The following is a 72,089-nucleotide window of genomic DNA, read 5'->3' as shown; positions in this document are numbered from 1 at the left end:
CTATCATAAGGGGCAATATGACGTGACGTTCCTTTACATTAAGAGCTTGGGCATCCAAATAAAAAGCACATGACAACCTCCGCTTCCCTCTGCAAAGGGCCTATCTTTTACTTTTCAGTATTTACTTTTATGCAAGAGTCAATAGTATGCATTCCCATTTCATCCTTAGTTACTCTCTAGTTGGAAAGCATCACGTGGTGGGGAAAGATCTAGGCACATATGACCAGTCAAATATATTTGATCATGATTTATTATTGTTGGCAATTATCTCCATGATAAATGAGTTGGGAGGCAAAATATTAAGCCCCTATCTTTCTCTGTGTTCGATGGATGTCATTTGTTCTAAGAATATGCTTTGACTAGTTGCAATCATGGAAGACTATATGATGATTGAGTATGTGGAGCTCTTACTTAGACTCTGTTGAATAAATTGAATTGCAATTGTTTGGGGACTAAGAATATAGGTTGTTGAGTTTCAAGAGAATTCATTGTTTCTTAACATATGAATTGGTTGCTACTTTGTCATGATGAGTTTTATGAGAAAGAGTTGCTGTTATGATGCTAGGAAAAGTGATTGAAATTATCATTGATCAAACTTATGCACTATGCTAGCATTCACACTTCATAAATTATTTCTTTTATCATTTACCTACTCGAGGACGAGTAGGAATTAAGCTTGGGGATGCTGCTACGCCTCCAGCGTATCTATAATTTATGAAGTATTAATGCCATGTTTACAACAATTTTATATGGTTTTGGTATGATTTGCATGGAACTAACCCGGACTGGCGCTATTTTCAGCAGAACTACCATGGTGTTGTTTTTTGTGCAAAAATAAAAGTTCTCCAAATGAGTTGAAACTTTTTGACAATTTTTTGGAACAAAAGAGACCCCCGAAGCTTCATGGAAGGACCAGAAGGTGAAGGAGTAGGGCACAAGACACCGGGGCGCGCCTAGGCCCTTGTCCGTGCCCCGGTGGGTTGTGCTCTCCACGAGGCCCATCTTCGCGTGAAACTGACGCCAAAAATCCTACAAATAGAGAAACCATCAGAAATAAACCTAGATCAGAAGTTTCGCCGCCGCAAGGCTCTGTAGCCACTGAAAACTAATCTAGACCCCGTTCCGGCACTCTGCCAGAGGGGGGGATCATCTCTGGTAGCCATCTTCATCATCCCGGCGGCCACCATGATGAGGAGGGAGTAGTCCCCCCTCGGGGCTGAGGGTGTGTACCAGTAGCTATGTGTTTAACCTCTCTCTCTCTCTCGTGTTCTTGAGATGTCACGATCTTGATGTATCGTGGGCTTTGTTAATATAGTCGGATCATATGGTGTTTTCCCCTCTCTATCTTGTTGTGATGAATTGAGTTTTTCCCTTTGAGATTTCGTTTTTATCAGATTGAATACTTTTATGGATTTGAGAGCACTTGATATATGTCTTGCATATTAATACTCTTGGTGACAATGGGGTATCATATTGATTCACTTGATATGTGTTTTGGCATTCAACTCGCAGATTCTTGCGGTGACATTGGGGTAATCTTTGCATAGGGGTTGATGCACGTTCTCGTCTTTGTTTCTCCGGTAGAAATCTTGGGGCACTCTTTGAAGTTCTTTGTGTTGGATTGAGTATTATGAATCTGAAATTATTTGGTGTTATTTTAGTACGAACTCTTGGATAGATTGATCGGAAAGAATAGCTTCGAGGTGGTTTCATACCCTACAAATGATTTCTTCTTATGTTCTCCGCTAGATAGGAACTTTGAAGTTTTTCTTCATCGCACTTTGAGGGGTCGTTATATGATCCAATTATATTAGCATTGTTGAGAGATTGCACTAGCAAAAGTACGGACCCTACTGTACATAAGGGCGGCGGCTCCTCTAGCGAATTTGTCTCACTGCTCCGAGCCAAGGAATTTGGCGCAGGCGGCCCTTAATGAGCCTGTGGCGGCCAGAGTTGCAGCGGTGGCAGCGGAATTAGGGAATTCCGCAACCACCTTGGTTGTGCCCATAGAGGCAGAGCTAGCAGCTGAGGCTGCTTCCTCTCCATCTCCTCTCCGACCTAAGGTGAGGCGCGTGGCTAAAGCTGTGAGCTCCAGGGGAGTTCGCATCCGCAATCGTATTCTATTTTGAACACTCGCAGGTTCAAGCACGTAGGACGTAAAACGTTGCTTAAATATTATATGCATGCAGAAGCTATCGATGTAGTGGTGTTACAGGAAACGATGAAATCAGCTTTCACACATCTTGATCTTCTTTTGATTGATCCTCTTGAACGGTACATGTGGCGATCCTTTCCAGCTTCTAGCCACTCAGGAGGTTTAATACTTGGATGTAGCAAGGAATTTTGTGAGGTTATCTCCTAGGATAAAGGGACCTTTCTCTTGTCTGCTCACATTTGTAATCGTGCAACACTTAGTGAGTGGGTGATTGTGGTATTGTACAGGCCTGCTAATCACACAAGATCAGCGAATTTCTTGGGGGAAATCCAGGCTAAGGTCGAAGAGGTCTCTATGGTTGCTCTTCCCATTGTAGTGGGAGGGGACTTTAACCTAATCCACTCGGGCCGGATAAAAACAATGATAACATTAACTGGCCTAGGGAGGCGATGTTCAACAATGCTATCGCTTCAATGGCTTTGAGGGAAGTGGCGCGAGGGGGCTCGATACACTTGGACCAACAGACAGCCGAACCGTGTTTGGAGTGTGCTGGATTGGGTCTTTGTGTCGTTGGAGTGGAAAATGCTCTTCCCGCTCTGCAACCTTATTGCAGAGACGCGCATAGGCTCATACCACATCCCCCTCATTTTGTCTCGGGGGAGGATAGGATTCGCCGCAGCCCACGGTTCTTCTATGAAACAGCATGGCTTGAAGTGGATGGCTTCAAGGAGATGATATTGTCCAAGTGGGAGGCGGCGCGCGTGGCCGGCTAGTCACCTAAGGGGCCTCTTGACACTTGGGTGGCTTCGGCTGCGCGTTTGTGGGCCGCCCTGCATGGCAGGGGGGCTAACAGGGGGGCACGGGGATAAGCTGCTTCGGGCTAGCCGTGTGGTAGAACTTGTCGTGTTGGATCAACAGGCCGATGTTCGGACTTTCTTGGAGTCCAAATGGGCCTACAGATACGCCATAGAGAACAAAGTGTTGGCTATCATTAGGGCAGGGGAAGAATACTAGCGACGTCGGGATGGGCTCAAGTGGACGCTCAAGGGTGATGCTAACAGGGGTTACTTCCATGTGTTCACCAATGGTCGTAAAAGGAAGTGTGTGATCCTACCGCTACAGTTGGAGCAAGGACTCCTACTCACCCGGATTGAGATTTCCAATCACATATACGACTTTTACAAATAGTTGTTGGGATCATAGGAACCCAATCATGCAGGTCTGAGCTCTGACCTGTGGAGGCAGGATCAGAAGGTGTTGCAAGCAGAAAATGACTCCCTTCTACTGGCCTTTTCCGAGGAAGAGATCGACACAGCCTCGCGCTTGATGAAGAGCGACATGACCCCGGGTCCGGACGGGTGGCCGCTGACGATGTTCAAAGAGTTCTGGCCTATGTTTAAGGACATCATTTTTGCCATTTGCAATGGTTTTTTGCGCGGCCCGTGGATATTGCTCGCCTGAACTTTGGCATTTTGTCGCTTATCTCAAAGGTTCATGGGGCGGATATGATTAAGCAATTTAGGCCTATTCCTCTCATCAATGTCCCCTTTAAGATTTGTGCCAAAGTATGCGGCATTAGGATGTCGCTATTGTGCACTGAACCATTGATAGGTGCCAATATGCTTTCATTCATGGGTGAAATATCCTCGGAGGCCCAGTAGTGTTGTAAGAAAAAGTCCACGAGGTGAAACGTACGCATTAACCGGCGATCCTGTTCAAGTTAGGCTTTGAAAAAGCCTATGATCAGGTCAATTGGAAGTTCCTTCGCGAGGTTCTTCTTAGGAAGGGTTTCGACGCGGCTTGGGTGCACCATATAATGCAGTTGGTCTCGGGGGTTGCGGGCCATCTCAAGGCTGTGGTGTCCCACCTTATTTTGGTTGGCCTATCGCAGCTACGGTACACCGACAACAACATGCTCTTATTTCAGTCCGACATCCACAACATTGCCACGGTGAAGCTTATTCTATAAGATTTTGAGGCAATTTCTAGCATGAAGATCAACTTCCATAAGTGTGAAGTCATCCCTTTAGGGTTGGACGAAGCCGAGTGCAAGCAAGTGGCTGATTGGCTTAACTGCCGTCGGCTCCCTTCTAATTAAATACCTAGGACTCCCAATTGCACCCAAGAAGCTCACCATAGAGGATTGGGATCCCCTATGTGTTAAGGTAGCAAACCGCGTCAGCCCGTGGTAGGGCAAATTCATGTCATCAGGCGCCTGCCTCATCCTTACCAACTCGAGCATGTCCTCGCCGCCCATATTCCTCATGGGGTTGTTCCTACTTGCAGATGGAGTTCACGCCAAGTTAGATACCCCGTGGTCCCGATTATTTTCGGAGGGAGCTGGGTCCAAATGTAAGTACTAAGTGGGCGGTCGTGTGTCTCCCTAAGTGTCATGGAGGTCTTAGTGTGATTAACTCCAAACTCATGAACGTTGCGCTGCTCGCCAAGTGGATCTGGAAGCTTGCCCAAAACAAGTTGGGACTCTGGGCAGAGCTTCTGAAGGCTAAATATTTCCCCAATGGCACCTTCTTCGAAGCTAGAGGGATGGGATCGCCGTTCTGGGATGGGATCCGGGCGATTAAACCGGCTTTCGCATTGGGGGCCAAATTCCACGTGTGTAATGGCCGCTCCACGCACTTCTGGTTTGATTCATGGATCAACGTCCAACCACTATGGATGGAGTTCCAAGGCCTCTATGAGCTGGATGTAGATTCGGATATCTCCATGGCAGAGGCGTTACATGCCAACCCCCCTGCTGTGGCATTTCATAGGCAGCTTTCCCTAGAGACATGGGAATGTGGCGTACATTGTGCAAGCCCGTAGTTGGAGTTGCGTTAATGGACGATTAGGACAACGTGTCGTGGCTAGGTGGCTGCTGCCTCTTGAGCACTGTGTTGGTTTTCCCTTGAAGAGGAAAAGGTGATGCAGCAAAGTAGCGTAAGTATTTCCCTCAGTTTTTGAGAACCAAGGTATCAATCCAGTAGGAGGCTACGCGCGAGTCCCTCGCACCTACACAAAACAAATAAATCCTCGCAACCAACGCGATAAGGGGTTGTCAATCCCTACACGGTCACTTACGAGAGTGAGATCTGATAGATATGATAAGATAATATTTTTGGTATTTTTATGATAAAGATGCAAAGTAAAATAAAAGCAAAGTAAAAAAGCAAAGGAAATAACTAGCTATTGGAAGATTAATATGATGAAGATAGACCCGGGGGCCATAGGTTTCACTAGTGGCTTCTCTCAAGAGCATAAGTGTTTTACAGTGGGTGAACAAATTAGTGTTGAGCAATTGACAGAATTGAGCATAGTTATGAGAATATCTAGGTATGATCGTGTATATAGGCATCACATCCGAGACAAGTAGAACGACTCCTGCCTGCATCTACTACTATTACTCCACACATCGACCGCTATCCAGCATGCATCTAGAGTATTAAGTTCATAAGAACAGAGTAACGCCTTAAGCAAGATGACATGATGTAGAGGGATAAATTCATGCAATATGATAAAAACCCTATCTTGTTATCCTTGATGGCAACAATACAATACGTGCCTTGCTGCCCCTACTGTCACTGGGAAAGGACACTGCAAGATTGAACCCAAAGCTAAGCACTTCTCCCATTGCAAGAAAGATCAATCTAGTAGGCCAAACCAAACTGATAATTCGAAGAGCTTGCAAAGATAACCAATCATGCATAAAAGAATTCGGAAATATTCAAATATTGTTCATAGATAAAGTTGACCATAAACCCACAATTCATCGGTCTCAACAAACACACCGCAAAAGAAGATTACATCGAATAGATCTCCACAAGAGAGGGGGAGAACTTTGTATTGTGATCCAAAAAGAGAGAAGAAGCCATCTAGCTAATAACTATGGACCCGAAGGTCTGAGGTAAACTACTCACACTTCATCGGAGAGGCTATGGTGTTGATGTAGAAGCCCTCTGTGATCGATGCCCCCTTCGTCGGAGCTCCAGAACAGGCCCCAAGATGGGATCTCGTGGATACAGAAAGTTACGGCGGTGGAATTAGGGTTTTGGCTCCGTATCTGATCGTTTGGGGGTACGTAGGTATATATAGGAGGAAGGAGTACGTTGGTGGAGAAATAGGGGGCCCACGAGGATGGAGGGCGTGCCTGGGGGGGTAGGCGCGCCCCCCTACCTCGTGGCTTCCCTGTTGGTTGCTTGACGTAGGGTCCAAGTCTCCTGGATCTTGTTCGTTCCAAAAATCACGTTCCCGAAGGTTTCATTCCGTTTGGACTCCGTTTGATATTCTTTTTCTGCGAAACTCTGAAATAGGCAAAAAACAGCAATTCTGGGCTGGGCCTCCGGTTAATAGGTTAGTCCCAAAAATAATATAAAAGTGAATAATAAAGCCCAATAATGTCCAAAACAGAAGATAATATAGCATGGAGCAATCAAAAATTATAGATACGTTGGAGACGTATCAGTGGCCACCTCAGGCAAGTTCTCTGTCAAGTTACCATACACCAAACTCACCCAAGGTTCGGGCTTAGATGTTGCGAGGGGTCATTGGAAAGCGCACACTCCGCTAAAAGTAAATATCTTCATGTGGCAGATGTTTCACAACCGACAACCGTCATCTAGTGATGTTGCTAGACGCAACGGCCCCTCGGACGGATGGCACGCCTGAAGATGCTAATCACACGTTCTTTAGATGTCACCTCCCAGTGTTCTCCTGGTGCGTTGTTCGCGAGGTGGCGCAAGTTAACTGGAAACCTCAATTGGGTGCTGATCTTCTCGCTTGTCTAGGGTCACTGCACGGTCAAGCTAGCCATGTCATGTGGACATGCGTTGGGGCATTGTTCTGGTCATTATGGCACATCCGCAACAAAATTACTATTGAGGGTTCGTTTCCCTCCCACCCCGCTGAAGTGATTTACAAATGCACAATCTTATTGCAACAGTGGAGTCTGTTGGGGAAGCGTCGGGACTCTGAGGGATTGGACATGGAGATGCAACATCTACGCAACATCAATAGCATCGCATGTGCACCGCCTCCGTCTGCTTAGGGGAGCAGTTTATTTTGGGTCTAATATGAGCCTGCGTGCTTGGGTTTCATTGTCATATGTTTCCTAAGTTTGGGACCCATCTGCTTTGATTTTATGTCTGAATGGTACTTTGTTAACTTTGTCGTGTGTGGCTTTATTAATTTAAAGCCGGATGCCGCTGGCATCTTCATTCTAAAAAAAGAAGACCGAATGCGGCTTTAAAATTCGTGAGAGCAACAAACACGGTACCGGCTAGTCTGGCAAGCTTGATGACCGTTGAAAATAGTACGGTGCTTTGATTTGGGTACGGTGCCCAGTTTATGTGTCGCCAAAGAAAGCCATAGGCAATAATCATCGTGAATGCAATACAAATATAATCGTTTGTAGACGATTCAAGAAAAACATCCTTCAAATGGTTCACTTAACTTCTCGCTTTCATTTGGTTTTTGCCCGTTCATGAGTCATTCATAAAACATGTTGTTAATAGATTGTTTGGCTTCTAGGCTACAATTGATCTTTGCGCCAAGGGCGCAACGAGATCCACAGCACAAAAATCAGCGGGGTGGGGTCCATATCTAGACTGAAATCGTGAGGGGACGTGCCTCGACGAAGGGATGTTGGCGTTTATTGCCTTTCTTCATCGCATTATCAAAACCAATGCTCGCGCCTGACCTTTCTGATACCAAGGTCATGTCTAAGTGCAACCAACACCAACAAGAACTTTCCATGGTCCAGGTGTATTTATCCATGTTGCTTAGCCTGTCCGTTTCTTCTTGGTGTTCCCACATGTATTTATATTCATTGTAACGCCCTCTAGGGATAATTCATAAAGCGAGTGGTTGCTAACATGCTGCCCATAGTTTGCATAACTTCATGGCTGCGGCTGATCTATGCGTCAATGCAGTGAGTCATCTAGTACTATAATAGTAAAGGTAAATCGCTCTTTTATGCCCCTTTTTAAAAGTACGTGTATGCACCTTCAAAATTGCATTGACTTTATTTCACTTGGTCTCTCTCTATGTCAGAAAAAGGCATCCCTTCTTGCTAAGGGCATCTCCAACATCGTCCCTAAATTAGACTCCCTATCCGTCCGCGGATGCGTCAGATGCTAACCCGGCTAAATTTATGAAAAGTTCAACACATTATATATTAAAAACGGACATTGGATCTCTTTTACATAGCAAAAGTGATCTGAGTCTAAATCTTCGCCGGCCATGGGCACGTCGACGTCCCATGTCCAGTGCTAACCGGACTAAATTTATGAAAAGTTCCACATTACATTAAAAACGGGCATTGGATTTTTTTACATAGCAAAAGTGATCCAAGTCTAAATCTTCGCCGGCTATGGTCACTTGAATGAACCATGTATTACTCTTTCTCGGCAGACTCTTCCTTGTTGAAGTTCATCACCTGGTCATGGACTTCACCGGTCGAGGTGAGGTCCACGATCGACGTGGACGGACCGGCCTCATGGTCATTGTGGCGCGACGGAACAAGATCGGCAACGCGCACGATGCATAGCTGCCGACGTCGATAGCGTTCCGTCTGCCACCGCCTGCGCCGCAAATGCGTCCGTGTCTGCCTAGGACTGGAGAAGCCACCACAGTGTGGCATGGTGGTTGCACCCTGACTCGTACATCGCCCGTTGTCGATCGACGAAGCCCAGGCCCTCTACAACCATGGTCGCGATGGCTTGCTCGTTGGCCAGCTCCCTGGCAATCTGCTGCTCCGCTAGTCGGTGATGCGTGAGTAGGTGAGGTTGTATCGATGCTCCTCCTATAGCATCCAAAACGCCGACACCAACAACGATGCCTGCTCCTTCTCCACCTCCCCCATGACGGTGTTGAAGTGCACCTTCGCCTACGCGAAGCTGACGACCGACGAGAGCGCGTGCACTGGCTCGCTGATGGGCGGCTCCTGCGTCATCTTGTCCTCGTCCTCCAAGCTCTCCTCTGACGAGCTCAGAGGAAGTCTGACTTCTACGCGTCACATCCGTCGAGGCCGCGAGCCCCGACAAGGGCTGCCATCTCATTCTTCTGCATTGTCGAGAGCCACTTCCACATCTCGCTGCCGTTCGTCGTCATTGCCTCCGAGGAAGGATGAGAGCAAAGGATGGTGGAAGTGGAGGAAGGTTGGGGGTGGTGCGGTTTCTTCCTTGCTGGCATACTTATATATCAGGTGTCGGTCAGGCCATCACATATTTCAATGCGGGTAGCGGAGTGGGTTTCTCGGCCACCGCACTTGTTCAATGTTGGGCATGTAGACGGACGGGCAACCATCTACAATGCAATAGGAAGTCGTCCCGTCACCCATTCTGGTCGTGTCTCCAGATCGACATGAATACAACGCATTTTCCCAAAAGGGTTGTTGGAGCAGTCACGCAAGAGAGATTTTTGAGTGGGACCGGTTGTCCTGTTTTTTTAAACAACATCGAATTTATTATTTAGAGATAATAGTTACATCGTGTGTCAGAAGAGATACAATATTTCCCATGGGCTCCTCAATCCAATCGCTAGTCATGAAACATTTTGCTACTCTAGCGAGCTCATGGGCTACTTTGTTCGTTTCTCTATTACAATGCTCAAAACTGGTAACAGGAAAATCACAAGCCAGAAAAAACAATCCTCAAATATTGCTGCCGCTAGTCCTGCAGAATGACCTCCATTTTTCATCGTGTCAATTACTTCCATGTTGTCAGAATCTTCTATATCTAAATAGCTAGCCCCCACTAACCTATTTCACTCAACATGCAAGCATGACACCTCATCATTCAACAAGGATGAAAAAAGGCCCACCTTAGCATGCACCCATGCATAAGTAAATGCTACCTCAACATGCAAACATGCATGGAAATCTCATTTTATTCATATTTAATAAATATTTGTAATTATACAATAATTTTACACAATAAACCATTTGTTTTATTTTCGTTGTCGTATTATTCCAAATCTTCATGTTCCATATAAGCAAATCTCTTTATAATATATTGTAAAATATTCTCGCAACAACTTGTGGAGTTTCATCTAGTTAATAATAATGTGATTGCATCCCGCCTTATGAGCTAAAAATAAACCAAATCTAAGTGACAGTGCTTCCGCTGTCAGAGCATCCGCACAATACTCGATCTTACCGTTTCCACCTACAATGAAATTTCCTCTATCATCCCTGATAACAGCCCCAGTTGTGCCCCTTAGTTGATCATGATCAAAAGAAGCATCCACATTCAATTTAACAAAACCCATGGGAGGTTTGCTCCATCCTTCACTCTTCCTCTTTACCTTTGGTGAGTAGGCATTTACCTAATTTGATGTTATAGCCCGAAATCCCATCGAGGTTTGTGACGTCTCTTGTAACTTCCCTTTGTGACGTCTCTTGTAACTTCCCCTCATGAACAAGCTTCCATCTATTTCACCATAAGTACCACGCAGTTATTGCTATCAGCTCTCGTGTATTCTGGGGACCTAATAAATCCAATTCATGTTCACGAATAAGGAGTAATACTTCCAGGGTTGCTTCTCCTGCACAGTCCACACCACAGGCTTTTTTAATCACTTCATACAGTCCCAACTTTTCCCACACTTATTTTGCCTTTTGGCACACAAACAATACATGTTTAGTATCCCTTGGCCCATTCGGACATGCCGGGCAAATGGGCGAAGTTTTTATATGTCTATTCGCCAGTGTCACATGACACGGTAGAGTCCCGTGAAGTGTGCGCCAGACAAATTTTTTTCACTTTTGCCAGACAAGCTAATTTCCGTATTTTTTTCCCAAATAGGGTTGGCCTTACTTCTACCCATGCCATTTGTACACTTCAATTTCCTCCCATGTTGTTTCTACCATTCTTCCAAATAAGCTAATCGCACAGTGAATTCAGATGTCCACAAACATTTGTGGCACCACATTGGATGGCAAAAGAACATCTCAGCGCGTTGGTCTTCTCGTTTGCATTTGTGAAAGTATGAAGTTGGTGTAACACCCACGATGCGGCTATATCTCCCACGTGTCGGAGCACGACTTAGAGGCATAACCGCATTGTAGACATGTCGCAAGAGGGGTAATCTTTAAACATCCCATGTACTGAATAAGAAAGAGGTACAGAGTTGGCTTACAATCGCCACTTCACACAATACATAAATATAGCATTACATCAACCAGGTACAATCAAGGTCCGACTACGGAACCAAAATAAAAGAAGACTACCCCTAATGCAAAAGATCCCCGATTGCCCTGACTGGGCTCCACTACTGATCAACTGAAACGAAACAACACGATGAACAAGATCTTCATCGAGCTCCTCCTTGAGCTCGGTTGAGTCACCTGCATGGGTATCATCGGCACCTGCAACTAGTTTTGGAAGTAAACTGTGAGTCACGGGGACTCAGCAATCTCACACCCTTGCGATCAAGACTATTTAAGCTTATGGGTAGGTAAAAGGTATGAGGTGGAGCTGCAGCAAGCACTAGCATATATGGTGGCTAACATACACAAATGAGAGCGAGAAGAGAAGGCAAAGCACGGTCGAGAAACTATGATCAAGAAGTTGTGACGCCCGGGTATTGTGACGCCCGGGTAATTAAGCTACAGTGCTCCTCTACTAATGATGCCACGTCACCTCAATTATAGTTGCTAATCTCGAGTTAGTTCGAAACCGATTCAAATTCAAATTCAAAATCAGGCAAATGATAAAAGTTTTCAAATATTAAAACTAAAATGTTCGGAGTGAACCAAATATTGCATAGATAATTATGATGGGAAAACCGCACATTTATAAGATGTTTAAATACTATGAGATAAATAAAACAGTAGCAAAACAATTAATTAAATACCTTTTATAAATAATAAAATGTCAAACTAAGTTATTTGGGGTCTAGATTTTTTTTGTGACTATGGACTAAGTTGAAATACTAAGTGTATATTTTACTAAATTAGAATGCAACTAAAATAAAGAAAGAAAGAAATAATAAAAGAAAAGAGAAAACAAACAAAAGAAGAAAAAGAAAAGAGAGAAAGGCCCCCCCACTAGGCTTCGGCCCAGCAGGTCGGCCCGTTCGGCCACCGGCCCAACCGGCCACACCCCTCACTCCCATAACCCCCCACCCCTGGTCAAACCTAACCCAACCCCAGCACTCCCCCCACCGTCCCCCTCCCGCCAATTGGATCGGGGACGACCCCCCTCCCCCCTCGCTCCTCGCCCTCCCTCTTCCCGATCTGGGCCGGGCACGACGCCCCGCCCCTGCCGATGCCGCCCCTGCCGATGCCGCCGGCGTTCCTCGCCGCCGCCTCATCCCACCTCCACCTCGCCGCTCGCCGAACGCCTCCCGCTGCGCCCCGACGACCACGCCTCGCCGCCTGGCGCTGCTCGACGTCGTCTTCGCCGCACCCGTCGCCGGATCGCCAAGCGCCGTGCCTCCTCATCACCACCTCGCCGGCGCTGCCCCGCCTCGTCGCCAGAAATGGATCTCCGCCCCCCCCCCTCGAGCTTACCGTTGCACATCTACAAGGCCTCGTGAGCCCTCTTCCCCTCCCCCTCTCTCCCATCACCGGACCTGGACATCGGCCCTGTGCGTCCTCGCCACCGCAGCCTGCCGCTGCCACTTCCCTGCAGCTACTCGCCGCTCCCGCGCGTGCTCCGGGCGCATCTCGCCCAGCACCCACAGCCGCCAGCCTCTCCCTGCCGGACCGGCCCCCGCCGCGCCCTCTACAGCTGCTCGCCGCGGCCTCCTCCCCCGCACGCGCTGCACCGCTCCGGCCGCGCCTCCACGCGCGTGCCCGCGCCCTGCCTGGCCACACCGTGGCCGCACCATGGCCCCCTTTCCTTCCCCGGCGGCTGCGGCCGCCCGTTGCGGTGGCCGGCGACGCCTCGCCGTTCCCCCCTGTTGGCCTGGGCGGGCGCTCATTCGGGTTGGCGCCCGTGCGCCCGCTGCCCGGCACCCGTGCACCCAGCGCCCGCTATGGCCCCAGGGGCCTATGACAGTCGGGCCCCGCCCCCTAAAACGTTTTATATAAAAAAAGAAGAGAAAATAAATAAATAAATAAAATAACTAATTAATTTATTAATTAATTATGTTAATTAATCCTATTTAAATTAATCTAATTAACTAGTTAGTTAATTAAACAGTAATTAGATTAGCTAAGTCCTAATTAACTAAACAGTCAATGACAGCTAGGACCCACACGTCAGTTAACCAGTCAACGCCTCTGTTGACTGCTGACGTCATGCTGACGTCAGCGTGCACTGTTTTGGATAATGTTGGATTAAAATAATTAAATAAATGCTAAAAGTGATTTTAATCTTTTAAAATTAATATAAAATAAACCATAGCTCAGATGAAAAAACTTTGTACATGAAAGTTGCTCAGAAGGACGAGACGAATCCGGATACGCAGCCCGTTCGTCCGCCACGCATCCCTAGCATAGCAAACACGCAACTTTCCCCCTCCGGTTCATCTGTCCGAAAACGCGAAACACCGGGAATACTTTCCCGGATGTTTCCCCCCTTCACTGGTACCACCTCGTACCGCGTTAGGACACACCTAGCACCACGCTTTGTCATACCATGCATCGTCATGCATTTGTTTGCATTACATTTATTGTTTCTCCCCTCTCTTCTCTCGCTAGACACCGAGACCGACGCCGCTGCTACCCAGTACGACTACGGTGTTGACGACCCCTCTCTCTTGCCAGAGCAACCAGGCAAGCCCCCCCCGTTTGATCACCAGATACCGCCTACTCTCCTCTATACTGCTTGCATTAGAGTAGTGTAGCATGTTACTGTTTTCGTTATTCCTATCCTGATGCATAGCATGTCCTTGATACTATTGTTGATACCTTTACCTGCAATCCTACTTGCTTAGTATAGGATGCTAGTATTTCCATCTGTGGCCCTACATTCTTGTCCGTCTGCTTTGCTTTACTATCGGGCCGTGATCACTCGGGAGGTGATCGCGGGTTTATACTATGTACTTTATACTTGATACATGTGGTGATTAAAGACGGGTCGGCTCGTAGGAGCACCCGCGAGTGGATCTTTGAGGCGGAGCGACAGGGCAGGTTCAGACCACCTAGGAGAGAGGTGGGCCTGGCCCTGGTCGGCGTTCGTGGATACTTAACACGCTTAACGAGATCTGGGTATTTGATCTGAGTCTGGCCATTTGGTCTATACGCACTAACCATCTACGCAGGAGTAGTTATGGGTATCCCGACGTCGTGGTATCAGCCGAAGCCTTCGTGACGTCAGCGACTGAGTGGCGCGCGCCGGATTGGAACGTAAGCCTGCTCTTGTATTAAGGGGGCTAGTTCTGCTTTCGGCCGCGTTCGCAACGTGTAGGTGTGCTAAGGGCGATGGGCCCAGACCCCTGTGCGCTTAGGTTTAGACCGGCGTGCTGACCTCTCTGTTGTGCCTAGGTGGGGCTGCGACGTGTTGATCTTCCGAGGCCGGGCATGACCCAGGAAAGTGTGTCCGGCCAAATGGGATCGAGCGTGTTGGGGAATGTGGTGCACCCCTGCAGGGAAGTTAATCTATTCGAATAGCCGTGATCTTTGGTAAGAGGACGATTTGGAGTTGTACCTTGACCTTATGACAACTAGAACCGGATACTTCATAAAACACACCCTTCCAAGTGCCAGATACAACCGATGATCGCTCTCTCACAGGGCGACGAGGGGAGGATCATCGGTTAGGATTATGCTATGCGATGATACTTGGAGGACTTCAGTCTACTCTCTTCTACATGCTGCAAGACGGAGGCTGCCAGAAGCGTAGTCTTCGAAAGGACTAGCTACCCCCCTCTTATTCTGGCTTTCTGCAGTTCAATCCACCGATATGGCCCTTTACACATTTACCCATGCATATGTAGTGTAGCTCCTTGCTTGCGAGTACTTTGGATGAGTACTCACGGTTGCTTTCTCCCTCTTTTTCCCCTATCCCTTCTACCTGGTTGTCGCAACCAGATGTTGGAGCCCAGGATCCAGACGCCACCGTCGACGACGACTCCTACTACACCGGAGGTGCCTACTACTACGTGCTGCCCGCTGACGACGACCAGGAGTAGTTAGGAGGATCCCAGGCAGGAGGCCTGCGTCTCTTTCGATCTGTATCCCAGTTTGTGCTAGCCTTCTTAAGGCAAACTTCTTTAACTTATGTCTATACTCAGATATTGTTGCTTCCGCTGACTCGTCTATGATCGAGCTCTTGTATTCGAGCCTTCGAGGCCCCTGGCTTGTAATATGATGCTTGTATGACTTATTTTATTTGTAGAGTTGTGTTGTGATATCTTCCCGTGAGTCCCTGATCTTGATCGTACACGTTTGCGTGTATGATTAGTGTACGATTGAATCGGGGGCGTCACAAGTTGGTATCAGAGCCGACTGCCTGTAGGAATTCCCCTTCCACACTCCTTGGCCGAAGTTGAGTCTAGACATTACAAAACTTTTACTAACATGGCTGTGTGCCTTACGGGCCCATGTCGCCATTGGGTGGTATTAGGATCTTTTACTCCTCGATCTTTACTCTGGGACTCTAATCTCTCCCCTATTCTGGTTAAATGATTTTGCAAAAAAAGGACTAACTTTAGGTTCTCGAAAGACTTTCTCCCGGAGAGCCCCTCACTCCAGATGATCGCTTGCTGCACCAGAAGATTCGGAAGATACTCTCTGAGGTTTTCCCGAGACCCTTGTGCCCACCGCCCTTGCAAATTCCTACCACTGTTATATTATTATGGATAACTACATACACTTGTCCTTTCAATCCCATTGATCTTGTTATTACAAGATGCCCCGAAAATTCTCTCTATTGTTTCGAGAATACCTTCTGCCTACTGCCTTGCAGTTCATTACCCACATGGTCACCCCAGCGGATAATTCCTCGCACTTACCGAGTATCCGCCCATCCCCAGTTGTTTATGTGTTTCACTAAGGTCTTCGAAATACTATTCGATCCTCCAAAAAAATCCTTAGTAGCTTATTGCTCTACAATACTTGTCTGCTTGCATTATGGGTGCTTTCCATATGTCTGGCAATATTCGTTAGTATCCTTAGACACCGTCATTTTGATCCTATTGATTCAACATGAGTGCGAATGCACGCAATCATCAGTTGATCCTTTTAAATTGTCTTTCTGGCTTAGACGTCATTTTTGAACATGAGCTTGTTCTCGACCAATCTGTTTGCGTCAATTGTACCCTTAGGTCTATTGAACTTATCCACCCTTGATCAGAGCGTCTGCTTTTGATCCTTCTATTTGGAAATCATAATTCCTTTGATATCTAAGCATCGAATCATTCAGGTGTCCTATAGTCTGATGCCCTTGCATCCTTTATTCAACTGACTGTGTGCCCATGCTCACTTCAGCTCCACTATGGACCGTCAGATCCTTTATTGGATTATTATTCGACAATGTCCTCCTTATTCAATAACCTTGTGAGCCTTTCCTCGGATACATAATGCTTTTGGTAAATTGTATCCTCTATTTTCTCAACCATGCTCTGTTTTCGAGCTGGTGGTATTTACGATTGAAGCTTGTGGTATATGTTTCCATGATACCCTGACGGGTTGAACTTATGCCTTTCTTAATCTGTGTGAACCCGAAAGTTTTCATGGGTCATACTCCTCTGGTAATTCACCAGGTAGGTTTTGACACTGAAATCATTCTTATCTAGAGCCGTGAATGAAAGGTTATGCATTGAAGAAGTGGGAGTCGACCTTGAACTTTGTGTTCATGCCCATGGACACGATGTAGATCTTATCATTAAAGCTTCTCTTAAATTAAATTATTCCTTTGGTATAAGTTCATCTTATATCCGGGATCTGGCCTTTTGCAATAGTGTTTCCGACCATGTTCTCCTTTAAATACCATTTCTCGGACAAGTTGAAGTAATTATCTTCTACAGATCATTGCACCTGACCAACCTTTACTTTGATCTACCGTCGTGTATTACACTCTGGTATCTCAAGAATATCATAGAACTGCATAACTTATGGGTTCTTCATCAACTATTATTTCTCACCGACTCCAATTTTCCCGGGTTCTGGGTTATCATCAACCGAGGACACCAATAAGTGAATCGATTCCGCACTCTGGTTCAATAACTCTTAAATAATGGTTGTTGCTTACGAGTTAATAATCACTTAAGTCATTCCTAACCTGATCGGCTATATCATCATGGTGCTAAATTTTAACTGTGCTACTTGGCCCTTCTTCACGGAGCACAATTCTTGATGATGAGCTAAGCTTACGTCGATTTTCCTCATCATATCATTTCACCTTGAACCGCAAGCTTGATTTCAAGTTTGTGTCATAACCATGGTTCCAATAACCTTCCGTTTATCATTCGTTTGACTAGATGTCATCACCGATTGATTACATCTTCATGAAATCTCTCGACAAATGTGTCGTGATCATCATCAGCATTCCGAGCTCTTCCAAGATATCAATTGAGTTCATGATGATAAATACCATCCTTGCCCTCGATGATTTGTGTTACCATCGACCACTTTATTGACTCCCCTCCAGAACAAACTTGTTCGAGTTTTGTGTTATACCTTGAGTTCCTTGCTATCCCGCATTGTTCTTCTTTACCTTGGAGTATTACCATCTTTAATGTCAAGAAAGTCGTGAGGATTTCATCACCTCTTAAGGATTCTTGATACAGGTAATACTTCTCACCATCACCTTTCTTTCTTGGTCCCCGTGTTGGTTCTAACCGGGATTCCAACAAGTGAACGGTACTGCGTGGATTTTGTACTTCTAACAACCCTATTGCTTTGAAGTTGATGGTCGATAGTTTGTTCTTAGACTATTGGTTGTTGAACCACCATTTTAACGTTGATCATGCTACCTAAGCCCATCTTTCGGGTGCACCTTTCAATCAATGTTCAATTGTGTATGCTTTCCTCGAGCATACATCATTATATTATATCATTTGATCTGACAAATGTTATCTCCTTGTTCACATAATTGTGGAAATCCATCTTTTGAAAATCTCAATGAATTGTTGCTGCGTTCATCAGCCACTCCTCGTCCTTTTCCTTGGTTAAATGATGAACTCTTGTTTCGAAACTTGCTTCCATAGTTCCATTCCCAGGAATCTTACAATGTCATCTCGACAAATTGTGTTGCACCTTTTCTTCTCTGGCATCCTAAGTCAAAGGTATCCTGACACCAAACGGATCTGAACCTCGGTCAGATATGATGGTTGGGGCATAATTCCAAGAGTTATAACATTGGTCCTTATATGACTCGGTAAGGTGATGTCATGCCTAGCACACCTGACCGGAGGACCTATTGTTATAATTTCCTTTTTGGCAAGGAGAACCCTTCTTCCATGAGGGAATTGGATGATTTGATTTATAAATTTTTCCTGATGGATTCTTTGTGTATCCAAAGTCCGACCATCGCTTGAAGACCTTGTCAATACTATCTCGAAGCATGTCTGTGGTACTCCAATTTTCCACAAAGAACATTTGAAGCCCAATGCTAAATGTTTCTCGCTCAATTATCCAAACACCATTGTATGGGTAATATCATGAAATTTCTCTCCCCTTACCTAAAGAGATTTCTACTTTAAATCCTGTCATGGATATCATGCCCAACTTGTCCGTGGGAAGGATTTACCCCGGGAATATGTGTTTTAACACATTTTCCTTTCCATTGTTTGGTTTAACCTTTCTTGTGATCCATATGATCCAAGAAGAAATATTCTCCTGCTTATGTAAACACCTCAGTGTACAATTCTGTCAGCAAGACCCTGTTACTATTGTTGATGACATTTCGGTAGCCACCGATGGACGAGAACTTTGCCTATTGGCCCGCCTCGTTCAACGAGCAGGAAAATGGTTCTCTTCATCCCTCGCCCTTGGTACCAACGTTGTTGCCAACATAACCGACAGTCTCTTCTCTGACATGCCTGGCTATCATGATGCCTTGCTATCATGACCGTGCAAGATGTTAGTGCCCCCCTACTTTACCCACATGGTGGGCCCATAACCCACAGTTCCACAAGATCGAAACCTGACTCTCCTATACACCCTGTTGTCGAAGTTATTCCTCGCGCTTGGCTTCGTATTTAATTCACGGGCCACCTTCCTAATGCTCTATTCTGGTATCAGACGCAATACTTACTCTCGCTGCTCTGAAACCCTTTCTCACTCTGGTTCAGACTTCGAGCAACTATCTATCCACTTGGAACCTCTTATTGTACCTTCGTATCTTACTCTTGATGTATTCGATATGTTCAACTCGAGAGATAATCTTATGCTCATTCATGGGTTAACCCCCAGATTGTTTCCCTCATAAGCATTCTGTCGTAGCCGAGCTGCACCTTACCTATTCGTAAGTACGTTGGAGTTCCCGAGAAAAGAACGACATCACCATGATGACCTGAAGCAGAGAAGTGAAGACAACAATGTAATGGATCGACCTCCTCGAGAAGAGTAACCAAGACCAACAAGACCCGTTAGAATTTCGCAACCTAATCCCTTCCCCGCACTTCCCCTCTTAAATCTCGGGACGAGATTTCTTGTAGTGGAGGAGAATTGTGACGCCCAGGTAATTAAGCTACAGTGCTCCTCTGCAGATAATGCCACGTCACCTCAATTATAGTTGCTAATCTAGAGTTAGTTCGAAACCGATTCAAATTCAAATTCAAAATCAGGCAAACGATAAAAGTTTTCAAATATTAAAACTAAAAAGTTCGGAGTGAACCAAATAATGCATAGATAATTATGATGGGAAAACCACACCTTTATAAAATGTTTAAATACTATGAGATAAATAAAACAGTAGCAAAATGATTAATTAAATACCTTTTATAATTAATAAAATGTCAAACTAAGTTATTTGGGGTCTAGATTTTTTTGTGTGACTATGGACTAAGTTGAAATACTAAGTGTATATTTTACTAAATTAAAATGCAACTAAAATAAAGAAAGAAAGAAATAATAAAAGAAAACAGAAAACAAACAAAAGAAAAAAAAGGGAAAGAGAGAAAGCCCCCCCCCACTGGGCTTCGGCCCAGCAGGCCGGCCCGTTCGGCCACCGGCCCAACCAGCCACACCCCTCACTCCCATAACCCCCACCCCTGGTCAAACCCTAACCCAACCACCAGCACTCCCCCCACGTCGTTCCCACCCCCCTCCCGATCCAGATTGGATCAAGGACGAAACCCCCACTCCCCCCTCGCTCCTCGCCCTCCCTCTGCCCGATCTGGGCCGGGCACGATGCCCCGCCCCTGCCGATGCCGCCGGCGTTCCTCGCCGCCGCCTCATCCCACCTCCACCTCGCCGCTCGCCGAACGCCTCCCGCTGCGCCCCGACGACCACGCCTCGCCGCCTAGCGCTGCTCGACGTCGTCTTCGCCGCACCCGTCGCCGGATCGCCAAGCGCCGTGCCTCCTCATCACCACCTCGCCGGCGCTGCCCCGCCTCGTCGCCGGAAATGGATCTCTGCCCCCCCCCCGAGCTTACCGTTGCACATCTACAGGGCCTCGTGAGCCCTCTTCCCCTCCCCCTCTCTCCCATCACCGGACCTGGCCATCGGCCCCGTGCGTCCTCGCCACTGCAGCCTGCCGCTGCCACTTCCCTGCAGCTACTCGCCGCTCCCGCGCGTGCTCCGGGCGCATCCCGCCCAGCACCCATAGCCGCCAGCCTCTCCCTGCCGGACCGGCCCCCGCCGCGCCCTCTGCAGCTGCTCACCGCGGCCTCCTCCCCCGCACGCGCTGCACCGCTCCGGCCGCGCCTCCACGCGCGTGCCCGCGCCCTGCCTGGCCACACCGTGGCCGCACCATGGCCCCCTTTCCTTCCCCGGCGGCGCCTGCGGCCGGCCCGTTGCGGTGGCCGGCGACGCCTCGGCCGTTCCCCCTGTTGCCTGGGCGGGCGGCTCCATTCGGTTGGCGCCCGTTGCGCCCCGCTGCCCGGCAACCCGTGCACCCAGCGCCCGCTATGGCCCCAGGGGCCTATGACAGTCGGGCCCCGCCCCCTAAAACGTTTTATATAAAAAAAGAAGAGAAAATAAATAAATAAATAAAATAACTAATTAATTTATTAATTAATTATGTTAATTAATCCTATTTAAATTAATCTAATTAACTAGTTAGTTAATTAAACGGTAATTAGATTAGCTAAGTCCTAATTAACTAAACAGTCAATGACAGCTGGGACCCACACGTCAGTTAACCAGTCAACGCCTCTGTTGACTGCCTGACGTCCATGCTGACGTCAGCGTGCACTGTTTGGATTAATGTTGGATTAAAATAATTAAATAAATGCTAAAAGTGATTTTAATCTTTTAAAATTAATATAAAATAAACCATAGCTCAGATGAAAAAACTTTGTACATGAAAGTTGCTCAGAAGGACGAGACGAATTCGAATACGCAACCTGTTCGTCCGCCACGCATCCCTAGCATAGCAAACACGCAACTTTCCCCCTCCGGTTCATCTGTCCGAAAACGCGAAACACCGGGGAATACTTTCCCGGATGTTTCCCCCCTTCACTGGTAACCACCTCGTACCGGCGTTAGGACACACCTTAGCACACGCTTGTCATACCATGCATCGTCATGGCATTTGTTTGCCATTAACATTTATTGTTTCTCCCTCTCTTCTCTGCTAGACACCCGAGACCGACCGCTCTGCTACCCAGTACGACTACGGTGTTGACGACCCCCCTCTCTTGCCAGAGCAACCAGGCAAGCCCCCCCCGTTTGATCACCAGATACCGCCTACTCTCCTCTATACTGCTTGCATTAGGAGTAGTGTAGCATGTTAACTGTTTTCGTTATTCCTATCCTGATGCATAGCACTGTCCTGCTACCTACTGTTGATACCTTTACCTGCAATCCTACTTGCTTAGTATAGGATGCTAGTATTTCCCATCCTGTGGCCCTACATTCTTGTCCGTCTGCTGTGCTATACTATCGGGCCGTGATCACCTCGGGAGGTGATCGCGTTTATACTATGTACTTTATACTTGATACATGTGGTGATTATAAAGACGGGGTCGGCTCGTAGGAGCAACCCGCGAGTGGATCTTTTGAGGCGGAGCCGACAGGGTAGGTTCAGACCAACCTAAGGAGAGAGGTGGGCCTGGCCCTGGTCGGCGTTTCGCGGATACTTAACACGCTTAACGAGATCTGGGTATTTTGATCTGAGTCTGGCCATTTGGTCTATACACACTAAACCATCTACGCGGGAGTAGTTATGGTATCCCGACGTCATGTATCAGCGAGCTTCGTGGCGTCAGTGACTGAGTGGCGCGCGCCGGATTGGAACGTAAGGCCTGCTCTGTATTAAGGGGGCTTAGTTTCTGCTTCCGGCCGCGTTCCGCAACGTGCAGGTGTGGCTAGGGGCGATGGGCCCAAGACCCCTGTGGCGCTTAGGTTTAGACCGGGCATGCTGACCCTCTGTTGTGCCTAGGTGGGGCTGCGACATGTTGATCTTCCGAGGCCGGGCATGACCCAGGAAAGTGTGTCCGCCAAATGGGATCGAGCGTGTTGGGGAATGTGGTGGCACCCTGCAGGGAAGTTTAATCTATTCGAATAGCCGTGATCTCGGTAACAGGACGATTTGGAGTTGTACTTGACCTTATGACAACTAGAACCGGATACTTAAATAAAACACACCCTTCCAAGTGCCAGATACAACCGATGATCGCTCTCTCACAGGGCGACGAGGGGAGGATCATCGGTTAGGATTATGCTATGCGATGATACTTGGAGGACTTCAGTTTACTCTCTTCTACATGCTGCAAGACGGAGGCTGCCAGAAGCGTAGTCTTCGAAAGGACTAGCTACCCCCCTCTTATTCTGGCTTTCTGCAGTTCAGTCCACCGATATGGCCCTTTACACATTTACCCATGCATATGTAGTGTAGCTCCTTGCTTGCGAGTACTTTGGATGAGTACTCACGGTTGCTTTCTCCCTCTTTTTCCCCTATCCCTTCTACCTGGTTGTCGCAACCAGATGTTGGAGCCCAGGATCCAGACGCCACCGTCGACGACGACTCCTACTACACCGGAGGTGCCTACTACTACGTGCTGCCTGCTGACGACGACCAGGAGTAGTTAGGAGGATCCCAGGCAGGAGGCCTGCGTCTCTTTCGATCTGTATCCCAGTTTGTGCTAGCCTTCTTAAGGCAAACTTGTTTAACTTATGTCTGTACTCAGATATTGTTGCTTCCGCTGACTCGTCTATGATCGAGCTCTTGTATTCGAGCCTTCGAGGCCCCTGGCTTGTAATATGATGCTTGTATGACTTATTTTATTTGTAGAGTTGTGTTGTGATATCTTCCCGTGAGTCCCTGATCTTGATCGTACACGTTTGCGTGTATGATTAGTGTACGATTGAATCTGGGGTGTCACAGAAGTGATCCTAGAACAACCTACGATCAAGCATAACTCCAACACCGTGTTCACTTCTCGGACCCCGCCGGAAAGAGACCATCACGCGGTTGATGCATTTTAATTAAGATAAGTGTCAAGTTCTCTACAACCGGACATTAAAAAATTCCCATCTGCCCATAACCGCGGGCACGGCTTTTGAAAGTTCAAAACCCTGCAGGGGTGTCCCAACTTAGCCCATCACAAGCTCTCACGGTCAACGAAGGATATTCCTTCTCCCAGGAAGACCCGATCAGGCTCGGAATCCTGGTTACAAGACATTTCGATAATGGTAAAACAAGATCAGCAAAGCCGACCGAATGTGCCGACAAATCCCGATAGGAGCTGCACATATCTCGTTCTCAGGGCACACCGGATGAGCAGTCCGTACAACTAAAACCAACCCTCAAGTTTCCCCGAGGTGGCGCTGCAAGGGGCTCTAGTTTGGACCAACACTCAGAGGAGCACTGGCCCGGGGGGGTTAAAATAAAGATGACCCTCGGGAGCGCGACTCCCAAGGGAAAAGTAGGTGGTGGTGAGGCAAATGGTAAAACCAAGGTTGGGCCTTGCTGGAGGAGTTTTATTCAAAGAGAACTGTCAAGGGGTTCCCATTATAACCCAACCGCGTAAGGAACGCAAAATCAAGGAACATAACACCGGTATGACGGAAACTAGGGCGGCAAGAGTGGAACAGAACACCAGGCATAAGGCCGAGCCTTCCACCCTTTACCAAGTATATAGATGCATTAATTAAACAATGTATATATAGTGATATCCCAACAATATCCATGTTCCAAACATGGAACAAACTTCAATCTTCACCTGCAACTAGCAACGTTATAAGAGGGGTTGAGCAAAGCGGTAACAAAGCCAAACAACGGTTTGCTAGGACAAGGTGGGTTAGGGGTTTGGCATGGCAATATGGGAGGCATGATAAGCAAGTGGTAGGTATCGCGGCATAGGCATAGCAATAGATCGAGCAACTAGCAAGCAAAGATAGAAGTGATTTCGAGGGTATGGTCATCTTGCCTGAAATCCCGCAAGGAAGAAGAACGAGTCCATGAAGAAGACAAATGGACGTAGCCGACCGGATCCTCACAAACACGACGTTGTCGAAACTAACCCGAAGAGGCAACACCAGAAAGAAGCAAACAACATAGTAAACAACCACCACATAATCATGGCATGATGCAAAACAAGTATGATGCATGTCCGGTTTAATGAGGCATGGCATGGCAAAATGCATAAACAAACCTACAAATTAAGTGCAGCTCAATATGCAACTCCGTTGCGCTCAATGTGCAAAAGTTGCATATTGACGAAACACCAGGTCAAATATTTAGTTCCTCTCGTTCAGGTACCCATCAATATTAAATGTTGTTAAACATGGCAAGAGGTGAAGCATAGTAAAACTACCTATCTAGGCAAGTTTAAATGAGGCCGGAACAACAAGCAACAAGTCCGGAAAATCCTCATGTGCATATTTATGGACTTGGTATTGTTCTGCCCTAAACACAATTTTAGGGTTGTTAAACATGCAAAGAAAGTGAACCATGTTAAACTAGGCATTTTTCTACCCCCATTTACATATCAAGTTCATTAAAAACTGAGCTACGGTTATTTAGTTATGAATTAAATCATTTTAACATGACATAGGAGCAAATTTAACCAAGCCGCATTTTAAACATAGATGAAAGTGGCAAATTATTAATCTACACAAAATTCTAAGCAAGTTCCATATATTAAGTTTTTACATGTGATGCTTAGTTTGTGAGTTAAAATATGCATGAAGTTCAAGGGTGTTTGTGCAAAACCCTGGTTAAAATAGGAAAACGTTCTATGAAAAAAACATGATACGGGCCGGATCTGATAGCCCAGCAGAAAGGAAAAGGAGGCGCTGGGGTTTTTCACCATGGGCTTGGCCCATCTGGAGGGGAAGCAGGTCGGTCGGTGCGCTTGGATCTGGTGGCCATCGAGACGAAGCAGAGAAGGCCCACGCGCGTACGGGCGGTCGATGGGGCGCTGGGGCGAGCGGCGTCGACTGGTCAATGCCTCACGCGAGTGGAATGGGGCACTGGTCCTCGTGCAGAGGAGCAGGACCAGGCGGAAGCGAGGATTTGGCGCGGACGAATCATGGGTCTCCGGTGAGGTCTTGGGCGGCAGCAGGACAGATCCGGGAGGTCTCGACGACGGGGAGCCGGTTCCCGGTAGTTGGAGCGTGGGGCGGCCTGATGAACAGCACCAGGTGGCGGCGACGAGCTCCTTCAGCGGCCATGGCGTGGGCGGAGCTCCTGCACGTTCCTGGTACAGAGACAGAAAAGTGAGAAAGGGAGAAACCAGGGGAGATGGATGAAAGCGCGAAGGCAAGGAGAGGGATGGCCTGGTGGTGCTATCGGGGAGGCGACATCGCGAGGAGGCGGGGTCCAGCATGTCTGGTGAGGTGAGGTGCGCTCGGGCTCTGCGCTGTTGCTGCGGGCTTGGGGAGAAAACAGAGGAGGAGCTCCTCTCTTGTGGCTGGATCGAGGCAAGGAGGAGGAGCTGGTTGAATCGGAAGGAGGGGATGGATTGGATAGAGATGATTGGTCGATGCTCTGTTCGGTGGTGGCTGAATGCGCGGTGGATCGGGCAGGGGAGATCCCGAGGGGGATTCGGTGGAGTGGCGGCGGCGAAGAGATGGATGGGACAGATCCCTAGGTTTTAGGGTTGCCCACTATTTATATTGCAAAAAGGATTTAGGGTAGAGGCTATCACGTCCCTACGATCGCAATCGAACGGTCACAGATAAAATAGTTAGGGAGTCCAAATAAGAAAATAGTGATGTTTTGTAGACGTTTGGGGATGATCCAGACCCAATGGTGATGACTGCCCGGGTCGGGTTCGGGACAACTTTCGGACGCGCGTGAGGGGTTCGATGCACTGATGCAAGGGGGGGCTCAGGAGGGGTTGGTTGTGACTGTGTAGAAGGGCTTGGACTGAGAGGAGAGAAGAGGAAACGGCCCGGCAACAGTTTTCGGAGACCGAAAACATCCGACGTTTTGACCGGCTATATTGCCGCTATAGTTATCCGTTGGGGCGTCAAACGAACTCCGAATGCGATAAAACTTGGCAGGCTGCCTACCTACAACATAACAACACCGCACGCCAACTTTCAACCCATTCCGAGAATATTTTTCGGCCACTATAAACTAATATTTCGGACGTGCTGTGGGCGCGTGCAAGTGTGTCTGGGCTCAGAACGGACAATGAAGAGAACTGGGAGACCCGGACGAATGCAAGTTTTGAAAACATGATGATGCAATGCACATGATGACATGGCAAAATGCAACACACAATCGAATGACATGGCAATGACGGTGACTAACTGGAAGACACCTGGCGCAACGGTCTCGGGGCGTCACAATTGGAGATGCCCTAAAGTACTGCATGTAAGTTTGACACCACTAGGCATCAGACTACAGACACATTGTATCTATCAGACTAGTGGAAGGCCGTCCGATGAGAAGCGTGGAGATCGTCGGATCTGCTAGCCAGGACCCGCCGAGATTTGCTGCCTTGGTTTGTTATTAATTGTCTGCTTCCTTTCATATAACTGCTCCCTGTTATCTCACGGAAATCCCCGCTAACCTCTCTCATCCGAGCAGACTTGTGTGCTCATGCTTCAACTTGAATGTGCATCTTACCCCCCTTTTTTGTGGGGGCTCTAGACTTTTCTAGACTGGCGCTATGCCGCTCTAGCCTTCTCTCCTCCTCTGCTTTTCCTCCTCCCTCTCTCCACATAATCTTGTTCTTGTTCTCTAATCTCCTACTATTTCTCCCATCTACTTTTCTGATTACTCCGCTTTCCCTCCTGCTATTTTGTTGCCTCTCCCTCGTTTTTCCCTTCGCTAGTTAGATGTGAATATGGACAGATCTTCTACTCGCATGGAAGATCCTGATGCTCTTCCGCAGAAGGCGGATCTGAGAAGAGATGGAGTAAATCAAGTCTCGCAGCTTTCCTCTCGGGTTGTGAGGTCAGATCCCGGGATTGAACTCAACATGCAAGCGTTGTCGATCAATGAGCCGAAGGTAGTTCATATTCAGGCTGAGCAGTACAGGCAAGAAGAGGGTCAGGATGCAGAGTTCAATATTCTAATGAAGCTTGCATCTACAGGAGGTCCTATCAGGGTTCTTTCCCTTCAGGCTGTGCGGCAATCTATGGCTAGAGCATGGAAGGAACTATTATGGTATATCACAATTATCAAGGTACATCTTTGTGGCTCATTTTCGTTCTTTGGATGCTGTTATGTTTGTCATTACTCGTCAGCCTTGGAGCATGGTTTCAGACAATTTCTTGCTTGAATGGATGGATCCAGAGGAGCAAAATAGGAATATTCAGGACTATAAGTTTGACACTGTCTACGTGACTATTCGGATTTATGGTATTCCCATGAGATTTAGAACTCAAGCTCTACTTGCAAACATCTTGCAAAGTGTTGGCCAGATCTCAGAATTTCATCCTATAAATCAGAGTATGATATTTGCTAGGGAGAATTACATTTGGGGTACCATTAAAGTTCAGGTTAGTAAAGCAGTCAGAGATAGAGTTTGGGTTTCTTTTGCCAAGGATTCTGCTGGTTGGGCTTACTTATTCTATGAGAAAATTGGCAGAATCTGCACTTTTTGTGGAGTTATGTTTCATAGTGTTCAGCATTGCAAGATCAAAAATAGTGTTCTCATTTCAAGAAACAGGCTGCAAGTTTCTTTGGAAGAAATCTCACCAAATAGATTTGGGCAGTGGATGACTAATGCAGAGTTGATTCCTACTCTTTCAGGAGGAAATGTTCAGGCAGAAGCAAATTCATTCTCATCTTTCATCAATCCTCAGCTAGCAAGGTTGCAGAAGTAGTTCATAGAGGATCCCAAAGGAAAGGGAAAGATGTCAGAAGAGGATTCTGCTGAAAAAGGAAATTAGAAGGTATTGTCTTTAAGAAAAATTAATGAACAAAATAAAAGAATGGAAGGAGAGTTCATTCACAGTCAGCAGCAGAGTGAAAGTGGTGATTTAATGGATACAACGGTGTTACCAGATGCAGGTAATAAAGAGACAGATGTTGGGCAAAGCAATTATGTAGAAGGAGGGCAAGTTGAAGCTCTTCAGCATTCAGTACAGCAAAGTGGTGCTCTTGCTGACCTGGAGCAGATAGGGGGTGCAAAATAGTCGGGCCCATTATCTCAGCAGTTGCCAGGCTCTCGGTGCACGTCTGCTGAAGAGATGCATATTCAAGGACGGAGATATGAGCCAGATTTGGACCAGCAGACTGCCCAAAATAATCCTCTTCGCCTCGCAGATATTCCTAGTCGGTGTGTTGTCCCTTCATCTCACTTTGTGCAGACTTCCCCTACCTCTTCTATTCAAATGCATTTGGAGGACAAAGTTTCCGGTGCAAATGTCGCTATTTGTCCTTCCCCTTCCCCGGGCGCAGCGCTTTTCCCTTCTCCTACCCGCCATCCCATTCCCTCGCCTACTCGATCCAGTCCCAAACGTACATCCGCCTCACTTTTTGGTATCCCCTCTCCTCCGGCGAAGAAGGCTGCCAATCAATCAAGCTTACTCGGTGCTCCGCGAGACACGCAAGTTTTCATTGGACAATCTTATCCAGCTGGTGGTGTGGGAGCCGCCCCTGTTCTTAGTGACGGTGTTGCCAGCACTGTGGTAAAGAGTTCAGTCAGAGGATTTTTTTTGGGGGGCGTTGAGTTTCCTGGATCCACAACATCTCAACGGAGCTACCGTCGATCTAGGAATAGCAGATGGGACATTCCTCCGAACGGCGAATCTGGAAGTGTGCGTCCTAATTTCCATGGGTTTCTTCGCAATCGTGCTCGTTCTTCCACTTGGAAGCGCGACAGCGGATCGGCTCAACTGGACAGTAGCAATAATGTGTGCACAAGCCGATGCAAAAATTTGGGGAGCATGTCTTTTGAAGCTAGCACTGAACATTTATCAGTTATGGCATTTCGTCAGCACGAAGGAGGAAGCTATGATCCCTCGACCCTGAGCACACCTTCGCCGTCTGTCAGTGAGGGTACAGTTGGATCCCGTCAGGGGGCTTTCTCTCCTCCTGGCATTGATCGCCTCCATCACAAGGGTCTGCATGTTCATGGTAGCATTTGTAGCCCTACAGCTCAAGTCACAATGGAAAATCAAGATGACTCTAGTACACTGGATATCAACAAGAATCAGTCTGGACATAACATGGAGTTGGATGATGATGCAGATAGGAACTTAGCGCAATCCTTTTCTCGGGCAGCGGCGCATGGCCCTAACGCGCCTCGGGCGCCATGAAAGCCATAGCTTGGAATTGCCGAGGTATGGGCCGGGGCCTCGGTAGCGATCGAATGTTGTTCCTAACAAATCTGATCCGTTCTACGAAAGCTCAGGTAATATTTGTTTCAGAAATCAAATCTTCGAAGGTTCATTCGGTTGATCTTGTTAATAGGTTTGATGTGGCTAACAGTTTTGTTGTTCCTTCTAGAGGTGCTTCAGGAGGGCTCTGGCTTATGTGGAATGATGATCTTAAAATCTCTGTTCATAGTTCCTCCTTTCACTTTATCCTAGCCAATGTAGTTCATCTAGCCTCGGGGGTTCACTTTTGTTTGATATGTATATATGGTGATCCTTATCATAGGCAGACTAGTGCCATTTGGAATCAGGTTTCCACTTTTGTGTATGATAACCTCGGAAAACCCATGATCTGTATGGGAGACCTTAATGATATTTTGTATGATACAGATGGCTGTAATGGTAGTGTAAATTATTTTCGTATGTCTGCTTTTCGTTCTATTGTCAAAAACTGTGGTTTCTTTGACATCAGTTTTAGTGGTCCTGCTTACACTTGGCGCAATAGGCAGCACACTGTTAATCCTATTTACAAACGTTTGGATCGTTGTCTTGTTAATGCTGATTAGTGTGCTCATTACCCCAATACTAAGGTGCTTAATTTACCTATCATCGTTAGTGACCATGCTCCCATACTTATTTCTACTGATGGTAGTTTTGTTAAACCTAAGCAGACTTTCAAATTTGAAAATTGGTGGTTAATGGAGAAGGATTTCAGTAGTTTTGCTAAGTCTGCTTGGAACAATGCTAGAGCAGGCTCTTTTGTTGCAAAAACCTCTTCTTTGGCAGGGGCTTTGAAAACTTAGTGTAGGAAGAAGAAACCTTTTCAGCAAGAGCTTCAGGAACTAGAATCTAGTATCAAGCAGATTCAGGAGCTTCCAATCAATCAGCAAGATCATGCTTTAGAAAATTCGCTTATTCTCAGGTATGAGCAAACTCTCTCTAAACTGAATAGTTTTTATAAGCAAAGAAGTAAGAAGGGATGGGCTACTGATGGTGATCGTAATACGAAATTTTTTCATCAAGCTGTGCTTAAGAGAAGGAAAAGGAATACTATCTGCTCGGTTAAGGATGAAAATAATATTGTGCATTTTAAGCCTAGTCTCATTGCTAATACCTTTGTTAATTATTTCAGATATATCTTCTCTTCCACTCATATCAACTGTGGTAGACCTTTTCTTGTTTCTCAATTACCGGAGGGCTCTTTGGACCCTACTTATTTAATTCCGGATAAAAATGAGGTCTTGCAGATTTTGAAGGACATGAAGTTGAATGCTTCTCCAGGGCCAGATGGTTTTAATGTCGAGTTTTATTTGGCTACTTGGAATTGGATAGGAGACGATGTCACTCAATTGGTAGTCAATTTTTATAAAACAGGTATATTCCCTCTCACGTGAGTGATACAAACATTGCTCTCATTCCAAAAAACGTGTTCCTTAGGTTCCTATGGATTATCGTCCCATTAGTCTTTGCAATGTTATTTATAAAATCATTGCCAAATCTTTAGCTAATCGTCTTAAGCCTCATCTTCCAGATTATATTGACCCTGCTCAACAAGCTTTCATTGAAGGTAGAAGAATTAGTGACAATATCATTATTGCTCAAGAGATTTCTCACTCTTTTGCTCTTCGTTCTTGGAATCACCTTGCTTTCATGCTTAAAATTGATTTTGCTAAGGCTTTCGATCGTTTAGAATGGAGCTTCATTGTTTCAGCTCTTGCACGTAAAGGATTGCATGCTCATTTCATAAATTTGATTTATGAGTGCATTTCTTCTCCTACTTTTTCTGTGGTCATTAATGGTAGTCCTTCTCATAAATTCAAAAGTTCTAGGGGTATTCGTCAAGGTTGTCCTATGTCCCCTTATTTGTTTGTTATTGCCATTAATGAATTATCTCTTGCTCTTAACGAAGCTTTAGCTGCTCATAGTCTTCAGGGTATTTTGCTTGGACCAAATTGCCCCCCGATTCACTCTCTTTTGTTTGCAGATGATTTGTTGGTATGTGTTCAAGCTACTGTTCAGGAAGCTAATGCTATGGCCAACATTATCAATCATTTTTGTTCCATGTCAGGTCAAACTCCAAATTGGGCCAAGTCTGCTATTATGTTTAGTGCTCATGTTAGTCAGGCTGTTATTCAAGATATTAAGCAGATTTTTCCTGTTTCTAACATGGATGCTAATTTTTCTCATCTTGGCCATCCTCTTATTCTTCCTGCTAATAATAGATCTGCGGCCTACAATTTTGTTTTGGATAAATTCATGAATAAGCTTCCTGCTTATAAGGCCAACTTGCTCTCTCATGCAGCTAGGCTTGAATTGATTAGATCAGTTTTTTCTGGTATTCCTGTTTACTATATGGCTAATATTTTATTTCCTAAGAAGTTCATAGCCAAACTCACTGCTATTACTAGGAACTTTTGGTGGACAAGTATTAGAGAGCATAATTCGAGCAAAAGCTTGTGTCTTAGGGCTTGGAAGGATATTTGTTATTCTAAAAAAGAGGGTGGCCTTGGTATTAGGAACTTACAAGCCATTAATGAAGGCATGATGCTTGCAGCTGCTTGGCGTATAGCGAAAGATTCTTCTTCCCATCTCCATCTTGTTCTTAAGTCCAAATACTTCCATGATTCTTCCATCTGGACTGCTAGCCCTTCTAATCCAAAATCAGCTTTTTGGTCCTCCATTCTCAAAATACCGCCCAAACTCAAAGCTCATTCTTTTTATCAGATTACTCAAGGTAATATTTCTATATGGAGCACCCCTTGGTGCTCGCGTTGGAATGCTATTTATGATCATCTGATTATTCAACCTTCAGGATATAGTTACCCTTCTCTTGTTAAAGATCTTTGGGTTCCTGATAGGAAAGAATGGAATTCTACCCTTATTTACTCTCTTTTCCAACAACCTCTTGCTTCTACTATTATGCAGACTGATATTATTCAAGAGGACGGTCCAGATATTCTGTGTTGGGACCTTACCCCTAATGGTATTTGTACTTCTAAATCTACTTATAAGCTGTGTTTGCAGGATATTCATGCCAATCCTAGATTTGCACCTTCTCAGGTTTCTTTGCAGGTCAAGAATCTTCTAAATGAGGTCTGGAAACAAAAGATGATGATTCCCAGGGTAAAAACTTTTGCTTGGAGGCTTCTTAGAAAAGCTCTTCCCACAGGTTTGAGAGCTGGCCGCTTCTCCGTGCACATATCTCAACTTTGTAGCAGATGCGGTAAGCCTGAGGATGAGATGCATTTATTTTTTCTTTGTGATTTTGCTAGAGCTGCTTGGTTTCTGAATCCTTGGTGCATTAGAATGGATATTTTAGTTCAAAGTAATCCTAATATTCACAGTATTTTCCTTGCTCTGATTAATATGAATCATCCTCATGCTTCTCTACCCAACATTCTCAACTTTATGTGGTGTCTTTGGAAAGCTAGGAATGATTATTTATTTAGTAGGAAAAAATCTCTTATCATATTAACACTGCTGCTATAGCCCTGTGTAATGAACTCGATGATTCTATACATATTTCTTCTCAGCTCAAATCCAATGAGATGGTCGGTGTTTTACCTCTTACTAATCAGATTCCTATGCAGGGGAAAACGATTAAGTCTGATCTTCAAGTTACAGGACCAAAAATATACTCTGATGCAGCATTTAGATGCAAAAAAATTCCAGGCTTGACTCAAGGATCTGTTGCTACTGGAATTGGAATTTACCTCTCTTTACCACAAGACCAATTGGAGGTCAATGTGCAGATCCAAGCTTCTACTGTTATCACAGATACACCTTTACAAGCTGAAGCTTTGGCGCTTATTTTGACGGCTAGAGTGGCCAAACAGCTATGCATTTCTCAGCCCACTTTCCTCACTGACAATCTGTCTTTGGCGTCATGGGCGGCTAGCAGAAAGATTAAGGAATCTACTACTCCTTGGACTATAAGGAAAATTCTGGCTGACTTCTTCTGCTACTTCTCAGATCTTCAGTCCCAGGTGTTTCACATCTTTAGGGAGATCAATGGTATTGCACACAATGTAGCTCATCAGGTTCTAACATCAGTGGTAGAACCTGATATATGTTGTTTCGCTTCAGCTCATCGGAATATGACTTGCCCTGTAGTTTCTCTTCTCTCTACTTTTCAATTTCAGGGCTTTGTAATTCATGTTGTACGGTGTTTCTGAGCTGAAATAAGAAAGTTTGGCGCCTAGTGCGCCTTTTGTTGTTCAAAAAAAAACCTCTTTTTTAGTGGAACGTGTATCCTCCTTGGTTGTGTGTTTCCTAACAAGACTCTGTACAATTAAGCTTGCTTCCTACTAATTGCTTCCAGTGACTCGGTTATTTAGCTTCCAGCGACTCAATTTTTTGCTTCCAGCGACTCAATAATTTGCTACAACCTCAACCCAATTTATTTGATCTAGTTGAAGTTTGTGTTATATCTAACAGATTATTTTGAACACCATCTAACAGAAATTTGGGTCCATTATAAATGTTTATTTTACGTCCAACCAGCTAAGTAATAACATGTTTCTGTCGACTGGAAAATGTGTTTCCATTGCAACGCGATTTTGCTTCTAATGATAACATATACATTTATTTCCGCTGAAACATGAATTTGATTGTACATTGCTTCCAACCCATGAAAGTTTGCTATGGAAGAGAAAGGAATTTGCTCCCATGCAACAAAAGCTTAATATAGTTACAACAACAAAAATTATTTACATTATAACAAAAATTGTTACATGGTCAACACCGAAGTCTGCTGGGAAGCAAGGGTAATGTCTTGGGTTGCAGTAGCATAATAGGGAACACTTAGGCGAAATATTGCCGAAGGAAAATTGGCATGATGGCAGCAAGCAACGGGGATGTTGTCGCCAGCTATTAACCACAACATGTCGACACACCACAACGACATTGTGGGGAGACGTTAGTGCAAGGCATCTGAGAAACTAAGGATGCATGGTTGTCGTCGTTTGGCGCAAAACATCTATAAAATAGAAGCACAATGAGAAATTAAGAGTATCAAAACATAAATAATACACATTGGAAACACAAGAAATGAAATAAGCATGGATTACACGAAGCAACAAATTAATCTATCAGAATATATATGATAGGTACTGGAAGCACAGAAAACTGGGATGAAAGAAAAGCATTGCTATACAAACATATGTGAAATGTTAAAGTAGGAACCATAGCTTAGATGGACCAGCTGTTTCAACGATCAAAACATATGTGATAGGCAATGGAAGCATATACAATTGAGACGAAGAGAAAAATTCAATACCATTGGAAACAAATGTGGCACAAAAGTATAAAACATGGCTTACATGAAGCAACAAATTGGTCTGTCACATCATACACTGTTTGTATTTTGATCAAAATGGTGTTCAAAAGAAGAACAATAGAACACAAAAAAAATAGAAACCTGGCGAAGTATATATTTGGAAGCCCGATCAGTATGAAGCATGAAGAGGTGCTATGCCAATATAACTCATCTTACTTTGAAGCATAAAGAATTGCACATGGAAATTAATTAAAGATTGCCGCCAACATGAGGATGCTTGTTGTGTCACCTACATACAAAATTCACCTAAGAACTGGTTGAATTATGGCAGCAAACTTTGCAGGCCGAAGAAGCATATGTAGAACTCTCTTTGATCCAAAATAAGTGTCATAGCTTTGAACAAAGGTTCTAATAAACAAGCCTTTTAACAACAGTTCTAACAAACAAGCCTTTTAACATCAGTTCTAACAAACAACCCTCGATGCATAAATTTGGCATGGTCATGCTTCCATTTTTTTAGAGGTATGAAGCTGGAAATTTATGCAAATGGTGCATTATTAGTGTTGGGTGGAAGCATGAAATTTTAAAAATGAAACCAAAAAATTTGCGGCCAACTGTGGATGCTTATATTTGGAACTCTTTGTATAGGAAGCAATGAAACAATATTTTCTTAGCATCTCTCACCATCATTTGAAGCACTGAATATTGACACTAAGGAATAGACACGATTGTCTACCTACATAGCTATGGGTTATCAAATTGTCTACAAAGCATGACCTACAAAAAGTTTGATGACAAATGACCTAACACAAATCAGAACAATACTAGGCAGCCACTGAACATACAAACTTGATTACTGATGTCCACCAGCGTTGTCGCCCCGGGGGTCGCATCGGTGGATAAGGCGATGTGGTTTGGAGAAGCAGGGGCACAGCTAGCCGGTGGAGTGGCCGTGCTGCTCGGCGGCGAGGAGAGCAGGAGGCAGCTGCTCGCATGGCGGGGAGGAGGAGATCTGGGCGGTGCGTGCGAGGTGGAAGAGCTCAGGCCGGTGCAGCTGCGTTTGCAATCAGGAGAGATTAGTGGAGTTTTTTTAGGGAGAGATTAGGGGAGTGTTACGCACGGGGGTTGCGGCTGATTAGTTCCCTGCCGGTTGATTTTTTTTTTCAATAAGAAGCACAATGTTAGCCGTCAGATTTCAATTGCATCGACGGCGTTGGTCTGGTCTGTAGCTGGGGTTCGAACAGACTATAGATTAGAAGCGTTTCCCTGTAAGTTTTGTCATAAGTCAAGCTTTGACAAAGTTAACAATAAGTGTCAACATTTATAATACCAAATCAACACCGTTAAGACTTACCGTGAACTATATTTTCATATGGTATAGATTTCGTATTGTAAATGCTCATATATTTCTCTATAATATAAAATTGGTCAGAGTTCACAAAATTTGACTTCAGACAAAACTTAACTATAATTTGGCAAGGGGATAATTGTTGGATTGTGGTCTAAAACGGCGAACTAGATACTTTCTTCGACACAGATAGGTTTCAAAAAAACCATAATTGTCAATTCCGCATTACAGCACAGCTTTTTCTTGCTTAAAACAATTTGAAATTTCCCAACTTGCACTATTACCAAACTAGCTGCCTGGAGCAAACGTCATCAGGCTCGTCAATTGCGCCCAGCAAATAGCCAAAGATTTCCAATACTTCATTGTTCATCTTGCTTGAAGTAAACATCAGTCATTCTGTCCTTGGAATATTCACATTACACATCACTGCGCATTGGGGACAGGCGAAAAAGGCAACCAAACCCTTGCTTCTAGAAGAAGAAAATGCAGGCATAAGCTGTAATCACCGATGTTAGCAGCACAGACACTGCATTAACAGCATCATTATCCAGGATAGTCATTCCAGAAATCTTGGTGACAGTAGGTCCCCGTTTACTGACCACCTACATGTACAGGACAAACAAACTGTTCAATATGGTGAAACTGAAAATCCTGGATGATATCTGGTTCAAGATCATGTGAATCACACTTACACACTTATTCATGCTCGCCGAAGCAGCAAAGCAAAGCTTCCAGAATAGAATAACGCTATTATTACATGTGTGTAATTCATATATAAAGTCATCACATCAGAATAGCTAATGTGGATAAGAGAATTTACAGGCACATCCTACAAACCTTGTATACTCCCTCCGTTTCACATTAATTAAAAGTTCTAGCTCTGTCCTAAGTCAAACATGTTTACTTTTGTTCAAGTCCATAGAAAAATATAGAACATCATATTAGTTTCATTAGATAATTTATGAAATATGTTTCATATTATATATATTTGATGTTGTATATCTCAGCATATTTTTCTATAGACTTGGCCAAATTTAAACAAATTTGACTTAGGACAAACCTAAAACTTCAATGATTCGGAAAGAATGGAGTACTGGCTTAAGTACTAGATTGGTCCCTCAAGTTTGACAGAAAGGCCCGGTTTGGTCCCTGCAGTCTCAAAAGGGGCGAATAGCCAAATACCCCCCTGACATTTGTAATTTGGGTCAAGAAAATTCACTGGATGCCATGTGACACATAAGTATGTGGACACATCACATAATCTCGTTCGTATTTCTGTTCTAAGCAGCAATGGAGATGAAAAATTATTCTCGCGAATGTGCAGAGCCCAAGGGAATCACGTTGTTTGTCTCATATTGGGAGCATCTACATCTGGGCGCCCCAAACTCTCCTCAAACGGTCGGGCGGCCCGCCCGGTCACTGACTGATCACGATTTTTCGACCCACACGGACACCTTAAACGGGCTTCAAACACCCGGCCTGACCAGCACCCTTCATATCCAGCCCAAATATGAAGCGGATATGGGGGCGCCCGAGCACGCCCGTCACGTCAGACCCGGACCATGCCGACCCACCCGACCCCACATATATTCGCCCCATCCGCTCGTCGGATCAAACCCTAGCCACTTCACTCCACTCCCCTCCGCCACCCGAGCTCACCTCCGCGGTTTCCGGCCTTCTCTGGCATGGCAGGCAGCGGACCGGACTCCGACCAGTCCGGATCCGTCGACTGGGGTGTCATCCCCTGCGGGTTGGAGGAGGCAATGGCAGTCCACGTTGCACTCCACCACTCCCGGGAGGACAGCGCCCGACCGACAGATCTGTCCGCCGCGACTTCCACCACGCCAACTTAAACCAATTTTGTTTGTGTTGTGAGTTGTGTCTCCTAAGGTGTTTCGGCTACTTAGGGACCGTGCTTCCAACAACAACACCGTGTATAGTCCACCACCTTACCCTCCACTTCCGCATTGCGTCTCAAAACCCATCATTGCATTTCCGCAATCCCATTGAGCTTCCGCAACCACCACCGCTTTCCGCTACCACCATTTTGACATTTGACATTTGAGATTTTAAGTTCGCGGTTTTTCCGTTTCCTAAGGTGTTTCGGCTACTTAGGGATGAGTCTCCATCATCTTGGTATCTCTATCAAGACCAACGTCACTCATCATCGCCACGGACGGTAACCTCCATATCATCTTGGTATCGTGGTATCCCTCCATTGTATATTCCCTTGCCATTGCATTGTTAACCCCTGGCCCATTTTGCGTTACTTGCCTATCGAGACTAGCCATTTGAGTATTGCCGGCAACGTTACTTGTGCACATTAGTGATCAATGATCTACACCTTCCATTACATACATACCATATTATATTGGTATCATCATATCATCTCTTGTGCCTCAAGTTTGTTCCCGCATATACCCAATTGCTATCTTGGTTTGTGCATTGTGCAAAAGTGGCCATACACATAAAAAAAAGAATAAAGCTTTTAAGCAAAAGAGAAAGAGCAAAGAAGCTTGTAAGCAAGTGCCATAGCATCATACCACATTGCATATAAGATTGTCATATCCGATCATCTTGGATCATACCATTGAAACATCATACATATATAGCATACTTGGGATATTAGTCGTTGCATTTTTGTCTCCTATAGGTTATGCACAAGTGTCGTATCCGCCTATTGAGCAATCGTGCTAGCGTCTCTTTTGAGTTGTGCAACACGAGCGTTTTCCGTGGATTCCACATTTTGTGCTCATCCTTGGTTGCACGACCCCATTTATCTATCTGTGTGTGCGTTTCCGTGTGCCATTCATTGCTATTGGTCTACTTGTTTCACTTGCGAATTTATGAATATCTTTCAACATTATTGACTCTTGCTAACATTTTGCATTAAATTTTTGTGCCATTATCCTCACTGAGCTCCACCATAAGCCTTATTTGTGTAGGTGTGAGAAATTGACAACAATTGGTACCAACTGTGCTATTTCCTTGTTACATCATTGAGTGATCATTAATCCATCTTCAACATCGGTTAAGGTACATTTGGTATAGTTCTTCTCCTTTCTCCACTCATATTTGCTCGAGTATTGTGATGGATAGGCAAGGCATTTCATCTCTGGTCTTCCACAACAACGACGGCGTGAACAATTACATCACCAAAGCGTCAATCTTCGATCTACAACGACAAATGCAAGGCACACAATCAAGATTGCGAGAACGCATCGAGAACCTCTCCATCGACATTCGTCACTCCGAAGCAAGGAAAAGGGACTACATCGACAACAAGTTTTCCGCACAAAAGGAGGAGCAAGATGCAAGGATGGAGGAGATTCGGACCTTGTTGATCAACCGTTCTTCCCCTTCGTCATCCTCAAGGCGGCGACGTTCAAGTCACAAGTCTTCGGAGCGCAAAAATGATGCAAGCGCAAGTCGTCCACGTTCACATCTCCATGGCGACCACCATCACGTTCGTGATCCACATCGTCATGAAGGGCAAGTCACCTCCAAGCATCATGTGCACGACGACGACGAACGCCATCAAGCTCAAGCACGACGACGACGAACGCCATCGAGCTCAAGCACGACAACGACACCATCATCATGAAGATGCTTGCCAAGCGCAAATGCACAAGTCCCAACAAGCCCTACTTCACGTCAAGGTCAACCTTCATGAGCATAAGAGAAGGCCGCGAGACGAGCACCACCAAGACGGAGCTACGGCTGCACCAACCACTTCGGCATCTTCGCCAAGTGTTCTCAAGGCATCTTCGCCTTCGGACGTACGGCATCTTTGCCTACTTCCCATGAGTTCGCCTACATCGACATCTTCACAAATGAGGCAACCACCAACGAGCGAGGGCGACACTTCTATCTTCGGAAACCCCTCAAGGAAGATGCCCGAGCACGGGAATTTTCCTTCGGTCATGGAGACGAGCTACGAAGTGCCACATCATATGGGCCTCTAACAACAAGACAGCGACAAGACGGTCGAGCAAGGGCCATCCCCTTCGACCACGGCGACGAGCATGAACCTCTTCAACAACATGAAGACGACGCCCATATTGGACTCATACTCCGAGTCAAGCTACGAGACCGCACATGAGACCTTATCTTTGGTCTTAGAGGAGAGTGATGATGTGCCATCTTTGGCCTTCATCCACGGCTACGACTACAACATGATTGAGCATGGAGACATTTGCACCTATATCTCTCCGATACCCACATATGATGAGATGCCCCAATTCCCATGTGAGGAGCGCCACCACCACATGAGTGAGATGAGTGACTCCACCATATATGACATTGAGTGCATTTCCTATGAGAGGATGAGTGTGACCACCACTAGCCCCACACTTAAGAGCATGCCACACATCTTATGTGAGGTTGAGAGCCATTTAAGTGACTCCACCAACCATATGAATGATAGCATCATACCGGGAGTGAGTGAGCCACAACACTTAGTGAGTGAGGTAGTTGACACGGCACGTGAGGCCACTATGATTTCTAATGACTTACCCTCTACTCGAAGTGTATTTTCTTCTTTGGTGCTAGGTCTCCTACCCGATTAAGATAGGACTGCATCAGGGGTCAGCTTTGAGCCCTTATCTTTTTGCATTGGTGATGGATGAGGTCACAAGGGATATACAAGGAGATATCCCATGGTGTATGCTCTTTGCGGATGATGTGGTGCTAGTTGACGATAGTCGGACGGGGGTAAATAGGAAGTTAGAGTTATGGAGACAAACCTTAGAATCGAAAGGGTTTAGGCTTAGTAGAACTAAAACCGAGTACATGATGTGCGGTTTCAATACTACTAGGTGTGAGGAGGAGGTTAGCCTTGATGGCCAGGTGGTACCTTAGAAGGACACCTTTCGGTATTTGGGGTCAATGCTGCAGGAGGATGGGGGTATTGATGAAGATGTGAACCATCGAATCAAAGCCGGATGGATGAAGTGGCGCCAAGCTTCTGGCATTCTCTGTGACAAGAGAGTGCCACAAAAGCTAAAAGGCAAGTTCTACAGGACGGCGGTTCGACCCGCAATGTTGTATGGCGCTGAGTGTTGGCCGACTAAAAGGCGACATGTTCAACAGTTAGGTGTGGCGGAGATGCGTATGTTGAGATGGATGTGTGGCCACACGAGGAAGGATCGAGTCCGGAATGATAATATACGAGATAGAGTTGGGGTAGCACCAATTGAAGAGAAGCTTGTCCAACATCGTCTGAGATGGTTTGGGCATATTCAACGCAGGCCTCCAGAAGCTCCGGTGCATAGTGGACGGCTAAAGCGTGCGGAGAATGTCAAGAGAGGGCGGGGTAGACCGAATTTGACATGGGAGGAGTCCATTAAGAGAGACCTGAAGGATTGGAGTATCACCAAAGAGCTAGCTATGGACAGGGGTGCGTGGAAGCTTGCTATCCATGTGCCAGAGTCATGAGTTGGTTGCAAGATCTTATGGGTTTCACCTCTAGCCTACCCCAACTTGTTTGGGACTAAAGGCTTTGTTGTTGTTGTTTTGTTGTTGTTGTGGTGCTAGGTCTCCTACATGACGACATGCCTATCCTCGACGAGTACATACCCCCAAGGGAGACGACGATGGCCATGGTGGACGATGATGCACCCCCCACATGGTTCCATCAAGATGAAGATGACCACGACTTGGTCTTCGACACCTCACTTACAACACATGAGCGACGCTTCAAAGGTAACATAGGTGATGGTGCTTCTCTTGTCCCACCAGTGGACTATTTTACGAATGATTGCTTGCATGATGTTAACATACCTATTCCCATGCTTCATACTAGTGCAACTTCTTCATGTCATGACTTACCAATTTTTGATGAATATGATGATGAGCATGTTGAATTGCCTAGTTGTGATGCTATGCTCCATAGGATATCATGTGAAAATTCTTTTGGTCACGTCATGTTCGACAACTCTTTAAACTTGTCATATGCTATGAGTGAGATCTCCCATATTGCATCATTTGAACCTCAACATAGTAGCTATGCATGCCCCATTAAAATAAATCTCATTTGCACCCATGGCATAGATGACGAGATGATGGTCATTGGCTTTTGTTTTTCATGTGATGATATTGCCATGCTTCCTTTACATGATTTGCGCAATTCATCTACTATGCCATGTCATGATTACATTGTTCCAAATATGCTTTCTTTTGGATGTTGTCAATATTCTTCATGTGATGTTTATACAAATGCTCATGAGGAGACCTTTATAATTTCCTCATATATATTAAGAGATTTTGATACATCCTATCCTTTGAATGCTTCCATAATTGCTTGCACCATACGCATTCCATAAATAACAATGCTTTACATATTTCTCATGATGTATTACACAATTTGAGTCTCCATTATGCTATACATAACAACAAACCTCTCATGATGGATAACATGTTTCTATATCACGCATCTCATTTATTTGAGCGGATATTTTGTGCTAGCCAACACAAGCACGTGCGCATCATGATGGATGATGTGTACATCTACCACGCACACACAAATTTTCCTTTGTCTTTGTCTTTGTCTTGTGTAGATACTCATGTATACGCGTCAACCTCTCAACCCCAAGAGTTGACGAAACGAGCTCTTGAGAGCAACGATGCTTTGGGATCCCGTGGACTATTCTTACCACCGTCCTCTTCGCGCAACGACTTCGCGCATTCCTTTTACTTGGCTCTTACACGGCTATGGGCTATTTACCATTTGTCACGTTATGCCCATTTTCTCGTGTTCACTTTGCATGCTATGCCTCTTTATATGATTTTGCCATGCAATTGTGACCCTTGCATGCATTTACCCATGATTAACCATTATACTACTTCTATGTGTATTTGCATGCTTGGTGAAGATCCTTATTGCTATTGCCATGTCTATCATGTGCCTCGTGCTATTGATGCTTGTTGTGTTGGGAGAGTCATGATGTCCCATTGCTATTTACATATGGCCTCTCACCAATACATTGATGATATTTTGCTCATATCTTGCTTTCATGCTTGTGCTATGTCATGTGAATTATTCATGCACACTATTTGCACCCATTACATGCTTGCCATGATTCCTTCTAGTATGTTGCATCTTCGCACCACTAGCTTGCTTGACTTGATCACTATGATTACTTACTTTGTCGCATCACCCATGTTCCACTATTACTCGCTTTCTTGGGTTGATGACATATATGTTCGTGCCTCTCACATGATATATCTTGTTCATTGTCGCTTGCCTTCAATTGTTGCATCTATGCTCGTTGATATTGAAGACTTGGACATATACTTGTGATGCATGCTTGTTTACTTGAGCCTATTGTCTTTGGTTGTAGTCGCATCTTATGCTTTCATACCATGCCACATATTGTCCTTTCTCATGATAAGCATGATGAAAACACTTGTTGGGTATCTCACCATTCGAATGATAAGTGTTGTATTTGCACTAACTTCATTTGTTTTTCCGAGTGTTTGTCATGTTCTTTCATTTTGAAGGATTCACAAGGTGGCACCGTCATGAAACACCTTGGTCATGTGAAGGCGTACATGATGCACAACACCAACATTTTCGACATCCTCATAAAGGTGAACTCATTCCCTTTGAGCCATCCTCAAATACGCATATTGGATGGGTCACTCTTTCATTGTTGTCTCCTTCTTGTCTACATGATACATCTCGCGAACGGAGGAGCGACATTGGAGATTGGCTCGATGGACCTTCAAGTTGAGGAGCGCTCGGACTTATTGGATGCACCTTCGAACCTCCACTCATGCCACGACATTGAGCATTGGTACACCAACACCTCCATATTTGTTGATTGTGCTCACACATGTCATGCTCGATGGACATATCATACACATGACAAATTTGCATCTTATGCATGGATTGACTCATATTATGATTACCTTGTTGCATCTTGTCTTTCTATGAAATCCATGATATATGAGCTTGTGCATTTCCTTAGCAAATTTGTTGTGATATACCTTGATGGCATATTTATACATCATGATCTTATTGCCTATCATCAATTGCATGATCACATCACATTGAGCATCCATCACCATATTCATGCTATTGATAAACCGTCTCATTATGACATCATTTTGCACCGTGGTTGCATTGATCATATTCGCAACACATTTGTGTGCATAATGAATGTTTTTGCTCCCATGGATGCTTTGCATACCATTCCATATCTTTTGGATAAGCTTCATGCACCTTTTCATGATCAATCTTGTCGCACGGACTCATTCTTACATGATGGACACTTTGTGTGCGCTAACCATTGTATTTTCGAGTGTCGTTTGTATTTGCTCTTTTTGCATGTGTACCACTCCGGAGACACCTTGGAGTACTTGGATTGCACCATGTCTTCCACTTCGTCCAACTACAAGTCCGTCCAGGACAACCGTTTTCATGGTGATGAGGTTTTCGATCCGAGGTCGGATCTTTCCCAAGGAAGGGGAGATGATGCAAAGCATCCTATAATCATCCCCATGTACACTCAAGCATACGCCTTTGGACCTAAGGTGAACTCGCTCCTTTCCGAATCTTCCCTTTCCGCAGGTAAGACATGGATGCTACTTCAAGCGCGGACCATGTGCATACTCAGGTACACCCGAGGAGACCATGGAGAGCCCAAGGACCAAGGCCAAGCGTGCGCGGAAGCGAAGGAAGGAGAAGGAAGAAGAGCCAGCTGCTACAGCGGCCGAACATCCGGCCCCAGCCCGGACATCCGGCCCTTGCCCCGAAAATCCGGCATCGGCTATCCAGAGAACACCGAAAAGGACCAGCGCAGCCCGGACATCCGGCACCTTGCCCCGGACATCCGGCTCCTCCCGAAGCCCCGAACATCCGGCCCCTTCGCCCGGAAACCTGGCCCCTCCATCACTGAATGCATCGGGAACCGACCCCGCCAGCCGAACATCCGGCCCGTCGCGAAGCCCTGGACATCCGGCCCCAGCCCGGACATCCGGCGCCTGTCTGTGCACAGTGAACGGGCCAAGGGCCCATGTATCCCCCCTCTCACTTACCCCTTCGTGGGCTAACACTATATATAGACCCCCTCCTCCTCCTAGTTAGGGTTAGCATTGGTTTAGCTCATTTAGAGATAGAGCTTTGCTCATCCATACAGATCTACTCCTTGAGAGAGACCGCGGCCCCTCTTCGGAGAAGATCCACGTTGGATTCAAGACCTCCTCACGGAGAAGACCCCCCATCAAGACCTCCTCACGGAGAAGAACCGGTTACCCTTTGTATCGTCCCGTGTTGACTTTGGATCGTGTGACCTCTATGTGTACTCGGATCTAGCATATGTGTGATCGTTCTTATTGGTTTGAGTGATTCTCTCGTGTTTCCCCTCGTGTTTGTTAGAGTTATAATATAAGTCATGTACCCCTTTGTATTTATCTCGTTGTATGAGGGGTTTCCTGCATATGTTCCACACCTGTACATGTATATATATATCGGCCTATGGCCTCATGGTAATACAAGTTGCTTATTCCTAACATGGTATTAGAGCTAGGTCAATTTTTTGCATGCTGCAACTCGTGCTTTTGATCCGTCTGTTCAATCGAAGCAATCCGCTCGATCTCCTCTCCATCTCTCGATCGAAGCAGGGGGCTCGTCCGCAGGAGCCCCCGATTTCCTCTCCAGCCGGCCGCTAGCAGGGAGCTCGTCCCGCCGGCACCCAGGGAGCTCGGCTGCCGGCCCGTCCCGCTCGGGCGTCACCCAGCTGGGCGTTTTCCAACCGCCCGTCCCGCCGGCGCCCAGGGACTGGCCCGTCCCGCTCGGGCGTCACCCAGCCGCCCGTCCCGCAGGGCTCGTCCCGCAGGCGCCCAGGGCGTCAGATCGGCCCAGGGGGCTCGTCCTGCCGGCGCCCTTGATCTCCTCTCCAGCCGGCTTCCGCTGCTCCCGTAGCAGCGCCTGATTCCGATCCGGTCGTTCTCGTCGGATCTAAAAAAAAAATGTCTGCTGCATCGGGTTATGTTGCTGTCCCTCGCTGTCCGGTGATCTTTGATGGTACTAACTACACCGAGTTTACTGGCTTCATGCGCATTCACATGCATGGCATCCGTCTTTGGGGTGTTCTTTCTGGCGAGGTCTGCTGTCCGCCACGTCCAGTTCCTCCGGTGGCCCCTACCCCGCCAACTCCATCGGTTCTTCCTACGGATGCTAATCAGGCCGCCAAGGATGCGGCTAAGGTTGCTGATGAGGCTGCTGATCGTGCTTATGATGAGAGGGTTTTGGCTTATGAGGAGGCTCTTCAGTTGTATCATGGTGCTCTGTCTGCTTACACCCAGTGGCTTGATGATGATGCTCGTGCTGCAGCTGTTCTCACTGCTAGTGTTCTGCCTCAGTTTGCTTATGAATTTCTGGGTCTTTCTACTGTCTTTGAGATGTGGACCCGTCTTCGTGAGCGCTATCAGCCCTCTGGTGATGCCTTATACCTCTCTGTGATCCGTCAGGAGCATGCTCTTCAGCAGGGTGACTCTACTGTTGATGACTTCTATGCACAGAGTTCTGCTATCTGGCGTCAGCTTGATTCTCTCCGTAGTGCTGGGTGTCGTACCTGCCCCTGTTGCCAGGCTGTCCAGGCCAATTTGGAGTTTCATCGCGTCTATGAGTTCTTGTCTCGGCTCCGTAAGGAGTTTGAGCGCCGGCGTGCTCAGTTGTTTGCTCGTGGCCGTATTTCTCTCATGGAGGCGCTTTCTGAGATTCGTGCAGAGGAGACTCGCTTACGTGGTGCTGGTTTGCTGGAGGTTCCCTCTGTGCTTGCTACTCGTGCTCCTCCGCCACCTGCTCCATCGACCACTTCTCGCTCGAGTGCTCCACCGCTCTTGCCCACTCTTTCTGGAGGCTCAGGTCGCCCCCGTCCACACTGCGCCTATTGCAACAATGATGGTCATCTTGAGTCTCAGTGCTACACGAAGAAGAAACATCTGCGCAAGGCTCGATCATCATCTTCAGGGACTTCGTCTACCTCGACAGCTTCAGCCATTGCTTTGACTGAGCAGGATATTCTGAGACTTAAGCGTCTGCTCGCGGCTTCAGGTTCTTCCTCGACGGGTACTGCCGGTTCTATGACTGATGCTTCCCGCACTGAGCAATCACCCTCTACACAGTCAGGTACATCCCCATGGGTTCTGGACTCTGGAGCTTCTTTTCATATGTCTTCTCATTCCTCCACTTTGTCCTCTCTTCGATCACTGGATTCTCCTATTCATGTCTTCACTGCTGATGGTACTCCACTTTCTGTTGCTAGTAGAGGCAATCTTACTACTCCTTATTATGTTCCTGATGTTGCTCATGTTCCTCGACTTACCATGAATTTGTTTTCTGCTGGTCAACTTACGGATTCTGGTTGTCGCGTCATCCTCGACGTTGACTCTTGTTCTGTCCAGGACTGTCACACGCACACTCTGGTTGGGGCTGGCCCTCGCCGCCGTGATTCTCAGGGTCTTTGGGAGTTGGACTGGCTTCATGTTCCTTCTGCTGCCACCACCATCGCCAGTTCTTCCGCTTCTGTTGCCTCCGTCACTGGTTCCTTCCAGCAGTGGCATCATCGACTTGGTCATCTGTGTGGTTCTCGGTTGTCTTCTTTAGTTCGTCGAGGCCTTCTGGGGTCTGTCTCAGGAGATGTCTCTTTAGAGTGTCAGGGTTGTCGTCTTGGCAAGCAGATTCAGTTACCATATTCACATAGTGAGTCAGTGTCTAAGCGTCCTTTCGATTTAGTCCATTCTGATGTATGGGGTCCGGCCCCTTTCGCTTCAAAAGGTGGTCATAAATACTATATTATTTTCATCGATGATTTCTCTCGTTACACATGGCTTTATTTCATGACTTCTCGTTCTGAGGTGTTGTCTATTTATAAGCGTTTTGCTGCCATGGTTTATACTCAGTTCTCTTCACCCATTCGTGTTTTTCGTGCTGACTCTGCTGGCGAGTATATCTCTAAGATGTTGCGTGGTGTTCTTGCTGAGCACGGGACTCTCTCTCAATTCTCTTGTCCTGGTGCTCATGCTCAGAATGGTGTGGCTGAGCGAAAGCATCGACATCTTCTTGAGACGGCTCGTGCATTGATGATTGCTGCCTCTCTCCCGCCTCATTTTTGGGCTGAGGCCGTCTCCACATCCACCTATCTTATCAATATACAGCCTTCCGCTGCTCTACAGGGTGGTATTCCTTTCGAGCGACTTTTTGATCGTTCTCCCGATTATTCGATGCTTCGCTTGTTTGGTTGTGTTTGCTATGTTCTTCTTGCCCCTCGCGAACGCACCAAACTGACTGCTCAGTCTGTTGAGTGTGTTTTCTTAGGCTACAGTGATGAGCATAAGGGCTATCGTTGTTGGGATCCTATTGGTCGTCGGATGCGTATCTCTCGAGATGTGACTTTTGAAGAGTCTCGTCCCTTCTACCCACGCCCATCTTCCTCGACTTTTTCAGTGCAGGATATCTCTTTCCTCACTTTTCCTGACTCACCTATCACCCCCGCCGACACTATACCTCTCCGTTCCACTTCCTCTCCTTCTCCACATCTCGTTGACTTGCAGCCACCATCCTCCCCGGTCTCCTCGCCTAGCATGTCACCAGGTTCTCCACCTTCATCTCCGGTGACTTCCTCTCCCAGTTTGTCACCGGATTCTACACCTTCATCTCCGGTGACTTCTTCGTCGTCACCCCCTGATTCTACCTTGCCGATTCCTCCTTCTATTATTCCATCTCTTCCTCAACATTACACTCGTCGCCCACGACCAGTCGATGCCTCTGTGGATGGGTCGTCATCTTCCTCTCAGCCTACTTATGGCTTGCGTTCTCGTCCTCGTCCGCCTGTTGATCGCTTTGGATTTCCCACCGCTGGTGCTGCTGTTCTTGAGCCGACTTCTTACCGTCAGGCTGTTGTTCATCTTGAATGGCAGTTTGCGATGGCAGAGGAGATTGCTGCTCTTGAACGCACTGGTACTTGGGATCTTGTTTCTCTTCCTCCCGGAGTCCGTCCGATCACTTGTAAGTGGGTCTACAAGGTTAAGACTCGCTCCGATGGTTCTCTTGAGCGTCACAAAGCTCGTCTTGTGGCTCGTGGTTTTCAGCAGGAGCATGGTCGTGATTATGACGAGACTTTTGCTCCTGTGGCTCATATGACCACTGTTCGTACCCTTCTTGCCGTTGCCTCTGCACGCCACTGGTCTATATCTCAGCTTGATGTTAAGAATGCCTTTCTTAATGGTGAGCTGCGTGAGGAGGTGTACATGCAGCCACCACCTGGGTATTCTGTTCCTGATGGCATGGTATGTCGTCTTCGTCGCTCTCTTTATGGCCTTAAGCAAGCCCCCCGCGCCTGGTTTGAGCGCTTTGCCTCTGTGATCACTGCTGCTGGTTTTTTAGCAAGTGCTCATGATCCCGCATTGTTTATTCACCTTTCTCCTCGTGGTCGGACTCTTCTTCTTCTTTATGTTGATGACATGATCATCATGGGGGATGACCCCGAGTATATTGCCTTTGTAAAGGCCCGTCTTAGTGAGCAGTTTCTTATGTCTGATCTTGGACCTCTTCGCTACTTTCTTGGGATTGAAGTCTCTTCTACCTTTGATGGCTTTTTTATATCCCAGGAAAAGTATATCCAGGATCTTCTTGCTCGTGCTGCTCTTACTGACGAGCGCGTTGTTGAGACTCCTATGGAGCTCAATGTTCACCTCCGTGCTACTGATGGTGATCCTCTCCCTGATCCGACGCGTTATCGTCATCTTGTTGGCAGTCTTGTCTATCTAGCTGTCACTCGTCCGGACATCTCTTATCCGGTTCATATTCTGAGTCAGTTTGTCTCTGCCCCCACCTCGGTTCACTATAGTCATCTCCTTCGTGTTCTTCGATATCTTCGAGGCACGATCTCTCACCGTCTATTCTTTCCTCGCTCCAGTTCTTTACAGCTCCAGGCCTATTCGGATGCTACGTGGGCTAGTGATCCTTTCGATCGCTGTTCACTTTCTGCTTACTGTGTTTTTCTTGGTGGTTCTCTCATTGCCTGGAAGACGAAGAAACAGCTTGCAGTTTCCCGTTCGAGTGCCGAGGCTGAGTTGCGAGCAATGGCTCTTTTGACGGCAGAGGTGACTTGGTTACGGTGGTTACTTCAGGATTTTGGTGTTTCTGTCACTACACCGACTCGGCATCTATCTGACAGTACAGGTGCTATCAGCATTGCACGCGATCCTGTGAAGCATGAGCTCACCAAGCATATTGGTGTTGATGCTTTCTATGTGCGCGCTGCTGTGCAGGATCAGGTTATTGCTCTTCAGTATGTGCCTTCCGAGTTACAGTTGGCGGATTTCCTGACAAAGGCTCAGACTAGAGCACAACATGGCTTTTATCTCTCCAAACTCAGTGTTGTTCATCCACCATGAGTTTGAGGGGGGGTGTTAGAGTTATAATATAAGTCATGTACCCCTTTGTATTTATCTCGTTGTATGAGGGGTTTCTTGCATATGTTCCACACCTGTACATGTATATATATATCGGCCTATGGCCTCATGGTAATACAAGTTGCTTATTCCTAACAGTGTTCTTCGTGTTCTTCGCGGGATCCGCTCCTTTCGTGAAAGATCGGCCATCTAGAGTTTCACCCTACATCACAGGGATTAGATCTTTACTAGTTTATTCTCATCTGTTTCATAATTCTTATGTAGTACATGGTGTCCCTTTTATAGCGAAGCCTCGACTTGATGCCTAAAAATAGAATCAAACTTTCCTAACAAACCATATCTTGATCTTTCTAACTGTACCGATCACTTCCTAACTAAATAATTATCTCTAATGAGCTAAGGTATGAGATCCCCGCCTCTGACAGATTCCAACCTAAGATGTCATGGAAATATTTACCTTGTTCCGAACACTGCAGTATCCGCTGAACTGAAGTGTGGCACCCAGCAATGAATCAATTAGACTCCCAAGCAAACCAGCAGCAGCAGAGATAGGTATTACTAGGAGCTGTTGAAACAACATATCAAAAGAACATTCAGCTGTCATCAGTCCAACAGCAACAAAAGTCAGACCAATGGTTAGACCACCTGCTGTGGCAGCAAGAAGTCCTTGTAAGGTCACTCCACCATTTGTACCTTTCCTGACAGGCTTATACATGATACAAGGAATTATCAGCTCACACATAAAAGCAGTAAAGCACACAAAAACTATCAACTTTTATAGGAAATATTCAAATGAAACAAAGATGAAACAGTAAATACTTTGGGATCTGCATGTATGAGATGATGCAAAAGATGATTGGTTGACCCACAATATGAACCTTCTAGATATTCGCAAACAACTTGTGCTTGTTTGTTTGTATGCGGGGAGGCCATCGTCTTAATGAATACAGCCCATGCGGGTATTCCATCTACAAGTTGTATTTCATATTGTTGACATACTACTGCACTTGTGGAGCTTCCACTCTTAACTCGTAAGTAAACGACGTCGATTGATTAGGTACATTGGTATCGTTGTTTGACTCTGCGACACCAAAGGCATGTCATACAGAAAATCTTGCGCAGCTGCTGCCTTTAGGTGTAGGCACACCTTGATTGTTGCGAGTGAACTGCCACTTCCATGCGAAGGGACGTTTTTCTTCCCAGTGATAATGCAGGCAGTAACTCCGCCTATGTTTTCTCAACATAGCCGGTCCCAAGCCCGGTAAAGGAGGAAGGTTGTGATAGGCTTGGCGAGCCAACGTAAAAACTCAGCCACTCTTATGGAGATGAAACCCAAAAGATTTTCATTGGGGCGTAACCCTCTCAGCAACGAGCCACACCGGAACCCGGGTGTGGTGTCAAATGGGCAAGGGACGGGCTGTCACCCCCTGGTGGCGTGTTGTATCTTGATCTGGATACGGTGGCAAGTGAGCGAGGATAGGGTCGTCGCTGTTAAGCTTCATTCACTAGCCAACGCAACCAAAAGTCCGAACTGATGGAAAGGGCTAGGCAATCCACATATACACTTCAACACCCCGTCTCACGTGTGACGCGGGAAGTCAACACGTGGATAGACTCAGAGGTATGGCTCAAGAGGCCTATACGCAGACACAAAGGGGGGAACAACAGTTTTTGGATAAATTGCGAAAGCCAGGACTTGAACTCAAGACCATGGGCTCTGATACCATGTTAAGCTTCATGCACAAACCAACGCAATCAGAAGTCCAAACTGATGGAAAGGGCTAGGCAATCCACATATACACTTCAACAGTCGCATCCTTAGTGGCGCGCTACATCGGCGCCCGGATGTAGTGGAAAATAAGCAAGGGTCTTCGCATTTGACTCGACGAGTGCGAAGGGTAAGGAAGCTAGCCGAGCCTAGGAGGATTCGATTAGGTAGCTGGAACGTAGGGTCTCTGACAGGGAAGCTTCAGGAGCTAGTTGATGCAACTGTGAGGAGAGGTGTTGATATCCTTTGCGTCCAAGAAACCAAATGGAGGGTCAGAAGGCGAAGGAGGTGGAGGATACCAGCTTCAAGCTGTGGTACACGGGGACGGCTGCAAACAGAAATGGCGTAGGCATCTTGATCAACAAGAGCCTCAAGTATGGAGTGGTAGACGTCAAGAGACGCGGGGACCGGATTATCCTGGTCAAACTGGTAGTTGGGGACTTAGTTCTCAATGTTATCAGCGTGTATGCCCCGCAAGTAGGCCATAATGAGAACACCAAGAGGGAGTTCTGGGACGGCCTGGAGGACATGGTTAGGAGTGTACCGATTGGCGAGAAACTCTTCATAGGAGGAGACCTCAATGGCCACGTGGGTACATCTAACACAGGTTTTGAAGGGGTGCATGGGGGCTTTGGCTATGGCATCAGGAATCAAGAAGGAGAAGATGCCTTAACCTTTGTTCTAGCCTACAACATGATTGTAGCTAACACCCTCTTTGGAAAGAGAGAATCGCATCTGGTGACTTTTAGTGGTGGCCAACACTCTAGCCAGATTGATTTCATCCTCTCGAGAAGAGAAGATAGGCGTGCGTGCCTGGATTGTATGGTGATACCTGGAGAGAGTGTTGTCCCTTAGCATAAGCTGGTGGTTGCTGACTTCCGCTTTCGGATTCGTGTCCAGTGGGATAAGCATGCCAAAGTCGCTAGAACGAAGTGGTGGAAGCTCAAGGGGGAGGTAGCTCAGGTGTTCAAGGAGAGGGTCATTAAGGAGGGGCCTTGGGAGGAAGGAGGGGTTGCGAACAATGTGTGGATGAAGATGGCGACTTGCATTCGTAAGGTGGCCTTGGAGGAGTTTGGAGTATCCAGGGGAAGGAGAAGCGGAGATAAAGATACCTGGTGGTGGAATGATGATGTCCAGAAGGTGATTAAAGAGAAGAAAGATTGTTTCAGACGCCTATGCCCGGATAGGAGTGCAGACAACATAGAGAAGTACAAGATGGCGAAGAAGACCGCAAAGCGAGCTGTCAGTGAAGGCCGCAAAGATTATTCAGTGCTTCGTTTGTTTGGTTGTGTTCGCTATGTCCTTCTTGCCCCCGGTGAATGCACCGAACCGACCGCTCAGTTTGTTGAGTGTGCCTTCTTAGGACACAGTGATGAGCATAAGGGATATCGTTGTTGGGATCCTATTGGTCATCAAATGCGTATTTATTAGGATGTGACTTTTGATGAGTCTCGCCCCTTTTACCTGCGCCCATCTTCCTCGAACTTTTCGATAGAGGATATCTCTTTCCTCACTTTTCCCAACACGTGTATCGCTCCTATCGAGCCCTGGTCCACTCGTCCACTGCTCCTGCTCCTCCGACGGTTGTAGATCTGACGCCGTCATCTCCTATGTATTTTCTCCGTTCTATAAGGGGTTTTTGGCATATTTTACCGCACATGTGCATATATATACTGGCCTATGACCACCTGAAAATACAAGTTGCATATTTCCTAACAAGTGGCATGTGCTTAAAAAGGCCAAGGAGACATTGGGGCCACTTTACACGAAGAAGAGTGAATTTAGGGCCGAGTTCCACGAGATGGTGAAACCACATGCTTACTATAGATGAGTTTGAGGAAGGTTGGCGGATATTGCTGGATAAGTATGTTACGGATATGCAACTTGTATTATTAGGAGGCCAAAGCCAATATATATATACATACATGAGGATGCCAAAAGGCTACAAGAGGATGCCAATAGACTAGAATGCAAAAGGCCAAAAGACAATATTAATATAACTCTAACACCCCCCCCCCAAACTCATGGTGGATCCACAACATTGAGTTTGGAGAGGTGAATTGCGCTCTAGTCTGAGCCTTCGTGAAGAAGTCCGCGAGCTGTAACTCAGAAGGCACGTACTGAAGAGCAACAACATGATCCTGCACAGCGGCGCGCACATAAGAAGCATCAACACCAATGTGTTTGGTAAGCTCATGCTTCACAGGGTCCCGTGCAATACTGATAGCACCTGTGTTGTCCGACAGGAGGGTGGTAGGTGTAGTAACAGAAACACCAAAATCCTCCAGTAACCATCGTAACCAAGTCACCTCTGCTGTCAAAAGAGCCATAGCTCGTAACTCGGCCTCTGCACTCGAACAAGAAACTACAGTCTGTTTCTTCGTCTTCCAGGAAATGAGGGAACCACCAAGAAAGACACAGTAGGCAGAAAGTGAACGGCGATCCGTAGGATCACTAGCCCACGTAGCATCCGAATAGGCCTGGAGCTGGAACGAGCTGGAACGGGGGAAAAAGAGACGATGAGAGATCGTGCCATGAAGATATCGTAGAACACGAAGAAGGTGACTATAATGAACTGAAGTGGGAGCAGAACAAACTGACTCAGAATATGGACAGGATAGGAGATATCCGGACGAGTGACAGCAAGATACACAAGACTCCCAACAAGATGACGATAACGTGCCGGATCAGACAAGGGCACACCATCAGAAGCACGAAGGTGAACATTGAGCTCCATAGGAGTCTCAGTAGTGCGCTCATCACTAAGAACCGCACGAGTAAGAAGATCCTGAATATACTTTTCTTGGGAAATAAAAAAGCCATCAGAGGTGGAGGAAACCTCAATCCCAAGAAAGTAACGAAGAGGACCAAGATCAGACATAAGGAACTGATCATTAAGACGCGCCTTGACAAAGGCAATGTACTCAGAATCGTCGCCAGTGATGATCATGTCATCAACATATAGAAGAAGAAGAAGAGTGCGACCACGAGCAGAAAGGTGGACAAACAACGCTGGATCATGATCACTGGGTGAAAACCCAGTAGCGGTGATCACAGAGGCAAAACGCTCAAACCAAGCGCGAGGGGCTTGCTTAAGGCCATATAGAGAGCGACGAAGACGACAAACCATACCATCGGGAACTGAATACCCAGGTGGTGGCGGCATATAAACTTCCTCACGCAACTCACCATTAAGAAGGGCATTTTTAACATCAAGTTGTGACACACACCAGTGACGAACAGAGGCCACGGCGAGAAGTGTGCGGACAGTGGTCATATGGGCCACAGGAGCAAAAGTCTCATCATAATCACGACCATGCTCCTGCTGAAAGCCACGAGCCACAAGACGAGCTTTATAACGCTCAAGAGAACCATCAGAGCGAGTCTTAATCTTATAAACCCACTTACAAGTGATGGGACGAATACGGGAAGGAAGAGAAACCAGATCCCATGTGTTGTTGCGCTCAAGTGCGGCAATCTCCTCTGCCATCGCAAACTGCCATTCAGGATGAACAACAGCATCACGATAAGAGGTAGGCTCAAGTACAACCGAAAGGCCATATTTGCTAGGAGAATAGCGATCAGGAGGAGGGCAAGGTCGAGCCCGAAGACCATAAGTCGGCTGGGACGAGGAAGACAGTGCACCAGAAATAGATGGCACGTCAGTAGATTCATCCATAACACGTCGACGACGAGTATAATGAAAAGGAAAAGTGGGATGAGAAGGAACCACCGGAGGTGATGGAGATGGAGAAGACATCGGTGATGAAGGTGGGGTGTCATGCAATAAGGAGAAGGAACGATAGGAGAAGACGGTGTCGGATCCGCAATAGTGGGACGAGAAGGAGTAGGAATATGAGGCACGGAGGGAGGTGTATCAGGAAACGTGAGAAAAGAGATATCCTCTACTGAAAAGGTCAAAGAGGATGGTCGTGGATAGAATGGATGAGACTCATCAAAAGTCACATCCCTAGAAATACGCATCCGTTGACTGACAGGATCCCAACACCGATAACCCTTATGATCATTACTGTAGCCCAGAAAAACACACTCGACGGACTGAGCAGTTAGTTTGGTGCGTTCTCGAGGGGCAAGGAGAACATAACAAACACAACCAAACAATCGAAGAGCGGAATAATCAGGATGATGATCAAAAAGACGCTCTAGAGGAATACCTCCCTGTAGAGCAGATGAGGGTTGAATGTTTATGAGATATGTGGTAGTGGAGACAGCCTCAGCCCAGAAATGAGGCGGAAGAGAGGCAGCAATCATCATCGCACGAGCTGTCTCAAGAAGGTGGCAATGCTTGCGCTCAGCCACGCCATTCTGAGAGTGAGCACCGGGACAAGAGAACTGCGCAAGAGTACCCTGCTCAGCAAGAAAACCACGCAACATTTTGGAGATATACTCGCCAGTAGAATCAGCACGAAACACACGAATAGGTGTAGAGAACTGAGTGTGGACCGTGGCGGCAAAACGCTTATAAATAAAGAGAACCTCGCTACGAGAAGACATGAAGTAAAGCCAAGTGTAGCGAGAGAAATCATCTATAAAAATAATATAGTAGCGATGGCCCCCTTTGGAAGAGAAGGGAGCCGGTCCCCACACATCGGAATGAACTAAATCAATAGGGCGTTGAGACACTGACTCACTTGTAGGATAAGGTAACTGAACCTGTTTACCAAGCCTACAACCCTGACACTGCAAAGAGACATCTCCTGAGACAGGCCCCAGAAGACCACGACAAACTAAAGACGATAGCCGAGAACCACAAAGGTGACCAAGGCAATGATGCCACTGCTGGAAGGAGTTGGTAGCAGAAGCGGCGAAGGCAGATGTACTGGCGAGTGTAGTGGCAGCGGAAGGAACATGAAGCCAGTCTAACTCCCAAAGCCCCTGGGAGTCAAGGCGGCCAGGGCCAGCTCCAACCAAAGCCTTCGTGTGACGATCCTGGACAGTGCAAGAATCAACGTCAAGAATGACGCGGCAACCAAAATCAGTAAGCTGACTTGCAGAAAATAAGTTCATGCTAAGGTGAGGAACATAAGAAACATCTGGAACATGAAATGAAGAAGTGGAAAGAATGCCTCGACTAGCAACAGGTAGAGGAGTACCATCAGCAGTAAGAACATTAATAGGAAAATCGAGAGATCTAAGAGAGAACAAGACAGAGGAATCAGAAGACATATGGAATGAAGCTCCAGAATCCAGAACCCATGGGGATGTACCAGACTATGTAGATGGTGGTCGCTCAACACTAGAAGCACCAGTCACAGAGCCTGCAGTACCCGTCGAAGAACCTGAAGCAGCAAGTAGACGCTTAAGCTTCATAATATCATGCTCAGTCAAGGAGACAGTAGACGACGTCGAGGAAGAAGCGCGAGTCCTAGTAGAAGAATTGCGCTCCCTATTACGCATATCACGCTTCTTCTTGAAGCAATCAGATTCGGGGTGACCATCCCTGTTGCAGTACCCACAATGAGTATGAGGACGAGAGCGGCCCTCACGAGTGCGGCTCTCACTACCAGAAGGAGTGGGCAGTAGCGGCGGAGCACTGGAGCGAGAAGGTACTGGTGGAGCAGCAGCTTGAGCAGCAAGCACAGATGGAACTTGAAGCAGACCAGCACCACGGAGGCAAGTCTCCTCAGCACGAAGCTCAGAAAGCACCTCAGAAATAGGAACACGGCCACGAGCAAACAACTGAGCACGTAGAGGCTCAAACTCACCACGGAGCCGCGATAAGAACTCGTAGACGCGCTGAAACTCCAAGTTTGACCTCACAGTCTGGCAACATGGGCAAGTGCCACAAACAGCAGTGCGAAGAGAGTCAAGTTGTCGCCAGATAACAGAACTCTGAGTGTAGAACTCATCAATAGTGGAGTCTCCTTGCTGAAGAGCATGCTTCTGACGGACCACAGGCAAGTAGAGAGCGTCACCGGCTGATACCGCTGGCGAAAATGAGTCCACATCTCAAAGACAGTGCTGAGGCCCATAAACTCGGAAGCAAACTGAGGAAGAACACTGGAAGTGAGGACAGCCGCGGCACGAGCATCATCATCACACCACTGAGTGTAAGCAGCCAGATCATCACGATGGAAAGAGCATCCGAATAATCCAAGACCTGCTGGTCATAAGCAGCAGCTGCATCATCAGCGGCAACCCTAGCTGCAGCCCTATCAGCATCAGAAACATCTGTCGCGAGAGCCGGTGGTGCCGGCGGTGGAGTAGGAGCCACGGGAGAGACTGGGCGAGGAGGACAGGGGATCTCACCGGAAAGAACACCCCACAGACTAAGGCCACGCATGTGAATGCGCATAAAGGCAACAAACTCAGCATAGTTAGCTCCATCAAAGATCACCGGGCAGCGAGGGATGGCGACATAGCCGCCCGATGAAGACATGGTGCTCCTTATCTCTTTGTCTCTTTTTTTATCTCTCTCTCTCTCTTTTAAGCAAAGACCACCCGAAGAGCCCACTTCAGGCAAATGAATCAAAACCGATCCAGACCAGGCAGAACCAACAACAGACCACACAGAGGCCACGAACGATGGGCAGCTCGATCCGGAATCACCAGACAGCGCCCGATCTAGAGCAGCGGCCGAAACAGGGCAAGAAAACGGCGAGTGCAGCGGCTAACAGGGCAAGGCAACGGCGAGTGCAGCGGCTGGGAGCGAGTGCAGCGGCTGGCGACCTACGCCAGGAGCCGGCGGCGGCGTCCTGCGACAGGAGCCGGCGGCGGATGAGCGCCGCGGACCCCCCGACCCTGCGTTCCGAGCCGGCGGCGGCGCCCCGCGTCAGAAGCCGGCGGGGGACGTTCCCCGCGACCCCGCGGCCCCGCGTCGCAGCCCAACGGCGGGCGTCCCGCGTCGCAGCCCGGCAGCAGGCGTTCCGCGTCCTCGATCCAGAGGACCAGATGGCGCGGCGCTATCCAGAGAGAAGGTGCGGCTGAGGCGAACTCGATCCAGAAGAGAGCAGCCGGACCAGCAAAGGGCCGGATGGATTGGGGCAGCGGCAGACAGCAGCCGGAGTAGAGAAGGAAATCACGGCGGCGGAGTAGCGGATCAAGCACGAGTTGCGCGTGCTAAAAAAACCTAGGCTCTAATACCATGTTACAGATATGCAACTTGTATCATTAGGAGGCCAAAGCCAACATATATACACATACATGAGGATGCCAAAAGGCTACAAGAGGATGCCAATAGACTAGAATGCAAAAGGCCAAAAGACAATATTAATATAACTCTAACAAAGTACAAGCTCCACGCGCACCCATACATGACACAGTTGTTCAAGATCAGGCACAAGTGGATACTACTGGATAAGTACAAGGCGAAGGATTGAGTAAGAGGACCATGCTCTACCTTCTGCCATCGCGGAAGGGCGCAAGAGAACTACTTGTCCGGATAGAGGTGATGTACTCAATCACCCTCACAAGCCTCAAGGTGTAAGAATTGTGCTGTCGAGGGGCACTGAAGGTAACATTGCACTAAGCCGATGGAACTGAAGTTAGCAGATGGGGTGTAGAGACTAATCCACAATCCCCAGTAGGGGTAGTCAAGAGAATTTGTTCCGTATGGAACTAGATCGCGCTGTTGAGAGCTAGATCAGTACTTGTGTGTTCAGAATTGACTACTTTGTTGCAAACCTTTTGTATTCTAATCTCATTCGACTTTTTTTGCAGGTGCAATTTCATTTGACTTATGTGATCTGTTACTGATGTGTTTTCTTTTAGAGCAGGCTCACATAATTATAAATTAAAACTCACTGTGGAGCATTATGCAGTTGGAGAGGTACAGGCAGTACTGGGTACAGGGTAGTGAAAATTAGTAATCTGTGAGATGATAACCTGATGATGAGGCGTGTGCATGAACTCTGATTGTGTTGGTAACTTCTTTTTGTGGAACGCTCAGGATTTTTTTAATTCAGCTGCCAACATATTACAATCGTTTTGGATGCCTTTCCACTGATGGGAGGCGGGGAGGCTCAAGTAAATGAGAGAACAGCATGTTTCATCAAACAGGTGGACAAATAGACTGAGCTGCATTCAAGTTTGGTTGTTTGCCATGTGTCTTACGGAGTCATGAAAGGTTCAAGCTGGTTTGAGTTTTTGAAATTCAAAATGCAAGAGCTGGAATGGGCTAGGCTTGTGTACATAAGCACAGAGATGTGGGGCTGTGTATTTCTAGACTACCAGTACTAGTGGTGATCTTCTCGGAGCTAAGGACGGGCATAAGCGGTTGTGGTGGTCGCTAGATGGAGCTCGTTGACACTGTAGGCAATGGCTGTGGGGTGACAGGCCTGAGAGTCAACACCGCTATTGTAAGTAGCATAAGTGAGATTAGTAGATTCATGATGGTTTCTGCTTCCATGTTGGTTGCACTTTGCATAACTTGTGCCAGTTTGTGTGCTAAACATCTTGAAAATTTGGGCGATGCAGGGCATGGCGTCTTCAGTAGCAGAGGTTGGCCTGGAGGATAGGGTTGCTGCTGCATCTGTTCTGTCTTCAGGATCACTTCAGGTCTGGGATAAATCAATTATCTCTTTGAGCTGTACTTTAGTGGAGATGAAATCATACACGATTCATGCTGTGTATGTTTCTTTGGCTGCAGGTCTCCTCTGAACGATTGTGCTGGGATAAAGCTGCAAATGGTGGGGACTTGTTTTAACCGGTGAGGAAGGAGATGAATCTTGAAGGGGAAGGCTGGTCGGTGCGGCTATGGCATGCAATAAATGGGCCGGGGTAACGATCACCGCTGGTACAGAATCGAGAGGGTGCTGGCCCATAACGTTAGAAGATATCAGAGCCGGTCGAGCTGTGCCTGACGACGTCACATTGATTACTGGACCGATGTGGGCCATGGTACCAAAAAATTGATAAAATACTAATCATTATACAGCGTCCTATACGTTGGCAAATGCGAATCTAGGAGCAACTGGGCGAGCGAGAAAAGTATCTGAGCTCGGGCTCATATTAGCACTTTCAGCCAGCTTGTACCTATTAGGGAGAGGTGGGAGCGCCACTTGGGAGCATTTTCCTCACACACTAATCGTTTGATTCTATATCTAGAGCAGGCTCACATAATTATAAATTAAAACTCAATCTACATTCACACATTGCACATAGTTTGCATATCAGTCTACGAGCATCTCTATGGTCATTCACAATGTTAAGCATATTTCAAGCTTGCTCAAACAGAATTCATCGTGGGATCCAATAGTTGCATGAATAATGCAAAAACAACCCTACACCACATGTAGTTTGGTCAAATCATTTTTTTTCCTGTTTCTTGGCTTGATGCCCAAAACAATTTGGTCATGAACAAGGCATTACCAAGAAGTACAACTTCAGTTTCATGGAAACCCAAAGGTGTTGTGTTTCTACAGTCAAATTTTATGTCAACAAATGGATGGCAGGTTTGACAAAGAAGAATTAAGACGGGCTGCAACAGGTAGCCTGGTCTATTAGGCTAACCAAATGTACCTGTAACAAATGGGCAGAGACCAGAGAGATGGAAAGAACTGTTCTGCTTCCTAGATTTCAATCTCTAGGTACTTTATCCCAGTAAACTCCATGCGAGGGGAACAAACCCCCACCACCCTAGTGATTGTATTAAGATGGAAGAAACTATAATAATATCTCAACCATGAAAGGGGCACATACCTTCAGGGTAGTGACAAGCCTTGGTTGTTCATCACTAAGCACACCGATTTCAGATGACCAAGTGTCTCCATTGCAGCAGCAATAATGGCCAATAATAGCACCTATTATACCAGTTATAACCTTTGAACCATTTGAGTCCAAGCATTGATCTTGACCCCCAGTCATTATCGCCAATAGGATAACCAAAACAGTTGCTATTGCACTATTTGCAAGAACTTGGATCCTTCAAGAATTAAGAAATAAACGAATAATAAGATGCGGGAAGAATATAAAGTATTGTGATGCTGTCGGCAAAGCAATGTGACCTATTTACAAAAGAGAAAAGCTGATTGCCAAAGAGAAATTCCACAAAATTCGTTAACTTCTACCAAATATAATATGACAAATTGATATGTATAATAAGTTAGGGTTTTTTCATCAAGCACATCTGATTCTCACAAAGAACATTGCCAAAACAAATTAACTAACTCATAATGTATTTTCACCGAAGCAATGGAAAGTCTAACAGTTTTGGGAACCATCCTCTAGTTTAAATTAGTGTATTTTCGTGGAATTGGGATTGTGCTTCTACTGCCATAGTGCATGCATGCTGACAAAAGTATATAATTGTGACTCTGAGCATAAACATTTAAACGATGGCCTCTTAGCCCCGCATTGGTACTTGGAAATTTTCAGTTTAATTAGGCCATTGACGTCTCAACTGTATCCAATGAAATTCATGTGTTCCAAACAGACCCTTATGAATTCGTTTACTAAATGACTTCTGAATCTTTGAAACTGGCTTCCAAACAGCCATAGACTTGGGCTAGCTATTGCCATTTCGTGCAAGTTTGACTACATTGCGTCAGTACTGTGTTCTGTACTTGTGTTATAACTGAAAGTGCAACCTTTTCTATATGACCTAGTTATATAGCTAACGAAGAATTCAATCTACATTTCTCGATCGATTCCTCTCTGCCTTGGTTACATCCAACAAATCACTTATTTCCCCCTTTAACTTATGAGAATTTTCAGGGATTGCCATGCCAACTCCCCCCTTGAATCGCTGAATTAATCCTGTAACCATTCCTCCTCAACAGCATTAACTGGACGCATATAACAAAACAGAGTGGGAGAGAAAATCATGGGGTAGTAACACCTTAATCGCATGTGCCCCTAAAATTGTACTCTTTGTGGCGAACTATCCATATTTAGCTTCCATTTTTATGCATCTTAGCCATTGAAATGAACTAGTGACGGAATGATAGTTGAATCTGTACCAACTTGACCCCGTTTTAAACATGACAGCATTGTAGGTGAAGAAAAGTGTAACACAATAAAATTTAAATTCTATTGATTTATTATTTTGGAGTGTTTCCCGTTTGTTTGTGAACTTGGTTTGGTGTTAATGCCTTGGTGACTACTGTTTCAACTCTTGAACTCATTCTCCTTTCCTTCCAAGGATTAAATCTTTCGATCTTTCCCTCGGGTTATCCACCTTTGGATGCAATCACCCTTGACTTTTCCGCAGAAGAACTTGTTATTCCAAAACCCTAGATCTACCATCCCAAAACAACCAATATCCATAATGTTTGAAAAATTCAACAAAATTCCCAAGAGACCCCTCTCCACCATACACCCCCATTCCACAAAAAATACGTCTTGCCCTAGTGCAATTATATGGAATGGAAATTATTGTTATAAAAATAACTTTTGACTAGGGGGCATCCTTAGTATGATTGTAAGTAAAGTTAGCGAGGGTTCATTCATACGATAACTTTATGGCGAAGGTCGTTGTACACGAACAAAAACAACACAACGGTGTTTTTTGAATAGGTTCAGTTGCCTTGACGGAGCGTGGCCTAGTCCTATGTTAGGAAAGCCTCTGGTGGTGTTGGACGGTTGCGGTCTTTGAGTCGTAACACGAGTACACGACTCCTCGAAACCCCCTCCCAAATTCCTGACCAAGGTCGGTTCAAGTCATAACACGACTCTCTTGGACTCGACTCTAAAGCGGCTTGGGACTATTGAAAGGTCTAAGAACAATAGTGCCCTCCCCTTGAGTAAAGTGAGCGTGAATGAGTACATGCCCATGGGGGGGCCTTATAATGGTAAGGGTGCTTTGACAAATGGCCAAGGTGGTGGTAGGTAGGAGGGGTAGGATGGTAAGTCTAGGTCCATGAGTCCAGGAAAACTAGTCAAAAGTGGGGGTGTCCATAGTCCATGATGCACAACTCCACTTTATCCAAGCATGAATGGGCCTTTGGCTAATTGGGCCTCATTTAGGCTTAGGATCCTTTGCTTGTTGCCTTCACTGTTGACTTTGGCCTTTTATTCTGCTTTCTCCTTTGACGTGTTGACCATGGCATTTTGCTTGGACTTTTGTTGACTAGCTTCGGCCTTGGTTGACTGAGTTGGACTTTTTTAAACCACCTTGGACCTTGTTGACTGTCTTGGACTTTTGTTGACTAGCCATGCAGGACTAGTGGGACCCTCGTGTAGGATTAATTATTGTCCATCTACAGAAACTAATTCCATCTCTATTCCATTTGGCCATTAACTTTAAACCCAATTTATTGGACTCTGAAAATGTGATGATCCGCGCTCTGGACTGAGAGGAAAACATTTTTTCCAATGCAGTCCAAGTTTCTGCCGCAGTGGGGATTGACGCCACTTGCGTGAGAATTTCCTTTGTGAGGGGAGTTGAGGAGGAATCCAAGGATCTGATGGGCTTGGGCACGGCATCGAGCATATTCAGGATTTATCATCTGGACCGTTCCTTGATCGGTCGACGAGATCGTCCTTGCCGGTGCCGGGAGGGAACCATCCCATCGGTCAGGGCGCCACGGATTGGGGGAAGCACTTGTGCTTTCCATAGCACGTAATTGTCGCTAGTAAGTTTTTCCGAGACTAAGGTTGAGGATGGGGAGGGTGGTGGAGGAGGAAGCAGCAGCCATGAAAGGAGCTTGATGTGCTATGGAAGGAAAGCTTTGATACCATGTGAAATACTCGAGGGAGCTGAATAGCGATAGTCTTTTGGCATAAAACGTATGTGATGCGGAGCATCCTATGGACATCACCATGTCAAGAGTTCGTTCGGCAAGTGACACGTGCGACATCTACTTCACATACATAAAGGTGAAGCATCTCCTTTACACGTGCTCACTTGACCCTTTCGAGGATGGTATACTTGACACTCCTCTCGTGTGCATACATAGGTATTGTCGAAACTTCGCTGATGACAAGGAGGAGTGCAGGCACCAAGGAACAACTACACCATCCGCTAGGGAAGCTTGGAAGCGGAGACGGAAGAAGACGGAGCTGCGAAGCTACAGCCACCAGATGTCCAACGCAACCACACTCAGCCACCAGGAAGCCAACAGCTGACGGACGCTACAGCGGCCGGACAACCGACGGCACGCCGAACGCCCGACAAGTTCCAGCGACCAGACATCCGGTCTCCACCAGAAATCCGGTACCACATGTCCAGAGGCAAATTGACGGAAGACCGACGCGCTCCAGACGTCCGGGCCCTCCTGAGCCACCGGACGTCTGACAACTACCGGAAATCCGGCGCCGCTACACCCGAGAAGGATCAGCGGACATCCGACGCGTGTCGGGCGTCCGAACCGTCCCGAGCCACCGGTCATCCGGCACCTCCCTGTGTGCAGCCGGAGGCCTTGGCCTTGTATCTCTCTCCCACTTAACCCTTCATGGCTTAGACTATAAATAGACCTTCCCCTCCTCATTTCTAGGGGTAGCTAAGAATAGAACTACACATTAGAGCTTAGCTCATGTATCTCCCCTTGTCGGATTCCTCCTAGGAGAAGATCCATGTGGATTCAAGACCTCTTCGGAGAAGATCCCTCAACTGGATATCAAGACCCCATCTAGGGAAGGATCTATCTAGATCATCAAGACCTCATCTCCTTTGGATTTGGGATGAACCCTACCTTGTATCTTGTCTCCCTTTGATTGTTCATGTACCTTGTGGATCTTGTGTGTTCGTTGTCTAGTGGATGTGTGATTGGATTTGTTCTTGAGTGTTCCTCTTGTGATCTCTCCCCGTTTTCCCCTCGTGCTCTTCGTGTTCCCCCTTGAACCCACCTCCAATTTGTGAACATCGGGACAAATCGGGGCAGTTTGGCCCGTGCCCTACAACAGTATGCCTGCCTGGTAGGGACATATTCGTGTTTACAGCAATAGATTGGAATACAAAATGGATGGATTACATTGATGAGGGGAAGAGATACTCCTAGAGGATTCTAAACTGTTCCAGTACAAACCCTTATAGATATTGGGTCGGTTACAGGTGAACACCAAAGGCCTGTGACATGCAAACCATGGCTTAGCCCCACTATAGCTTCAAATAGCTGCTAGCCGAGCCACCACTAAATGGCATAGCCCGCTATTTAAAACATTGGGAACAACTAACCACTTATTCAAGTAGGAGGAAGAGAACTTGAGAACTCAGATGCAAAGGTTGTGTCAACAGTTCAGGCAAATCCTAAGTCATTTCGTACTGTTAGGACACGATGTGTTAAGCTACTACGTTTATACAGAGAGAAAATACTGAATGCCTAACTCTATCAAGAACACTGAATACCTGTCTTGCTACATTGTTCACTATTGGTTTAGTTTGTGTAGCAATTTTTCAGCACAAAAAGTGCACCCGTGTAACATGTGAAAGCTAAAATGAGAATAACTCAGCTCAGAAACGTAACCAAACACGGAGATGCCCATTACCAGTTGCGCTGGCCACCCTCCTTGAAATCCTCCTCAACGCGCCGCTTGCGGTCCTCGCCGATCTTGGTCACCTTGGACGAGGTGAAGAAGAAAGCCAGCAGCAGCGCACCGTACCTATAGCCGCAGGCAAGGTGGAGCGCCATCACGGCGAACCCAGCAGCTCCGCCGGAGGCGTCCAGCGAACGCCGCCGGACGGCACGCGCCGCGATCAAGGCGGCCAGGGCGACACCGAAGGCCGAGCGGACGGCGAGCGAGGCGGTGGCCATGTCGGCCAGGCTCAGCAGCGGTCTGGGATGTGAGAGGCGCGCGGATTTGGGGGCTGTTTGGATGGCAGCAAGCAGGCGCCCCACCAAAAATATTGGCGTTGACCGGCGGGGTTGGAGTGCATTTGGAACTTTGGATGGCAGCCAATTTGTTTGGTTCCGTGGTCCGAGCCAACTTTTTGGTAGCCCCTTCGGCCTCTTTTAACAGGAAGGGATTGCGGAGGCTCCGGGAGGAGGGGATTTTAGGGATTTGATAAATTCTTCTCTTTCATCCAAAACCTCTCCAGCTACACATCTCTTCAAATAAAACGTTGTTTGACATGAAGGGATTGCCATATTGAATTAAAAGAAAATGATGTAGAACAGTCAAAAAAATATCTTGCAACAATTCTTCACATCAACAACATAATTTACTTGACTTGGAATCAATATATCATCACAGGATTGTGTAGTCACATCACAAAAAAATAATTATGCTTAAGTATACTGGATAACAAAATACATAAGCATACCGAGGTATTTGTGCAACAGAAAAACATCACTTCTATTCTGCAACGATTGCTGGAAGAGGATACATGACAAGAGCACAAATTCGAACCACAAGACAGCAGTAGGGCTGACACAAAAGCAACTTATGAGACTCTCAAACGGATGATTTAGAGGGGCTCTGCAAATGTCCCATTCTCCCTCTGCTCGTTCCACTTCTTAACCTGATTCAGTGAGACTAAAAAAAAGATGATGATACTGAAGAAAACAAAGTGATATAAAACTAGAAGTTCCATGAATTTGCAAAGGAGTTGCTTTTGAACTTTAGAGAGGTGATAGATATGGTCCGGCACGCAAACATCATTGAAATATTGAGGCATAGATGAACTGCTCGGCGTGAAGTGTAAATTCTTGCTACCCATACTAAAAAGAGATCATGGTGTTAGAGTTGTATTAGTGATGTCTTTTGACCTTTTGCATTCAGTCTCTTGACATTCTCTTGTAGCTTTTTGGCATTCTTACGTATATGTATATATGTTTGCTTTGACCTCATAATAATACAAGTTGTTGTTCCTAACATGGTATTAGAGCATTAGGGTTTTTTTTCGCACGTGTAACTCGTGCGTGATCCGATCCATCTCACATCTGACGGTACTCCCGGCCGTCGTTGTCTTCTTCCCTGCGGGCAGCCACTGCTCCTTCCCCATTGTTGTCCGTTGTTGCTTCACCGCACCCGCCCGTTGGACCTCCGCTGTCCACGCGCCTCCAGTAGACGATACGCCCGCCCGCTGGATCTCCTATGCCGCCTGCCAAGGAGGCGCTCGAGCTGTCGTTGCTCTCCTCCTGTAGATCGAGTCCGCCTTGGTCGCACGTCTACTGGCCGCCGCCTCCTCCCGGCTCGCGGCCTCTGACTTCTCCGCCGGCCGCCACCTCCTCCCGGCCGCGGCCCCGCGACTTCTCCGCCGCCCGCCGCCATGGATACCTTTCTCTGGTTGGAGTGAAGACCGGGGGAACTAGACCCGATCCGAAGTCCAGATCGGGATGCCCGTTGAAGGAAATATGCCCTAAAGGCAATAATAAAGTTATTATTTATTTCCTTATATCATGATAAATGTTTATTATTAATGCTAGAATTGTATTAACCGGAAACATGATACATGTGTGAATACATAGACAAACAGAGGGTCACTAGTATGCCTCTACTTGACTAGCTCGTTGATCAAAGATGGTTATGTTTCCTAGCCATAGACAAAGAGTTGTCATTTGATTAACGGGATCACATCATTAGGAGAATGATGTGATTGACTTGACCCATTCCGTTAGCTTAGCACTTGATCGTTTAGTATGTTGCTATTGCTTTCTTCATGACTTATACATGTTCCTATGACTATGAGATTATGCAACTCCCGTTTACCGGAGGAACACTTTGTGTGCTACCAAACGTCACAACATAACTGGATGATTATAAAGGTGCTCTACAGGTGTCTCCGAAGGCACTTGTTGGGTTGGCGTATTTTGAGATTAGGATTTGTCACTCCGATTTTCGGAGAGGTATCTCTAGGCCCACTCGGTAATACACATCACTTAAGCCTTGCAAGCATTGTAACTAATGAGTTACTTGCGGGATGATGTATTACGGAACAAGTAAAGAGACTTGCCGGTAACGATATTGAACTAGGTATTGAGATACCGACGATCGAATCTCGGGCAAGTAACATACCGATGACAAAGAGAACAACGTATGTTGCTATGCGGTTTGACCGATAAAGATCTTCGTAGAATATGTGGGAGCCAATATGAGCATCCAGGTTCCACTATTGGTTATTGACCGGAGACGTGTCTCGGTCATGTCTACATAGTTCTCGAACCCGTAGGGTTCGCACGCTTAAAGTTAGATGACGGTTATATTATGAGTTTATATGTTTTGATGTACCGAAGGTAGTTCGGAGTCCCGGATGTGATCACGGACATAACGAGGAGTCTCGAAATGGTCGAGACGTAAAGATCGATATATTGGATGACTATGTTCGGACACCGGAATGGTTTCGGGGAGTTTCGGGCATATACCGGAGTACCGAGTGGTTACCGGAACCCCCGATGGAGACTAATGGGCCTATTGGGCCCTAGTGGAGAAGAGGAGGGGCGGCCAAGGGCAGTCGCGCGCCCCCTCCCCCCCCAGTCCGAATTGGACAAGGAGGGGGCGGCGCCCCCCTTTCCTTTCCCCCTCTCTCTCCTTCCCTCTCCTCTCCTACTCCCACATGGAAGGGGGGAGTCCTACTCCCGGTGGGAGTAGGACTCCTCATGGGGCGCGCCTAGGGTGGCCGGCCCCCTCCCCCTCCTCCACTCCTTTATATACGGGGAGGGAGGCACACCTTGGAGACACAACAATTGATCTCTTGGATCTCTTAGCCGTGTGCGGTGCCCCCCTCCACCATAATCCACCTTGATAATATCGTAGTGGTGCTTAGGCGAAGCCCTGCGTCGGTAGAACATCATCATCGTCACCACGCCGTTGTACTGACGGAACTCTCCCTCAAAGCTCGGCTGGATCGGAGTTCGAGGGACGTCATCAAGTTGAACGTGTGCAGAACTCGGAGGTGTCGTGCGTTCGGTACTTGATCGGTCGAATCGTGAAGACGTACGACTACATCAACCGTGTTGTGCTAACGCTTCCGCTTTCGGTCTACGAGGGTACGTGGACACACTCTCCCCTCTCGTTGCTATGCATCACCATGATCTTGCGTGTGCGTAGGGAATTTTTTGAAATTACTACGTTCCCCAACAGTGGCATCCGAGCCTGGTTTTATGCGTTGATGTTATATGCACGAGTAGAACACAAGTGAGTTGTGGGCGGTACAAGTCATACTGCTTACCAGCATGTCATACTTTGGTTCGGCGGTATTGTTGGATGAAGCGACCCGGACCGACATTACGCGTACGCTTACGCGAGACTGGTTCTACCGGCGTGCTTTGCACACAGGTGGCTGGCGGGTGTCAGTTTCTCCAATTTTAGTTGAACCGAGTGTGGCTACGCCCGGTCCTTGATAATGTTAAAACAACACTAACTTGACGAACTATCATTGTGGTTTTGATGCGTAGGTAAGAACGGTTCTTGCTCAGCCCATAGCAGCCACGTAAAACTTGCAACAATAAAGTAGAGGACGTCTAACTTGTTTTGCAGGGCATGTTGTGATGTGATATGGACAAGACATGATGCTATATTTTATTGTATGAGATGATCATGTTTTGTAACCGAGTAATCGGCAACTGGCAGGAGCCATATGGTTGTCGCTTTATTGTATGCAATGCAATCGCCCTGTAATTGCTTTACTTTATCACTAAGCGGTAGCGATGGTCGTAGAAGCAATAGTTGGCGAGACAACAACGATGCTACGATGGAGATCAAGGTGTCGCGCCGGTGATGATGGTGATCATGACGGTGCTTCGGAGATGGAGATCACAAGCACAAGATGATGATGGCCATATCATATCACTTATATTGATTGCATGTGATGTTTATCTTTTATGCATCTTATTTTGCTTTGATTGACGGTAGCATTATAAGATGATCTCTCACTAAATTTCAAGATAAAAGTGTTCTCCCTGAGTATGCACTGTTGCCAAAGTTCGTCGTGCCCAGACACCACGTGATGATCGGGTGTGATAAGCTCTACATCCATCTACAATGGGTGCAAGCCAGTTTTGCACACGCAGAATACTCAGGTTAAACTTGACGAGCCTAGCATATGCAGATATGGCCTCGGAACACTGAGACCGAAAGGTCGAGCGTGAATCATATAGTAGATATGATCAACATAGTGATGTTCACCATTGAAAACTACTCCATTTCACGTGATGATCGGTTATGGTTTAGTTGATTTGGATCACGTGATCACTTAGATGATTAGAGGGATGTCTATCTAAGTGGGAGTTCTTAAGTAATATGATTAATTGAACTTAAATTTATCATGAACTTAGTACCTGATAGTATTCTGCATGTCTATGTTGTTGTAGATAGATGGCTCGTGTTGTTGTTCCGTTGAATTTTAATGCGTTCCTTGAGAAAGCAAAGTTGAAAGATGATGATAGCAATTACATGGACTGGGTCCGTAACTTGAGGATTATCCTCATTGCTGCACAAAAGAATTGCGTCCTGGAAGCACCGCTAGGTGCCAAACCTGCTGCAGGAGCAACACCAGATGTTATGAACGTC

General features: G+C 46.5%; 1 protein-coding gene and 1 long non-coding RNA gene across 2 annotated transcripts; one reads left to right on the top strand and one right to left on the bottom strand.

Moving 5' to 3' along the window:
- The first annotated feature begins 29,323 nt into the window (after positions 1-29,323).
- LOC125555778 lies at positions 29,324-30,349 on the top strand. The gene is made up of 2 exons (XR_007304855.1): positions 29,324-29,965; positions 30,061-30,349. It is a non-coding gene; the product is annotated as an uncharacterized LOC125555778 (long non-coding RNA).
- Positions 30,350-36,592: 6,243 nt separating this feature from the next.
- On the bottom strand, positions 36,593-67,562 carry LOC125508232 (protein PGR-like). The gene is made up of 4 exons (XM_048672857.1): positions 67,128-67,562; positions 62,403-62,625; positions 51,432-51,680; positions 36,593-37,155 (listed from the first exon to the last, which is right to left on the bottom strand). Exons 1-4 carry the CDS (start codon positions 67,391-67,393, stop codon positions 37,024-37,026), a joined length of 870 nt encoding a protein of 289 aa, XP_048528814.1. The 5' UTR covers positions 67,394-67,562; the 3' UTR covers positions 36,593-37,023.
- Between the last annotated feature and the right edge of the window lie 4,527 nt (positions 67,563-72,089).

This window comes from Triticum urartu, chromosome 5 (assembly GCF_003073215.2).
Source record: "Triticum urartu cultivar G1812 chromosome 5, Tu2.1, whole genome shotgun sequence".
Classification (NCBI taxonomy): Eukaryota; Viridiplantae; Streptophyta; class Magnoliopsida; order Poales; family Poaceae; genus Triticum; species Triticum urartu.
This window is presented reverse-complemented; position numbering and strand designations above follow the sequence as displayed.

Bases quoted from the DNA above. Each gene is read 5' to 3' on its own strand.
- LOC125508232 (XM_048672857.1), bottom strand. From the start codon at position 67,393: ATGGCCACCGCCTCGCTCGCCGTCCGCTCGGCCTTCGGTGTCGCCCTG. The intron at 62,626-67,127 runs GTAATGGGCATC...TAATTCTTGAAG, and splicing joins GAGGGTGGCCAGCGCAACTG to GATCCAAGTTCTTGCAAATA. The intron at 37,156-51,431 runs GTAAATATTTCC...CTGTACATGTAG, and splicing joins ACTGCAGTGTTCGGAACAAG to GTGGTCAGTAAACGGGGACC.